The 69372-nt window shown below is 40.9% G+C and overlaps 1 protein-coding gene across 1 annotated transcript; it reads left to right on the top strand.

Moving 5' to 3' along the window:
• Positions 1-10237: 10237 nt before the first annotated feature.
• Positions 10238-39255, top strand: valopa (vertebrate ancient long opsin a). The gene is made up of 5 exons (XM_024008990.1): positions 10238-10994; positions 14346-14556; positions 20666-20783; positions 20996-21229; positions 38409-39255. The coding sequence occupies exons 1-5, from the start codon at positions 10628-10630 to the stop codon at positions 38643-38645; spliced, it is 1167 nt and encodes a 388-aa protein (XP_023864758.1). The 5' UTR covers positions 10238-10627; the 3' UTR covers positions 38646-39255.
• Positions 39256-69372: the final 30117 nt, after the last annotated feature.

Genomic DNA, 69372 nt, shown 5'->3' with positions numbered 1-69372 from the left:
ACACCTGCCCTCCAGGACACCTACACCACCCGATGTCACAGGAAGCCATAAAGATCATCAAGGACAACAACCACCCAAGCCACTGCCTGTTCACCCCGCATCATCCAGAAGGCGAGGTCAGTACAGTGCATCAAAGCAGCGACCGAGAGACTGAAAAAACAGCTTCTATCTCAAGGCCATCAGACTGTTAAACAGCCACACTAACATTTAGCGGCCACTGCCAACAAACTGACTCAACTCCAGCCACTTTAAAAATGGGAATTGATGGAAATTATTAAAAATGTACACTAGCCACTTTAAACAATGCCAACTTAATATAATGTTACATACCCTACATTACCCCATCTCATATGCTATATACTGTACTCTATTATCATCTACGCATCCTTGCTTCATCTTTATGTAAATACATGTACCACTAGCCCACTTTAAACTATGCCACTTTAAATGTTTACATACCCTACCAAGTACAAACACTCATATGTACATAACCTATCTAGACGTACTCTATACCATCTACTGCATCTGCCATGCCGTTCTGTACCACCACTCATTCATATATCTTTATGTACATATTCTTTATCCCTTTACACTTGTGTGTGTGTAAGGTAGTAGTTGTGGAATTGTTAGGTTAGATTACTTGTTGGTTATTACTGCATTGTCGGAACTAGAAGCACAAGCATTTCGCTACACTCGCATTAACATCTGCTAACCATGTGTATGTGACTAATAAAATTTGATTTGAATATTTCTGACAGAATCCTCTATGAATAACTCAAAGCATGCCATAGGCTATCACCGCTTATAGGTTAAGGTTAGTGAAAGGGTTAGCTAAAATGCTACAGTACCTTTGGATTGCTAGACGGTCATGGTATACACTCACCTATACTCCCTGACCAACCTCCTGACTTTAGTTTATGTCTTAAGTCACCAGAACACTATTCCATTTGTAACATAACATCAAACTAAATGAAGGGACCCAAATGTATACAACATATCCTACGTCTGCTTAATGTGGTCAGGCTAGTTAAGAAAGTCATTATGCCAAACAATGATACAATCATTAAATCTATAGAAAATCTATTAAGACTTCAAAAATGACCTCGCAATGCGTCTGTATGCATGACCACGGGATAAAATGTCTTTTTTTTGGGTCTACTGTTTTATGTTTGCTTGGCAGTCTCCCCTCAGTAAAAAAACAAATAGTTTGGGTTAGGCTATAGGCTACTGGCATAAAAGGTAGACTCAGCGATATGACTTAGATGTAAAATATAAACAGCATAGTACAGTGGTCACCAACCGGTCGATCTTCAATGCATTCCTAGTCGATCAACAAACATTTCTGTCGAAAAGCCAACGATAAAGGCTTGCACTGTTTTTTTTTCATGTTGTGTTGTTGGCGGTAGGGGCACTTGATTCTAAAGCCCTGCGCACCAGGTAGGCAAAGTGTTCCCATCTTTAACCATTTCATTTGTCTGAAAAGACAACTCCACCTACCGGGCAGACTGGGAGATCTGTGGCTAAATCAAGTGTGTGTACTATGCTGGCCAATCAGATAGCTCAAATCACTGTGCCTACAGCTCCCACAACCCTGACCACAGCAAGGTTTGATACTAGCCTATGTGAGATTTCATAACTTTTCAAAACATTACCAGACAGACTGTCAAAGAATACAGTAAAGAGATGCTGTTTTTATGAGAAAATGTCAACATTTTTACTCAGCAAGGTCAACACTTTTTTAATTTAACACCATTACAAAACATAMAATGGCTTGTCCCTACTTCCACTCATGCTGCAATGAATTAGCAGTAGCAGATCGTCATCTCTATTTTAATACCAAGGAATATTTCACTTTCTCTGGTCATAGGAACAAAATTAATTTGGGCTTGAGGCAGATGCTGTGCGACTCGAGTTTCGCCATCAGGTGGAAGAAGGTGTCCACTCTCTCTGGCCAGGCTCACAGGAGGAAAGTGGACCCTCTACCACTCTTTCCCTCCATCCGCTGAGACTAATGCCTTGTTCAAAACAACTGGAAACTCAGAAATTTCAGACTACTGACTTCAGTGAGTTCAAGACAACTGGGAACTTCAGAAATAAATCCGAGATCCGACATGGAAAAATCTTTTGAACGGTCATCCAACTCGGGATTTTCCGACCTGAAGATCACTGTTATGATTTAACATTTTTTTTCAGAGTTCCCAGTTGTCTTAAAAGCACCATGACCATCAGATGCAGGTTTCATCAGTCCAGTAAAATAAAAAAGCAATTATTAGCAAATTATTTAAATGCATGCTCAGCCGTGCTGCCTGGCAAGTCCTACACCAAATTATCTATTTTGTTATCAAAGCTTTTTAAAGTCATTTAAAAAWAAAAGATTCTGAGTGGTAGATCTCGGCTTGCTTTTTGACTGAGAAAGTGATCTTGACTCGGTCACCAAAAGGTTGGTGACCACTGGCATAATGGGTCAAATTGAGGCTCAACTTCTGCTGCTTTGGTGCCCTGGCTACCATGCTGCAAACAGCGAACCCGTGCACATGTGCAGATACTGTTTGTGACTGTGTGAGAGTCTTGCATCTTGCTCATCTCAATGCACGTATTCAAGAGGATCAAAACTGTAATGTATCATAGGTAAATTGATCTACAAATAATAACGAGTTGTTATTTATGATGCAAGATTCTATGCAGATCAGTCAGTTGGCAGTCGCCTGCACCATCGGCTGCAATGTTGAACAAGACCAATATCTGCGTTGATGCCCGTGGCAACGTCATTTCGCTGAGTCTAACTTTAAGCATTCAACAATTGTCAAAGGTTTGAACTCCTCATGCAATAGGCCTACTAATATAAAACGTTATATAGCGTATCCTAATAATGTTAGCCTAGAGTTTTAAATGTCCGATATGAAATGCTACATAGGCTAACTGCATATTGTTAAATAATCAATACATGTAGCCTTCACTGAGAGGCTTTGATGAATGTTATATCATCATATATTTATATATACACTGAACARCAATATAAACGCAACAATTTCTAAGATTTTACTGAGTTACAGTTCATATATGGAAATCAGTCAATTGAAATACAGTTGAAGTCAGAAGTTTACATACACTTAGGTAATTAAAACTCGTTTTTCAACCACTCCACAAATTTCTTATTAACAAACTATAGTTTTGGCAAGTCGGTTAGGACATCTACTTTGTGCATGACACAAGTATTTCTTCCAACAATTGTTTACAGACAGATTATTTCACTTATAATTCACTGTATCACAATTCCAGTGAGTCAGAAGTTTACATACACTAAGTTGACTGTGCCTTTAAACAGCTTGGAAAATTCCAGAAAATGATGTCATGGCTTTAGAAAGCTTCTGAATAGGCTAATTTTTATTGTCAATTGGTAGGTGTACACTTTGTGGATGTGTTCAAGGGCCTACCTTCAAACTCAGTGCTCTCTTTGCTTGACATTCATGGGAAATCAAAAAGAAATCGCCAAGACCTTCCAGGGAAAAAAAAAAACTGTTAGACGGCCCAAGTCTGGTTCATCATTGGGAGAAATTTCCAAACGCCTGAAGGTACAACATCATCTTACAACAGTAGTACATAAAAACTTTGGGACCACGCAGCTGTCATTACCGACTTTTCTAAGGAGACGCATTCTTGTCTCTAGAGATGAAATGTACTATTTGGTGCGAAAATTTGTTATCAATCCCAGAACAACAGCAAAGGACCTTGTGAAGTTGTGGAGGAAACCGGTACAAAAGTATCTATATCCACGTAAAAATAGTCCTATATCGACGTAAATTGAAAAGGCGCTCAGAAAGGAAAAGAAGCCAGTGTTCCAAAACCACCTAAAAAAGCCAGACTGAGGTTTGCAAACTGCAACATGGGGACAAGAGTCGTACTTTTTGGAGAAATGTCCTCTGGTCTGATGGAAACAAAATAGAACTGTTTGGGCATAATGACCGTCTTGTGTTTGGAGGAAAAAGGGGGATGCTTGCAAGCAGAAGAACACCATCCCAAACATGAAGCACAGGGGTGGCAGCATCATTGGTGGGGGTGCTTTGCTGCAGGAGGGACTGGTGCACTTCACAAAATAGATGGCATCATGAGGCAGGAAATTATGTGGATATATTGAAGCAACATCTCAAAGACATCAGTCAGGAAGTTAAAGCTTGGGGCGCAAATGGGTCTTCAAAATGGACAATGACCCCAAGCAACTTCCAAAGATGTGGCAAATGGCTTAAGGACAACAAAGTCAAAGTATTGAGTGGCCATCACAAGCCCTGACCTCAATTCCTTATGAACATTTGTGGGCAGGAACTGAAAAAGAGCGTGCGAGCAAGGAGGCCTACAAACCTGACTCAGTTACACCAGCTCTGCAGGGGGAATGGGCCAAATTCACCCAATTTATGTGGGAAGCTGGTGGGTAAGCGCCGAACCAAAACATTTGACCCTAGTTAAACAATTTAAAGGCAATGCTACCAAATACTAATTGAGTGTATGTAAACGTCTGACCCACTGGGAATGTGATGAAAGAAATAAAAGCTGAAATAAATCATTCTCTCTACTATTATTCTGACATTTCACATTCTTAAAATAAAGTGGTGATCCTAACTGACCTAAGACAGGGAATTTTTACTAGGATTAAATGTCAGGAATTGTGAAAAACTGAGATTAAATGTATTGGGCTAAGGTGTATGTAAACTTCTGACTTCAACTGTAAATTAATTTTGCTCTAATCTATGGATTTCACATGGGTGGGCCTGGGAGAGCAAAGGCCCACCCATTTTGCAGCCAGGCCCAGCCAATCAGAATGAGTTTTCCCCACAAAAGGGCTTTATTACAGACAGAAATACTCCCCCCTCTGACGATCCTACGGGTGAAGAAGCCGGATGGAGAGGCCCTGGGCTAGCGTGGTTACACGTAGTCTGCGGTTGTGAGGCCGGTTGGATGTACAGCCAAATTCTCTAAAACGGCATTGGAGGCAGCGTATAGTAGAGAAAATTACATTCAATTATCTGGCAACAGCTCTGGTGGACATTCCGTCAGTCAGCATGCCAATTGCACGCTCCCTCAAAACTTGAGACATCTGTGGGATTGTTGCTTTGTAAGGCAAATGCACATTTTAAAGTGGCCTTTTTTTGTCCCGAGCACCTGTGTAATAATCATGCTGTTTAATCAGCTTGTTGATATGCCACACCTGTTAGGAGAAATTATCAGTAAAAGGGATATAAACAAATTTGTGCACAACATTTTAGAGAAAAAAGCTTTTTGTGAGTATGGAACATTTCTGCTAACGAAACATGGGACCAACACTTTACATATTGGGTTTATATTTTAGTTCAGTGATATATAAAATATTGCCCTATTCAAAATATGAAAGTGAAAGGCAGTGTATTTGTCGTGCTTCACGAATGATGCATATACTGTAGACTATGCCTGATCGAACCGACAGCATCATTGTGTACCATTTGCGTCACTACACAACTATACGGAACACATGTATTAACCAACTACCATACAATTCGATGCATACGTTGGATTTATACAATGTACTGTACAATATGTACCACACAGAACGCACTGCAACTGCCTCTGCAATGCAATGCTGCAAGGCAAATGCAGAGTTCCACTGGAAATGAATGTAGCCCTACTTCAGGTGTATCAAAACGCAATGCCGCTGTTGGTCTGATAGGATGTCCCAAGGGGAACATTTTCTTAGACACTTTCATGCTGTATACAAAGTAAACACTGTACAGTACACACTCAACATAATACACACATTGCACGTAACCCTTATCATCATATATTTCTCATATAGCCAGATCAGTGGAGGTTGGTGCCGTTTAAGATGAGGGAGGACAATGATTTTTTTGATGAGCATGGCCTTATTTCTTTTACAGCATATTGGATGACTGTCATTCATATTCCATTCACCGAGCTCAAAGTAACATCGATAGGTTTAGGCTACTACATGATACTCAAATTTTCCCTATACCCACAATGAGGTTGCTACAACCTAGCCTATGAATGAAAGTTTACAACGTAGGTGCACAGGTAGAGATATTTTTTTGTAATCAAGGTGACACACAGTGACACATTCAATACTGCCTTGCACACTCTTGCCTGCATCTAACTGATCTAGGGTGTAATCATTTGTCCAACAGTTGCAAAATAGAGTTTTTATTGGACAAATTCAGGTATGTTTATCCCCGTTTCGTTTGCTTCCGTTTAAGAAACGTTTTTTAACATAATCAGCAGAATGAATACACCCCTGATTACAAGAAAACACAGTTCACTTTCATAGCAGCCACATACAAACAGCATGATCACTTTTCTCGTTGTAATTCCTTCTCGCATCTACGCGCTCTCCTCCTCTCTCACCTTTACCCCTTCACTTGTGGACTTCAGTGCACAACACATCAGCTGTTTGTGACCAGGCCAAACCTTCATATCGTATCACTAACCGGCAGAGACAGCCTACATCGTTGTCACAATATTAGCTAGCTAACATCATAGTCAGCATAGCTAATAGAACTAACACATTAGTAAACTAACACATTAGCAGTAGTGTACAGTCAGTAATCAGTTTAGCAGTTACACTGGCGGGCCCCGGTGGCAATAAATTAATAAATCCAAACGCTTACCTTGACTTGGAAGAGTTCCGGTGTTGGATAGCCATAGCCAGCTAGCTAACATAGCATCCCTCTCTGTTTGAACCGGGTGTTTGAGTAGGCTAAACTAGCCAACTGCATTCGCTAGCTACCGTCTCTTATGACCGATATAACTTCTGGACATCAGGACTGCGATTACTCACCACATACCGGCAGAATCCTTTTTTTCCTTTAACGAGTCTGACAAGCCCGACGGAAACGATATACTGCTTTCTCGGGAACAGTCCCTGTGATTTGCGTGAAGAGGAGGCGGAGAAAAAGGGGCAGGAGGACGGGCTGCCTTCTGAGAATTCTTAGGCGATCTAATAAACCCCCACAACCTTCCATTATGCTAGAAAATGTGCAATCTTTGGAGAATAAAATAGATGACCTACGCAGAAGACTAAACTAACAACGGGACATTCAAAACTGTAATATCTTATGCTTCACGGAGTCATGGCTGAACGATGACACTATCAACATACAGCTGGCTGGTTATACTCTGCACCGGCAGGATAGAACAGCGGCGTCTGGTAAGACAAGGGGCGGTGGAGTACGTATTTCTGTAAATAACAGCGGGTGCACGATATCTAAGGAAGTCTCAAGCTATTGCTCGCCTGAGGTAGAGTATCTCATGATAAGCTATAGACCACACTATCTACCTAGAGAGTTTTCATCTGTATTTTTCGTGGCTGTTTACATACCACCCCTGTCAGAGGCTGGCACTAAGACAGCATTGAATGAGCTGTATTCCGTCCATAAGCAAACAAGAAAACGCTCACCCAGAGGTGGCGCTCCTAGTAGCCGGGGACTGTAAGGAAGGGAAACTTAAATCCGTTATAACCAAATTTATATCAGCATGTTAAATGTGCAACCAGAGGAGAAAAAAAAAACACTGGACCACCTTTACTCCACACACAAAGACGCATACAAAGCTCTCCCTTGCCATCGACCTCCATTTGGCAAATCTGATCATAATTCTATCCTCCTGATCCCTGCTTACAAGCAAAAATTTAAGCAGGAAGCACCAGTCACTAGATCAATAAAAAGTGGTCAGATGAAGCAGATGCTAAACTACAGGACTGTTTTGCTAGCACAGACTGGAATATGTTCCGGGATTCTGCCGATGTCATTGAGGAGTACACCACATCAGTTATTGACTTCATCAATAAGTGCATCGATGACGTCATCCCCACAGTGACCATACGTACATACCACAACCAAAATCCATGGATTACAGGCAACATCCTCACTGAGTTAAAGGCCAGAGCTGCGCTTTCAAGGAGCGGGACTCTAACCCGTAAGCTTATAAGAAATCCCGCTATGCCCTCAGACGAACCATCAAACAGGCAAAGCGTCAATACAGGACTAAGATTGAATCGTACTACACCGGCTCTGACACTCGTCGGATGTGGCAGAGCTTGCAGACCATTACAGACTACAAAGGGAAGCACAGCCGAGAGCTGCCCAGTGAAACAAGCCTACCAGACGAACTAAACTACTTCTATGCTCGCTTCGAGGCAAATAACACTGAAACATGSATGAGAGCACCAGCTGTTCCAGAAGACTGTGTGATCACGCTCTCTGCAGCCGATGTGAGTAAGACCTTAAAACAAGTCAACATTCACAAGGCGGCAGGGCCAGACGGATTACCAGGATGTGTACTGCGAGCATGCGCTGACCAACTGGCAAGTGTCTAAACTGACACTTTCAACCTCTCCATGTCCGAGTCTGTAATACCAACATGTTTTAAGCAGACCACCATAGTGCCTGTGCCCAAGACCACTAAGGTAACCTGCCAAAATGACTACTGACCCATAGCACTCACGTCTGTAGCCATGAAGTGCTTTGAAAGGCTGGTCATGGCTCACATCAACACCATTATCCAGAAACCCTAGACCCACTCCAATTTGCATACCGCCCCAACAGATCCAGAGTTGATGCAATCTCTATTGCACTCCACACTGCCCTTTCCACCTGGACAAAATGAACACCTATGTGAGAATGCTATTCATTGACTACAGCTCAGCGTTCAGCACCATAGTGCCCTCAAAGCTCATCAATAATCTAAGGACCCTGGGACTAAACACCTCCCTCTGCAACTGGATCCTGGACTTCCTGACGGGCCGCCCCATCCGCCACACTGATCCTCAACACAGGGGCCCCTCAGAGGTGCGTGCTCAGTCCCCTCCTGTACTCCCTCTTCACTCATGACTGCACAGCCAGGCACAACTCCAACACCATCATTAAGTTTGCMGATGACACAACAGTGGTAGGCCTGATCACCGACAACGACGAGACAGCCTATAGGGAGGAGGTCAGAGACCTGGCCGTGTGGTGCCAGGACAACAACCTCTCCCTCAACGTGATCAAGACAAAGGAGATGATTGTGGACTTCAGGAAAAAGAGGACTGAGCATGCACCCATTCTCATCGACGGGGCTGCAGTGGAGCAGGTTGAGAGCTTCAAGTTCCTTGGTGTCCACATCACCAACAAATTAACATGCTCCAAGCACACCTAGACAGTTGTGAAGAGAGCACGACAAAACCTATTCCCCCTCAGGAGACTGAAAAGATTTGGCATGGGTCCTCAGATCCTCAAACGGTTTTACAGCTGCACAATCGAGAGCATCCTGACTGGTTGCATCACTGCCTGGTATGGCAATTGCTCGGCCTCCAACCGCAAGGCACTACAGATGGCAGTACGAATGGACCAGTACATCACTGGGGCCAAGCTTCCTGCCATTAAGGACCTCTATACCATGCGGTGTCAGAGGAAGGCCCTAAAAATTGTCAAAGACTCCAGCCGTCTAGTCATAGACTGTTCTCTGTGCTACTGCACGGCAAGCGGTACTTGAGCGCCTAGTCTAGGTCCAAGAGGCTTCTAAACAGCTTCTACCCCCAAGCCATAAGACTCTTGAATACATAATCAAATGGTTACCCAGACTATTTGCATTGCCCCCCACTCTTTTACACCTCTGATACTCTCAAAAATGTGTTTTGAAGTAAGTGAAAGTGATTTTTTTWAATGAAATATAGCTAGCTCTCACTCTCTCGCTTCTCCTTCATTTTTTAATAAATGTATGTTACAAACTGTTCAAATATTGTTTTTCTCTTTGAGCCACCTACTCACCACATTTTATGCACTGCAGTGCTAGCTAGCTGTAGCTTATGATTTCAGTACAATTTTTTTTTWWWTTTATTTGCTTAGCATTTAGCCACTCTAGCATGGTGGTGGATAGTGGTGTTTCAAAAACAAAGTAGGCATATTTTCATWGGTTTTTTTTCGCCTTCTCTCCATTAAACAGAGTTGAGGAAATCAAAACCTATGCAGTCTGAATGGAGAATGTTGTAGGTACGAACCGGTCCACGAGGGATATGAGTGTATTGCCGGCTGCATACAATGCATTTGGATGGTAAGATGACACGACTCAATTTCGCCATCTACCGGCCTTTGGGGCTACATTTCCTCCAGGTCAGGAGTGACGCTCGAATTGTTGCGAGCGAGTCGACTACAGGCAACATAAATCACCTACTAATTCACTTGCTGGTAAGCCTTCTCAAGGCTCAGATTCCGTCCGCACATATTCATTAAGAAAGTGTTTGTTTATTTGCAGCAGTGCTTTTGCGGTTTTTTGTGTACCGTTGCTGTTTTTCTAGATACAGACTCACTCTTTAAACAGCCTTGAATTCTGAATAACTGTGGATTCGTCGCTTTGGTTCAAAATATGTGCTTTCATGTAAAATGCGGATATCAAGATTCTAAGTACAGCCTACTCAAAGAAATGTATCCAGTAATTCTTTCAAACGAATGCTCTTTACGCGCGACTGGGCATGCTGCAGCTTCGAGGAGGAGAGTCCAAATTAAGTTGTGAAAATGAGTAATGGACCACAAGATCTCTGACCCTTTACATAACCCACGAGTGCAATAGGATTTTTACTCTATAGTCAAGTGCAAGTATTTTGACATGGACAATGGATAATATAAGAATTGCAGTAAATGGTGTTTCTTATAACGAGGCAGCCGAGATCTTCAAACCTCACGCTGATCCGTTCACTGGTCCAATAACACATCTTGCACCTTGGAATTTCGCAGTTTTGGCTACCCTGATGTTTGTTGTAACATCTCTGTCTCTCTTTGAAAATTTTACTGTTATGTTGGCCACTTACAAGTTCAAACAGCTGAGACAGCCCTTAAATTATATCATAGTTAATTTATCTGTCGCTGATTTCCTTGTGTCACTCACCGGTGGAACAATAAGTTTTCTAACAAATGCCAAAGGGTATTTTTTTCTTGGAAATTGGGCTTGCGTATTGGAGGGTTTTGCTGTCACCTATTTCGGTAAGTTCAGCATGGATCATGGTAATGTTTTTGAATAAGTAACCTGGGATGCTGGTGTAACCGCATAGTTGCTGCAGGTGTCAGTGTTGGAGCTGTTTAGATTCCGAAATGTAGCAAAATAATAGCGTTTGAAAGTCAGACTGATTGATTGTTTGATTAATTTGGTTTCTTAGACAGTTTTTTTAAAGACAGATAATACATAGCAGAAAGGAATTCATCCATCTTTTGTAGTGCATTTGGCAGTTCTTTCAAAGCATTTTGTGGTGCTGAAAAATGGACATAAAACTGATGGCAAAATTACACAGGCAAATAGATATGATCGTCATTTTTTAAATTAAAATAACTGATCTAATTTAGGAAACAAACATGTTTTGCACACGAGGGTGTCGACATTTTTACAAATTAATTAAAAATGAAAAGCTGAAACGCCCTTTATGGCCTAAATAAGTTCAGGAATAAAAATGTGCTTAACAAGTCACAAGTTGCAGGGACTCACTCTGTGTGGAATAATGACGACCTCATTTCTGTACCCCACACATACAGTTATCTGTAAGGTCCCTCGGTCGAGCACTGAATTTCAAACACAGATTCAACCGCAAAAAACAGGGAGGTTTTCCAACGCCTCGCAAAGACCTATTGGTAGACGGTTAAATTAAAAAGCAGACATTGATTATCCCTTTGAGCATGGTGAGGTTATTAATTACATTTTGGATGGTGTATCAATACACCTTGTCGCTACAAAGATACAGGCTACCTTCCTAACTGAGTTGCGGTAGATTTCACCAGGAGGTCAATGGTGACTTTAAAACAGTTACAGAATTTAATGACTGTGATAGGAGAAAACTGAGGACGGATCAACAACATAGTAACTACTCCAAAATACTAACCTAATTGACAGAGTGAAAAGAAGGAAGCCTGTACAGAATAAATATATTCCAAAACATGCATCCTGTTAGCAACAAGGCAATAAAGTAATACCCCAAAAAATGTGGCAAAGCAATTGAACTTGTTCTGAAAACAAAATGTTTGGGGCAAATGCAATACAACACATTACTGAGTACCACTCCATATTTTCAAGCATAGTGGTGGCTGCATCATGTTATGAGTATCTTGTCATTGTTTAAGCACTGGGGAGTTCTTTAGGATAAAATATAAACTGAATGGAGCTAAGCACAGCCAAAATCCTAGAGAAAAACCTGGTTCAGTCTGCTTTCCTCCAGACATTGGGAGATTAATTCACCTTTCAGCAGGAAAATATCCTAAAACAAAAATCTACACTAGAGTTGCCTACCAAACAGACAGTGAATGTTCCTGAGTGGCCGAGTTACAGTTTTGACTTAAACCTACTTAAAAATCTATGGCAAGACCTGGAAATGGTTGTCTAGCAATGATCAACAACCAATTTGACAGAGCTTGAAGGATTTTGGAAAGAATAATGGGCACATGTAGCACAATCCCGCTTTGACAGAGTATTTTTGTTTTTGTTTCACAATTTAATCCATTTTAATCCCACTAACACTACAAAATGTGGAAGAAGTCAAGTAGTGTGAATACTTTCTGAAGGCACTGTACATACTCTTAGAAAAAAAGGTCTACCTAGAACAAAGTGTTCTTCCGCTGTCCCTGTAGTAAAACCAAACCCTTTTTGGTTCCAGGTAGAACCTTTTCACCAAAGGGTGAATATATGTTGGTTACAAAATCCAAGGACCATTACAATAGAACTCAGGTGCTGATTTCCAGGCCGGTAGTAGAGCCGCTACAACAATGTCCATCCAGAACAACGAGACAGTATTTCTAGTTAAGGGGTTTTTAATGGACAGAAAGGATCCACACAGACACACACACGCCACTCTTGAAACTGACAGATTCTGGTTCTGTAAGGGAGATAATATAAATGTAGGCATATTTTCGTTCTGCAGGGCTAGTTTCTATCTGCCTACTAAACAGGCTAGTGGACCAGTACATCAACAACAGCAATACAGGAATGTCTACATAATGTAATGAAACAGGCAGGGAGCAGGTCTCGAACCCTTGACCTTCTAGCCCGAAGTCCAGCGCGCTATCGACTGTGCCGCAAAAGCATGCTCGAGCGGCAGAGTCGATATCCGCGCTTATAAACCCAGGGTCGTTACAATAATATAAACACCAGAGCATGAGCGATTTACATATACAAAGGAAATAGTCTTATCACCTCAAATGACAAATGCTAACAAACGGCTAAAGCTACTATGCATGCTAACATACACTACTAATGCATTCTTTGTGTAAATGCTAGCAGCAGCGCGAGCTAACCAACAAGCTCAACATACATGGAAAAATACAACAACAGACAATATTTAGCAAAAAAAAACAACGGGACATAGATCTTAAAACACTTATGTTTTAGATGCACGCACAGTAAAATGTCACACACCAAGGATATTGTACACAAGAGGAAAAGGGTAGCAGGGGGGAAAAAGTGGAGCTCGTCAGAATGGAAAGCAATGTTATCTGATTTCTGCCCTGCCAGGGTAGGGGTCCTACACGAATGAACCTGAAGTCTCGTGAATAGATGCTGCTGATTGGCTAATATAAGAACGTCTGGCGTGACCTTGGCCAATAAGAACACTAAATGTGGTTTATGGTCTGAAGAATAGGAGACTAAAACACAGTTTCCACTGGGATTTAAAATTAGGGCCAAATTTGAGCTAGTCCACCAAGGCCAGTCCAGCATAGGTTGACTTCAAAGTGCCATTGGAAATGGGGCTTCAGCTGCCTGACTAAACTAACCAGAAGGGAGTGCCAGAAAGCTGGCAGTTTTTACAATCGTTCTAGGTAGCCATTTTAGGTAGAGTGAAATGTAGAATGGTAGTGTTTAGCACATTTTATGAAACGAGTTGTTCCGATCATTGATGCTGATTGGACGAGCAGCATTCCAACCCGTGCTGTATTCACCAACAGGCACACCTATGCCTGCTAACAGGTCCATCTGAATTATTTCTCACCCTCCATAAGAATATAATCATATTCAGGTTGCTGTCCGAATCATCTATTGTATTTATCTGAATTTACACACTATTTCCCCTTGCTTATAGCCTTGCATTTAGTTTGGTAAAGCGGGGTTAATATAAGCGTTAGCTGAAGTTGTCTAGCTAGCCAGCTAGCGACAACAACTTTTGTCAGCCTGCATAGCAACCATTTTTGTTAACGAACTATATATTCTGGTGGAAGAATGAAATTGTATGAATTTACATATCAAGATAATGTTTTAAATGAAAATATGTAATGAATTGTTATTTTAATGAATATAGTCACAGCCAAATGGGTAGATGTTTCTTCTGGGCCCTACAGACTGTCTCTGCCTCCTCTTAGGGATTGTGGCTCTGTGGTCCCTGGCAGTCCTGTCCTTCGAGCGTTTCTTTGTGATCTGCCGGCCTCTGGGGAATGTTCGTCTTAGGGGGAAGCATGCGGCAATGGGCCTGCTGTTTGTCTGGACCTTCTCCTTCATCTGGACTATCCCTCCTGTGTTCGGCTGGTGCAGCTACACCGTCAGCAAGATCGGCACCACCTGCGAGCCAAACTGGTGAGTGAGCAGAGAGCACACGTAAACATAGATGTACAGCAACCTCGACCTCCTGTTTGTATCATAAACGCACGCAGGCACAAACGGGTCATTTTTGAATTGCAGTGGCATTTGGGCATGGCATTTTGTATTTATTTAAATGCATTTGGGTAAGTCTGCCCATTCTTAATCAACTAATATGGCAGCTTAATGACTTTAAATAATTGTTACTATTATGATAACATTGTAACTTACCAACAGTAGCGGTAGGAACACCAATGACACATTTTAGGTCATTTTGGATTTTCTTAAATGGAGGTCATCAACCCATAAAAAGTAATTGACAAACGTATTATCATAATCATTTTGCTCACACTGTAATTTCCCTTCATTTAAATCAAGTAACACCAATACCATTTATTTTTTATTTTTATACACACAAAATTATCAATGGAATCCTCAAATTCATGACATACTAAAAGGGTGTGATTATCAAATTATTTCCTTTTAATATAGACCCCTCCCCGATAAGAGTTTGCCACTGGAGAAAATGCTCACCAAGATCTGTGTATTTCTTTGTAAGAAGTGATTTTCAAGGCGGAAACATCAATGATGTCAAATGAAGGGATACACATTGTTGTTTTGTATGGTGTTTATTCTATACAAGAGCAAGGTAATGTTGATCAGAAAGTCTCTACTTCAGGATCACTCGGTAGCATGCATACAGCKCCATTCAGTGCATATGAAGTAATGCCAAACTTGGCTCAATAGTACTATATAGTATCACACTCAGCTACACATAACAGCAGCGCCATCTACTGGCTTGGTGACATCTCGTAACAATTAATAGTACTATATAGTATCACACAGCTACACAACAGCAGCGCCATCTACGGCTTTTGGTGACATCTCGTAACATTAATAGTACTATATAGTATCACACAGCTACACAACAGCAGCGCCATCTACTGGCTTGGTGACATCGTAACAATTAATAGTACTATATAGTATCACACAGCTACACAACAGCAGCGCCATCTACTGGCTTGGTGACATCTCGTAACAATTAATAGTACTATATAGTATCAACACAGCTACACAACAGCAGCGCCATCTACTGGCTTGGTGACATCTCGTAACAATTAATAGTACTATATAGTATCACACAGCTACACAACAGCAGCGCCATCTCACTGGCTTGGTGACATCTCGTAACAATTAATAGTACTATATGTATCACACAGCTACACAACAGCAGCGCCATCTACTGGCTTGGTGACATCTCGTAACAATTATAGTACTATATAGTATCACACAGCTAACAAACAGCAGCGCCATCTACTGGCTTGGTGACATCTCGTAACAATTAAATAGTACTATATAGTATCCACACAGCTCACACAACAGCAGCGCCATCTACTGGTTGTGACATCTCGTAACAATTAATAGTACTATATAGTATCACACAGCTACACAACAGCAGCGCCATCTACTGGCTTGGTGACATCTCGTAACAATTACATTTGTTCGATTTCTATTTTATTTGAATATCCTTCTTTGTTTTTATTGCAATATCCAGTGGTTCCAAAACTTTTTACTGTCCCGTACTCCTTCAAACATGCAAMCTCCAGCTGCGTACCCCCTCTAGCACCAGGGTCAGCGCGCTCTCAAATGTKGTTTTTTGCCATCATTGAAAGCCTGCCACACACACACTATACGATACATTTATTAAACATAAAAATTAGTGTGAGTTTGTCACAACCCGGCTCCTGGGAAGTGACAAATAGCTCTTATAGGACCAGTGCACTAATAATAATAATAATCAATAATTTTTCTCTTTATTTAACCATCTTACATATAAAACCTTTATTTGTTCATCGAAAATTGTGAATAACTCACCACAGGTTAATGAGAAGGGTGTGCTTGAAAGGATGCACATAACTCTGCAATGTTGGATTGTATTGGAGAGAGTTTGAGTCTTAAATCATTTTCCACACACAGTCTGTGCCTGTATTTAGTTTTCATGCTAGTGAGGGCTGAGAATCCACTCTCACATAGGTACGTGGTTGCAAAGGGCATCAGTGTCTTAACAGTGCGATTTGCCAAAGCAGGATTCTCTGAGTGCAGCCCAATCCAGAAATCTGGCAGTGGCTTCTGATTAAATTACATTTTCACAGAACCACGTTGCAATTTCGATGAGGCTCTCTTGTTCAGATATTGGTAAGTGGACTGGACGCAGGGCATGAAAGGGATAACGAATCCAGTTGTTTGTGTCATCCGTTTTGGGAAAGTACCTGCGTAATTGCACACCCAACTCATTCAGGTGCTTCGCTATATCACGTTTAACATTGTCTGTAAGCTTGAGTTYATTTGCACACAAAAAATCATACAATGATGGAAAGATCTGTGTGTTGCCCCTGTTAATGTAGAAAGAAAAGAGCTCCAACTTCTTAATACATTGAATATAGTTGCGGAGAGTCCCTGTAATCCTAGATGCAGATCATTCAGGTGAGAAAAAACATCACTCAGGCCAGTCGTGTGAGAAACTCGTCATCATGCAAGCGGTCAGACAAGTGAAAATTATGGTCAGTAAAGAACTTTAAGCTCATCTCTCAATTAAAAAAAAAAGTCAATACTTTGCCTCTTGATACTGTATGTTGTAAAAGCGATACATGGTCGCTGCCCATATCATTGCATAGTGCAGAAAATACACGAGAGTTCAGGGGCCTTGCTTTAACAAAGTTAACCATTTTCACCGWAGTGTCCGAAACGTCTTTCAAGCTGTCAGGCATTCCCTTGGCAGCAAGAGCCTCYCGGTGGATGCTGCAGTGTACTCCAGTGGCGTCGGGAGCAACTGCTTGCATGCGCGTTACCACTCCACTATGTCTCCCTGTCATGGCTTTTGCGCCACCAGTACAGATACCAACATGAGCTGCAGCTACGTTTGGCTGCATAGTGGAATTCCCGCGAGAGAGWAACGGTTAATGTGAATGGATGTTCATTATTTGACTAGGCTACCTGTATTTGACATTGTGTTGTTATTTCGCTGAACACTAGATGGTTTCATTTTATTTTTGGCAGTGAAATGAGGCCAGCCAGGCGAGAAAGAAACCTCACCCGAATGTATAGCCCCGTTGGAAAATATAAATGGACTGTTTGAAAATGTGAAGAGAATTTTAAAAACAATAATAATAATAATATACTGTATATATTTTTAAATGTGAATCACATTTTTATTTGGCGTACCCCCGACGGCATTGCGCGTGTACCCCAGTTTGGGAATACCTGCTCTATACAATATATTACATACTTATTACGTATATTAGTACTTTAAAAAATGCCTTCAGGTAAAGTTTTGCAGTATGAAGGAGTTACAATATTGTGTAAAATAAAACATGAATGACAAACGTTGTCATTTTAAAGTGTTAAAAAAATATATGTTTTTTTTTAACCCCCTTTTTCGTGGTATCCAATTGTTAGTAGTTACTGTCTTGTCTCATCGCTACAACTCCCGCATGGACTCGGGAGAGGCGTAGGTTGAGAGCCATGCGTTCTCCAAAACACAAACCCGGAAGCCAGCCGCACCAATGTATCGGAGGAAACACCATACACCTAGCGACCTGGTTAGCGTGCACTGCGCCCGGCCCGCCACAGGAGTCACTAGTGCGCGAWGAGACAAGGATATCCCTGCCGGCCAAACCCTCCCTAACCCGAACGACGCTGGGCCAATTGTGCGCCGTCCCATGGGCCTCCTGGGCTCAAACCTAGTCTCTGGTGGCACAGCTAACACTGTGATGCAGTGCCTTAGACAACTGCGCCACCCGGGAGGCCCATTTTAAAGTGTTTTTCATGGTTTCAAAGCCAAGGGATGCAAATGCCACCACAATTCAAGAATGACTGTAATCCTCGCAAGGTGAGCTATTGAAAGGTATTGAAAACAGGGGTGTCAATACTTTTGATCCCTACCTTTTTGAGAATTAAATCTATTTTTCATTGCAATTGTATTAGTATAAAATAACATACTTTTCAAATGTTTTGGAGCATACAATAAAGCTCAATATTTAAAATTATTTAATTTATTCATTTTCTCTCATATTCTTCAAGGTTTTGGACTCCACTGTATAGCATTTTGCAAATKAAAAGATTGTCTCTCTGAAATGAAACCATCAAGTGATATATTTTAAACAAACATGTCTGTCATCGACAACCCAATGCCCCGATTAGACAGTGAAAAAACAGACCAATCTCTTTTCATAATTTCTTTAAATAATAAAAGCTAATTTACCAACATTTCTGAAAGTGGATATATAGCATTTTGGAATTAAACTCTTCATATAACTACTAGCTAGAGGTTAAGACTAAGCCTTGTGTATGTAACTTAGTTGATGGCACCGTGCGAAATTATCTCACCTTTACAATGGAAAAACACTTTCAAGTCAAGGAGCCAGGCTAATTTGGCCCTACGGGGTACCCTCCTTCTAGAGATCATGGTAATGATGTTAAGCATTGCTAATCAAAGGGAGGCAGGTAGGGGGGCTGATGAGCACTGCCTCTGGTCCATTGAGAGAGCCATCGCCAAGGAAGTGAAATACAGTCAACAATGAAATTATAAGCCACATTCAAGGATATACATACTATATATCTGTGTCCTAACKTGTCCCTCTGCGAATACACAGCTTGTGTTCTGTCAGAAAACATTTGGGTCATGTTGACTTCCCAGCAGGGACTGAGGAAACACAGATGTAGGGGTCCACATGCATCCACATAATGCATTTTCAATGCCTCATTTATTTATTCAACCCAAGTAGCATTAGAATGCACACTATTCACATGATTCAGAATATTCAAAAGAGGTAAACTTTTCAATTCTAGGCATTGTGAATGTTATGAATTTTATGAAAAATGATGCTGATTAGAGTGTATAGTATGTTATGTTGACCCGTGATTGCTGTCAGTGTTCCACCTTACAACGCAGTATTGCATTGACTTCCATTCCTTAAAACCCATGGGCTGTGACAGGCCGATAAGGCATGCGTTAGGCTGGGAATCTAAATCAGTAGGGCGCCTGGGGGACTGTGGGTGGGGACATTTTAGTTAGGTGCACCTCCCTAAACTCAACTTCTGATTTAGAGTCTGTCTCTGGTTCTGTGTGAATGAATCCCCAGCTTGCAGCCTTTGATAGCGGTAACAGGTATTTATAATGGAAATGACACAATTAGTCTTCCATCAACCGGCCCCTGGGACCCCAATTTTGTCCAATAGATTTGCTTCAGCTGTAGAATTCCCACTTTAATTTCATCTCAAATGAGGTACAAAACAGAATAAGCCTATCTGAACGGTCCAATACGACCCTCCGCCTCTGTCAACATTATGTCACACACCTTTATGGTGTCCTTAAAGGCCGAATCTAAGGTTGAAACAATAATAACGGGACACCCCGCCTATGTTTTGGTAAAAGGCTGAGGCATTGGCCTGGATAAATGTAGCCACTCTCAGATTAATACACAGAGCTATGGATGCAAGGACTGACCATCCATGATATCAAAATGATTGTTTCAACCATGTTTTGAGGCTATACAGTGTTTGTTTACAATTACAATGTTTACAAACATTGGAGCAAAACAAGCCTGTATTTTGGGTTCTCATGGCGTGTGACAGTTAATAATGGGTATACACTTTATAAGTTAATAATGGGTATACACTGTGTACAAAACATCAAGGACTCTTTCCATGACATAGACTGACCAGGTGCATCCAGGTGAAAGCTATGATCCCTTATTGATGTCAGGAAGGTGTCCTTAATGTTTTGTACACTCAGTTCAAAAATGGATGCAACAACTACAGATTGCCCCTTTTTAAAGTAGCAGTTTTAACTTGGGAAAAAAAGGTTTTTTCACCTGGGGTGTTTTTACAAACCATTTTTAAATTTCTTGTCTRGCTCCAAAAATGCTAGTCAGGAGATGCTGGACATTGCTATATAACCAGCATATATATTTTAAAAACAGTTTGAAAATCAGCTTGAGCTTTATAAGAGTGAACTATCACTTTAAATACAGACTCAGCCATAAGACCAGGCCATGTAGCAAATGCTGGAAATGTCATTCAACTGTTTATGTTCTACTTTCCTCAGGTACTCCAACAACATTTCAAATCACACCTACATCATCACCTTCTTTGTGACCTGCTTCATAATGCCCCTGGGGGTGATCATCTACTGCTATGGGAAGCTCCTACAGAAGCTGAGAAAGGTCCGTTCCCATTTATAAAATACTGGAACTATTGGGAGTGGATGCAACTGAACCAAAGTAGTAATTGGCCAATCCTTGGCTTGTAATGTCTAGTCTTTACGTCCTGGTGTATTCAAGCCTTTCAGTTAAGTTCTTAGAAGTCTTTAAATAAACTCACACAGCAGACTTTCTTGCTCAATAACCGAAGGTGTTTGTTTTCACGTAACCCTCAGGTGTCCCATGGCAGGCTGGGTAACGCCAAGAAACCGGAGCGTCAGGTGACACGCATGGTGGTGGTGATGATCGTGGCTTTCATGGTGGGCTGGACGCCCTACGCAGCCTTCTCCATCATTGTCACAGCCTGTCCCACCATCTACCTGGACCCCAGACTGGCTGCTGCACCCGCTTTCTTCTCCAAGACGGCTGCAGTCTACAACCCAGTCATCTACGTCTTCATGAACAAACAGGTATCTCACTCTACTCTATATCAGCATTGCTACTGATGATATTCTTTGGCTAATTAATTTCACTGGAAGCTAACAGATTATGGATAGGCTATATTGCTGTTATTATTGTTGTCCAATGGTTTAGACAGCCATTCCCAGGTGTCCTGGGAATAAGGCCAGGATACAATCAGATCAGCAGTAACACGTGTTAGCCGACAAACACATCGTTTGTCATTGCTTTTGTTTTGCCAGTGTCGGAGGTGTAACTGTGTTAGAGTTGTCAAATCCACAAGCGGTTCCTGGCGTTACCTATCGTGGACATGCCGTTGGATGCACTTAATTGCAGCCACGTTACAATGGAGCCACGTTACAAGTTCGAATCCTGGAATGTGTGATGTAATCTACACCTTGATTAGGCTGATATAAATCCCTATTATTTTGTTCATTGAAATTACATTTGAGTTTCATTATTTCGATATAGCCTACACTTTCTTGTCTGGAACTTCTAACACGGGTCAGATTTAAGGACGGGTGTGGTTTCATTACAACGATCACAAGAACAGCCGCTTACCGATTGGACAGCTCTAACGCAATTACACGGCTGACGCCGCCCAAACAAAAGCGATGATAAGCTATGCGTTTGGTCGGCGAAGACGAAATACAATTTGGCAGTGTTCAGCAGGAAAAAATGCCCACCAGTTCTCTGACAAGTTGTGGGAAGTCTCACTCAACTGACACATAGCTGAGAGGCATCACGAAATCACATTTTATTTGTCACATCCGCCGACTACAACAGGTGTAGACTTTAACGTCAAATGCTTGCTTATGAGCCCTTCCCAATGATGCAGAGTTTTAAAAAAGGGGTACTGGATATTTGAGGTAGAAATGTACATAAAGGCAAGGTAAAGTGATTAGGCATTAGGATAGATAATAATAAGAGTAAAATAAAGAACAGAGTAGCAGCAGCATATGATGAGTGAAAGTGTGTCTGTGTAGCATCGGTATGCATGTAGGTGTTGTGTGTGTATGTAGTAGTTTTGAGGCTACATGTGAATGTGTGTGGGTTTGTGTGAGAGTGTAAGTGTAGTGTGTGTGTGAGTGAATGTGTATATATATATTGTAAATATAGTCTTGTAAGGGTGCATATAGTCAGTGCAAGATAGTGTCAATGCAGATAGCTAATTAAATGGTTACCCAGACTATTTATCAGTCTTATGGCTTGGGGGGAGAAGTTGTTCCAGAGCCTGTTGGTCCGAGAGCCGATGCTTTGGTACCATTTGCTGAACGGTAGCAGAGTGAGTAGTCTATGGCTTCGGTGGCTGAAGTCTTTGGTAATTTTTCAGGCCTTCTTCATCTGACACCGCCTGCTATAGAGGTCCTCGCTGGCTGGGAGCTCAGCCTCAGTGATGTACTTGGCTGTCCACACCAACCTCTGTAGCGTTTTGTCGTCAAGGGCGGTGCAATTACCATACCAAGCGGTGATGCAGCCAGTCAAGATGCGCTAGATGGTGCCGCGGTATAACTTTGAGGATCTGAGATCCCATGCCAAATCTTTTCAGCCTCCTGAGTGGGGGATGAGGCACTGTCATTCCCTCTTCACGACTGTGCGGGTGTTAAGTCCTTAGGGATGTGGACTCCAAGGAACTTTTAGCTCTCGACCCACTCCACTACAGCCCCGTCGATTTGGATGGGGGCGTGCTCTCCTCCCTTTTTCCTGTAGTCCACGATCAGTTCCTTGGTCCTTGGCACCACACTGCCAGGTCTCTGACCTCCTCCCTGTAGGCTGTCTCATCACTGTCTGTGATCAGGCCTACTACCGTTGTGTCTTCAGCACACTTGATGATGGTTTTGGAGTTGTGTGTGGCCACGCAGTCGTGGGTGAACAGGGAGTACAGGAGGGGACTAAGCACACATCTCTGAGGGGCCCCGTGTTGAGGGTCAGCGTGGCGGAGGTGTTGTTGCCTACCCTCACCACCTGGGGCCAGCCCATCAGGAAGACCAGGATCCAGTTGCAGAGGGATGTGTTCAGTCCCAGGAATCTGAGCTTGTTGATGAGCTTGGAGGGGACTATGCCTGTCCTTATATATTGTATGGTGTATGAATAAATGGCTGCTTTAAAATTTCATTAGCTCCTCGATACGCAGGCAAGTACCACTTCGTTTTGTAATTATAAAAAGGTATCCTGCACATTGATTGTGGGAAATGCGCTCTACAAATTAATGAATTATTATCACAGCGGTTCTTGATTTCTCTGGCTCATCTGCTCATTGAAAGGGAGATATAAATGTAGTTTTACACCGGGGATTATTGTCAAGGCAAGTCAAGTCAGTAAAACAGACGTGAGTGAAGAAAACTGTGATTATGTGTGTAGCTTAGAAGTGTTCAATCAAATACTTTACTCATCAATTCTAATTGACTCCAGACAAAATCTCAGGGCTTTAATCAATCAAAACCACATACAGTTTGAGTGATATGTTTAAAACAACGTTAACATGCTGTTTATTTTGGTTTCACACTGTAAGCGTTGGTTTGTCAACCATGAACATTAGTATTTTCTTTTAGCAAAATAATCATGATTGAGTTATTCTGCAGATGTGAACATGGCCCTCGGTGAAAGATAGGACTGTCAAAAACCTCTTGATAGCTGTTAACTCACTGAATGAGAGTGAGAATGTGAAACGTAAGATTTCTGCCAAACTAGAGGAAGTAATCAAGGTMAATTTACCCAGCTACAGACAGTCACGGAAGATCAGAGCCTACTTTTGAAGTTAGAAAATTATCTAGAAAAATATACCAGAGATGAATAATCACCTTAAAGGTCATTGAGCCAGCCTTGAAGAAACACTGAAAGCAGAGGTAAACATGCAACAGATAAAAGTATTATTACAGTTGGTCACTAAACTGTGTGATGAGGATAATAACAAATTCACTTTCGGTGCATGCTAACGTAATTTTTTTGCAGGCAGCCAAAGTTGCCAAGAGTAGCTAAGAATGGGAAACCAGATGCTTTTAGTGAAAATATAATTTCAAATAACACTCACAGATAAAATTTAAAAAACACTCACAGAAAGGAATGAGCAATTCAAAAAAATACCAATTCCAAGGTCTATGCACTTTCTTACTTGGCTTTTGCAAACAAGGCTATCAGTCGAACTAACCCTGGTATGCATTTCTGTAGGCATATTGATTAAATTAGGTTTCTCCTTGAAAGTGTGTATGAAGGCAGTTACAAAGCCACCATTAATACATTTACATTGGTCATATTCAGCGGGTGTCGCGCGTTCGTAAATTCATCCATTATTATGCGCTCTGGCACACTCAGACAAGAGTACTCTGATATCGGAGTAGATAGATAGCCAGAATGAATTTACAAATGCAAGAGATATGCTAAGTGGATAACAGTCGTTCAAGTTCAGCATAGCTAACTAGCTAGCAAAGCGATTCGATTTTTCTTTACACCTGCATCTAGCTGTAGCCACCGAAAAAACGATATGAGGGGAAAAAGTCAGTCACTCACCCATTCTTCTAATCACATGACATCTTCCCAGCAACTAGCTAGCTAACATTAGGCTCCGGGCTTTTAGGTTGCTAAATAAAGAGCTACATAAAAAGATACGCTAGCCTATTAGCCACGTTATGACTGACTTGTGATCATTGCCCTTGCTAGTTTGATTGTATTGACATTCGCAGCCTTCGTCCGATTTTGTCCAAAATATTGAGTCATTGAAACTGAAACAGTGCATCCCGAATGAGTGGAGACAGCAAACAATGTACCAGGCCGGCTGTGATTGACAACCTCATAGCAATATTTTTTGGACTACCAAGAAATGTATTGGTGAATTATATTGATCTGCATCCATCTATTCTGCCAACAATGCCTTACTGTACGTCATGGAATTTTGAGTCCAGTATAACCTATTTTTAAAACCTCTTTTAATGAAGTTGGTTTTGTAGCATAATTGTAGCCCTAGTTATTTTTTTGTTTTGACAAAGTTATTTCTCAACATTATTATTTATGGCATGTGATTACTATTTCATTTTCTCCTTCAAATGAAACATTGAACATTTAATAGTCAAATCATAGCGTAAAAGCAGGTGAGCTGGTTCCAATTTTTTGGTGTTTTGTGGTGTAAAACTGAGTGGGAAAAGCATAACACGTCAACCCTGTTATCCATAGATAGACAGGCTAGAAATGTTAACAATAAAATAAAATAATTAATCTTGCATTAAATTTCCCCCCATGGCTGATTTAAAGACACACTCCTGTACTTTGGTGATTAGTATTTTTTTAACTCTCTCTTTAGGCTGGATGTGTCAATGTGTAGTTCAAACATACATCATCTATGAGCAGAATTACCTTAATTAGCCACAAAATCGCTAGTTTGAAAGCCATTTTCCCTATTTACCCCCCAGGTAGCAATTCGAGTTTCAGCCAATGAGCTTCAGCCCCTCGACATTTGAGTGACAGCTAGGAAGACACACTAGGGGGGTAATTCCAACCCGAGTTAAGTGCACCTAAATGGAATTCAATTTATTTGCTATTTTCTAAATTGTTATGCTCTTTTCTCTCTGATCTTGAACTTAAGCATGAGAATAGCATGCAATTCACCTGCTATTCGTTTGGGATGGAGATCCAAGAAAACAAGGTGTGGTGGAGGTGTGTCTATAGATACACTGTATTCTGACCTTGACTTAATTCTCTCATAATTACACCACCTTTACGTGTGAGGAAACCATGAATAATGTTGATCGAACTTGCCAGTTTCAAGTGGAAAAATAATCGACTTTCTTTTTTCTGATAGAAATAACAGCATTCGCCATGCACTGTAATGTATAAATTGATAAGATCTATTGATAAGAGGGAGGTATATGAGTAGGGCTGTGGCAGTGACAAAAGTTTGTCAGCCGGTGATTGTCAAACAAATAACTGTCAGTCTCACGATAATTAACCGTTAATTAGCATAAACACATTTAGCATCTCCTGGCTTCTACGCATAGCCTACAAGCCACTGATGCAGACCTTTGGAACATCTACAGTTTAAAATGTCTAATAAATCCATGTAATATAGCTTACACCTTCACAATAAATCAATTATTTATTTTAGATAAGTCTAAAGAAGCATGACATGAAGATAATGTAGTCTATTTCAGAATAACAGAATAGCATACTCTGAGTTGTCCTTACRTTAGATCCTGATCTGGCTATGCCAAATGGCTGTGGGCTACACTAGTTTATTTAACAGACAAGATTTGCTTAGAAKTCCGGGGCATTATTTTATAGTATAAAGAATACAATTGAACAAAGCTGAATAAAATGGAAATATTTTCCCCAAAATATTTAAGGGAGTGCGCACATGCGGCTATTCTGTGTTGAGCGGTTAACAAAGAAAACGGTACTTCTATATGCTTAATTTAGAGTTATTAATGTAACTTTAGTTGTTCTACAAACTTTGGGCTATATTTCTTTATATTTATACATTGTAAGGCTGCATGATGCGACGCTAATGATGATTTGAAAAAGGTTGCTTGAAAGGCATGAGCTCTGCTTTGTTTTTTTGCGCAGGATGTACACTCTTCATTACTCTCTCATTCACAATTTGACAAGCACTTGGTAATGCCTCGAATTTCACGGCGGCATCCCCTTTGTGGCCGTAATGCACCCTAAAAAAATCCATGCCTTTTGCGGCCAGTGGCCATTGTGCTCTTTGCCCGGAGTGCTGTGTGCTCCTAAGCACCTCTCACTCACATGGCTCTCCATCACGTGATCGGGTCTTTCTAACAGGCTACAAGTGAAGACAGACACATCGAGGTGCATATTGAAGATATTGGAAGAACTGTCCACATTTACTTTTCGTCAGCCAACAAGATGAGTAAATGAGCAAAAGCACTAGCCTATGTCAATCACCTATCCTCCATAGTACAAAAGTTTAACTATTATATTCTGTGGGAGAAATTATCTTTTAAATACAGTCTGGGACAGTTATGGGATGCGATAGATCTCAAATGAATACAACCACTAGCAAAAAAATTGTATGCAATGTGGCTAACGCAACAGATCTGAACATTTATCTTAATATGTTGATAAACTATTAGGCTATTTCTTCACATTATAAGCGCAACAATGTGCACATGGCAGTAGGCTATAAGTTTGAGTGTTGCATTAGCGGGAAAACACCATTATCAAAAGTGACGCAAATGCGATTATTATCGCCTTTTATTATAAAGGTGCATTTTTGTGGTGAAAATTATCTTCCCCAAACTTGAAACACATGCTGCTTATGTATGCCAGTTAGGCTCTAAACCCCTTGTAAAGCAGATATATTGTGCTTAATTTTAAGAAGTTATTTGGACACTTTAGTTGTGATACAAATCTTATCAAAACAGATATGGGCTAGGCTACATTTTAAACTTTTTTTATTTAACCTTATTTAACCTGGCAAGTCGGTTAAGAACAAATTCTTGTTTACAATGATGGCCTAACCCGGCCAAACCCGGACGACATGAGGTGTGCGACACAAAAAAATGGCAGTTTCTTATGGGGGCATTATTCACAAGTGATAATATCATTCACAAGTGATAGGCTAATATTGTCATCCATCAGAATATTATTGATTTAATCTTGTCTTTGCATATACTAAATAATATAGCTGTGAAATTTGTTTAGAACGGACCATTATCATGCACCTGTCTCGAAACGGGCAGCGGGAAAAAATACATCTATGCACTTAAATAGTGAATGGAGGACGCTTTTCCCGCAGTTCATTTTCATGCCAACCAGGTAGGCTATACTCTTGTTGTAAAGATAAACAATGTGCTTAATATTAGGAAAGTTGAGAAATAAATATAGTAGGCCTAGCTGATGGGATCCTCCTCTTTTTAGTAGAGATGTCGTGGAAATTCAGTACTGAGAGAGACTTGGTCATTTCTTCAAACAATCATCTTTATTTAATATTGATTCATTATTGCAATAATGAAACCGTCAGCCAAACAGTCTTGACTGTCAGACCCAGTGCTTAACTTTTACAGAAATGCAGAGTTGTGTATATATAGTAGACCTAAACATGCTATCATGGCTGGCTCCACCCTTCCCATGCGGACTAAGGGCCATCATAATGCACTCTGGGTTCATCTCCTAGTTATCTGCCTCTGGTGTTATTTTTAACCCCACCTTGTCTTCGTTTCCCAGATGCCAGGATAATTAGGAATACTGAGGCCTTTGTTCTGCTCCTCCAGGCTATCTCTATCCTCGCTAAACATACACCATATCTTGTCTATGGAATGCAGGCTCAATCAGCCCAGAGGCATATGTCTCACATGCACCACTAATCATAGAATGGAATGTGGCTGTTGGTTTTTATCACAAAGATATCCATCAATTGTCAGCTCAAGCTATCTCTAGTAAAACCCATGTCCTCGATGCCCAGACTAGCTGCAGGAAGCTAGAGTAGAGTCCGTAAAAACACAGCATTAACAGAACATAAATGTCTTAACTATTAATTTTAATATATAAGGTTAATACGTAATTTGTCCCTCACGGAGGCCACCACTTTGTTTTTAAGGCGCAATTGCATATTCAAAGGCATTTGCATTAATGTCAGAGATGATTAGAGGGACAATAGAGTGCTGAGTACCAGGCAGTTAGCAAGTTTGGTAGGCTACTAATGACCAGCAGCAGCATCAAAGCTTGGAGAAGCCTAATTACCGTGACTAAACGGTCACGTGGAATTTGACTGCCTTCATGACTCGTGACCGCCGGTGTGGTGGTAATATGGTCACCGCAACAATCCTATATATGAGTAATCCGTTTGGAGAAGGGGATTGTAAATCCACATAGCAATTTATTTGAGATGGTTTTTCCTTATGATCGCTGGAGACGAATGTGAAACCAGTCATATGGAAGCAAACTGTAAGTCATATCAACATGGCATGTATTGTGGACCCTTTTCACACAGTGAAGTAGGCTATAAATAACTGTGCCGTTATTCCACATTGTTATTGTATGCCCTGCCCTCATAATTTGCGTGGATGAAATTTAAAGACCCAAGCTATAGGTTTCTGTGCAACTGTACCTGCCCAGTTCATGTATGCACTTTAGATTGTTTTAAATATATGCCGGGCTTTTCTTCGTTTTATTTATCATTTGGATCATTTTTTTATTTTATTTTTTTTAACAGTTTTTTTAATTGAAATTTCACAATTTTCACCCATATTAAAGAGATACAACAACAGAGACAGGGCAAAAAAAACAACAACAAAAACAGCACTCGCCTACGTATACCTGCGCATACATACATATATACACATATACATATACATACACATACACACACATACGCACACCATTTTCCTCTCCCCGCTTCTCTCACCCTATCCCCATCATTGCGTCTCTCAATACATACATTTTAAACAAACTTACAAACAGAAATTAWAYAAAAAAGCTYRGTTTAAACTAAGAAGTTAGGTTMCWCACATGGAACATACAGTGTAATTCTGAATACATAGATCACCACCATTCTAAGAGAATCCTTGCAGCATAATAGCTGATACCTCAGGTTCTAGGTAATTTAGATAGGGTTCCCACACTTTGTAGAACTGATCTGTTTTAGAATGCAATGTACATGTCAGATATTCCAGAGGCACCCATTCAAAAAGTATCTTATGCCAATCTTTAATAGAAGGAATCTTATCACTAATCCACTGTAAAATGATCTTTTTCCTTGCTGCAAAGGTAAGGATGTTGTAAAGCCTCCTCTTACTCACAGAAGTAACATGCCTACTAGGGAGACCCAACAGTAAAGAAACTGGGTCCAATTCTATATCAACCCCTAGGATCTTTTCAATTTCTTGCAGAACACCAGACCAGTATCTTTGTATTTTGGTACATGACCATAAACAATGTGTTAGGGTGCCTGTATCAGTTTTGCATTTAAGAGGAAGAGGGGCTAAAGGCATGTCTGCGATTTGGGGATATATGCAATCTGTGTATTATTCTTAATTGGATTGCTCTAGTACGATTACATATAGATATTGTTTTTGCATATCTCCAAATGTCCTCCCACATCTCTTCGTCAATAGTCACAGACAATTCTTTCTCCCACACTTGTTTCACCCTCTGTGTGTCGACAGCAGGAAAGGCCCTTAAAGCATCATAAAACAGWCTTACAGACATTTTCCTTTGTGGGAAAAAAAGCATTCTCTCAATGACAGACATATCAGGGTTACCAATTACGGTGGTGCTCTTCACAATATAATGTCTTACTTGTAGGAAGCGGAAAAAGTCCTGCTTTGGGAGTCGRTATTTCTCCACCATCTGCTCAAATGACAATAGAATCTTATCAGCAAATAAGTCATTTAGTCTGCGTATGCCCTTATTAAGCCAAAAGTTAAAGCCAGCATCCAGCAATCCTGGACCAAAATCTGGGTTGTTAAGAATTGGGGTAAGAGCAGAGGTTAGTTTGGACCTTCCCAGGAAGCGCTGAACTGACCTCCAAACCTTGAGTGTGTTAAGTGTAATAAGATTATTGCAGTGATCTTCTACAGACTTGAAACTTCTGAAAAATAAAAGATCCTGTAAGGGGTATTTTGAAAGAGAAGTCTCAATGTCTAACCAAATAGAGGAGTCATCGTTTGTGATCCAGTCAGAGACATAACATAGGTGGGCACCCCACTGATAGAACCTGATATTGGGCAGATCCAAGCCCCCCATAGAACTTGGCAGCTGCAATATTGCCATCTTAAGCCTTGGCTTGCGTTTACTCCATGTGAAGGAACTTAGCCATCCATTTACATCCTTTATTACCTTATTGGAGAGTAATACTGGGATCATTTGGATTGGGTAAAGTAGTCTAGGTAAAATGTTCATTTTCAAGAGGGATATTCTACCCAACCAAGAAATCGGGAGAGAGTTCTAGCGCTCCAAATCCTGTCTTATTGTATCAAACAAGGGAACAAAATTGGCTTTGTACATTTGCTGGAATTTTGGAGTTACAAAAATACCCAGATACGTAAAGCCTGAGGGAGAGCATTTAAAAGGTAAGGGGGGAGAGGTATTAGGTACAGAGTGAAGGCTACCAAGTGGCATAGCCTCTGATTTAGTTAAGTTAATCTTGTAGCCTGAGAATTCGCTGAATAATTCAATAATATTAATAAGAGATGTAGTTGAGGTCTCGGGATTAGAGATGAATATCAGAACATCATCAGCATACAAGCTTATTTTATGGTGAACATCACCAATGAGCAGCCCCTGTATAGCAGGCGTTACCCTGATGGCCTCGGCCAGTGGTTCCATAACGAGTGCAAATAGGAGGGGGGACAGAGGGCAGCCCTGTCTGGTACCTCTGTATATAGAGAAGCTATTTGACCTTAGCCCATTAGTAAGGACAGCAGCTTGAGGATCATCATATAAAACTTTCACCCATTTTATAAAGTTGTCCCCTAGACCAAATYTATTTAGAGCAAAAAGTAGGTAAGACCACTCCACACGATCAAATGCTTTCTCAGCATCTAGGGAGAGCACAAGAYCATCCCAAGCACTTTGTTGGTAGGCTTGAATTACAGTAAGAAGCCTGACATTGTTGCACGACTTACGGCCCTTAATGAAGCCAGTTTGGTCTCCTTTCACAATTAGTGGCAGTGAGTCCTCTAATCTTGTGGCTAGAATTTTAGAAAGTAATTTTCTATCCACATTCAGAAGGGAAATCGGTCTGTACGAGGAACAAGACTCTGGACATTTTCCCTTTTTGAGAATAAGTGATATGTTGGCTTCCCTCAGCGTTTGAGGGAGCTGGTCATTTGAAAATGAGTGGTTAAACATATCACGCAATGGCTCAAGGATCAGGCCATGGAACTCTTTATAGAACTCACTACAAAACCCGTCTGGTCCTGGGGCCTTATCGTTTTGCAGATTCTTAATGGCGAGCATTATCTCTTCCTCGGTAATAGGGGCATTAAGGAGAGACCTCTGTTCTTCGGAGATAGTAGGGAGCTCAATCTTAGAAAAKAAATTCTCCATTAATTTGGGTGCGTCATTTGGCAGTTCTGAGGCATAAAGATTTGCATAAAATKTCTTAAATKAGTCATTTATCAATTTRTTTTCATATAAATGATTGCCATCCGAATCAGTAATAGTAGCAATTGACTGTGAGTCAGCTCTCTTTTTAGCTARGTACGCCAAGTACTTTCCTGGCTTATYGCCATGTTCRTATAGCTTTTGCCTGACAAATCCCATTTTCTTTTCAGCGTCCTGTGTTAGGAGAGAGTCCARCGTTGATCTAAGAACTGATATTTCCTTTARTAGGGCAGGAGTGGGAGTTTTAATRTAGTCCTTCTCTTTAGTTCCYAATTCRCCCTCTAACCTTTTTTGCTTTTCACGCTTTTTCCGCCTCTTAGTGGCTGTGTATGACATAATCAGACCCCTGGCGTACGCTTTACAGGTTTCCCAAAGGAGCGAGGGATTATCTGTTGATTGAGAGTTAATAGAGAAAAATGCTTTAAACTCTGTAATAAAATATGATGTGAACDTATGGTCTTTAAGGATGGTTGTATTCAACCTCCAATGTCTTGACAGATTGAATGCCCCGTTGAGTTTTATGTCCAGGATCACCTCCGCATGATCAGATATGACTATGCTTCCTATCCTAGCRGATAAAACAGACTGCAAAGACGTCCTGGGCATAAAAAAGTAATCTATTCTAGTCTGACATCCATGAGGTGCAGAGAAAAAAGTGAACTCTCTGTTGGAGGGGTGAAAAGTTCTCCAAACATCAGCATACCCCAGATCATCACAAATAGCTTTAAGTGACTTAGCTCGAGGAGAGAGTGAAGCTATACCGCTGGGAAACTCATCAATAAGGGGGTTCAACAAACAATTAAAATCTCCTCCAACCACTGCAGTGTCTGAGTTTAATTCTGAAAAGTCTAGAAATACCTTAGTGAGGAAATCAGGGGGGTGGGCAGGGGGGAAGTAAATATTCATTATGGAGATGTTCTGCCCTTGTAAWGTACCGTTAATTATAACGAAGCGACCAAATTTATCTTTCACACAATTCAAGACCTTAAGTGATAAGTTCTTTTTCACAAGAATTGCTACACCTCTACTTCTGGATGTAAATKATGAGAAAAACACTTGCCCAAACCACCCTTGTTGTAATTTCAGATGCTCCTTATCATCCAAATAAGTTTCTTGCAACAGGGCAATATCAATATTTTCTTTTTTCAAAAAAGACAGTACCTTCTTCCTTTTAATGGGATTATGGCTCCCTCTAATGTTCCATGTACATACACGTAGTCTGTTACCTGCCATTGCACTTCGACCAACCAATATCCAGACTGAATCCTACTGTAAAGATGGGGTGGTACCTTTTTCCATGTGTTGAACTCTCCTCTATCTCACCGAGCATAAACAAATGATATGAACCCTCAACTCTAACTATACTAAACCCAAAAATTAAACATGTAAAGATCCAAAAGGGGGTTTTCCCACTAGCTAACATGCAGGGGATTTCAACTTTCCAATGTAGACTCTTAAGTCTGCATTGCCACTCAATAGCCTCGTCCTTTATACATATGAAAATGAAAATCAATATATGAAGATTGAGGCTCTTCCACCTAAAACTGTTTCATGATCAGATTCAAATAAGATAATAAAGTTATCCAATGCTGCGGCGGCGCAGCTTAAAGTTATTTACCCGAGAGAGTCAATGAACGCAGCAGCACTCTTCAGGTGTGGAGAGTTTCTTAGGCGATCCGTTGACCATAATCTTCAATGTGGCCGGGTACAACAGTGCGTAGTCCATCTTCATTCTCCTGAGTCGAGCCTTCGCCTCATCAAACCCTTTGCGTCTTCGTACAACCGCTGTGGAGTAATCATTGAAGAATGAGACCTTTGGACCTTTACGTTGACTACCGTCAGAACCGATGTTTCTAGCCGCATCCATRACGCGCTGCTTGTCGGTGAAGTTGTGGAACTTTATAACCACTGGCCGTGGGCGCTGGTTGGGACCGGGTATCGGTGCTTGAGAGCGATGGGCTCTGTCCAGCTTCACACGACCAGCCTTAGTGTCCATTTGTARGTAGTCAGGGATCCATTYCTCAAAAAAATGTACTGAACGTGTCCCTTCAGAATTTTCCGGGAGTCCCACAACACGAATATTGCATCTGCGTCCTCGATTATCCAAGTCGTCAATGTGCTCCGCCATTTCGTGCACCTGTTTCTCAAGTGCTTTCATCTTAGTGTCCATAGATGTAGTTGAGGCTTCCACTGTAGCGATTCTTCCTTCCGCCTCATCGACACGTTTGACCACCCTCTGTAATTCAGCTGAATGGCCTGCTATTGCTTCCAAGACCGTTCTTATCTTAACATCGATCACTTTAGTAATGTTGTCCGTCATCTTTTGAATCACCAGGTCCATTGTACCTGGATCCGCAACGGTGTTAGCTTCGCTAGCGTAAGATAGCTCCTCCTGCACATCTACAGGGATGGTGGTTTTGGTCGTGTTCTTAGTAGCTCAGCTGGGCATGATGTCGGAGATTTTTGAGAAATAACCGTCAAGACTCATTGCAGGATAACTTATTTAGCCAATTCTACCACTTTTTCAAGCTAGGAGATTAATGAAAAAATATAAATTTACGAATGCCACGGGAGCTCGCTGAAACACAGTGTTCTCTCTACGGCGCCATTTTGTCCCCCCCCATTTGGATCATTTTAAATGTTAGCCACATTCGGGAGCTACCATTGGTGATACCCACATACATTTGTACAGTAACTGTCACTTTAGTGTTTGTTTCCTTCAATTTGTAGCCTGTTTTACATCATTCCATTCCGTTTACCAGGTTAAACCTGCACGGTTCACGACAACTGGACCATTGTCATACAGTTCCATGATTAGTGAGGATTAGGCTACATTTCTAGGACTATTGTTCTAATCCTGTTATACACTTTTTTTTCACCTGCCAATATTTAATGGATTGAACTTGAATATGACAACTTGCAGGATGAATCGAACCCCTCCATTTTTGATTCATCAATATATTTAGTGTGTAAAGGCTCTCCATACCGGTGTTTTTTATGATTCAAGGTCAGAGTATTTTTAAGTCTACCAGTTGGTTATGAAACGGAGATGAATATGCATATATGTAGATGGCTTTCTTTCATTGATATCTATATTYGGAACCCGTTCTCTATGTATTCTAGTGAGTCGGTCGAGAAAATTCTAATTAAAGGTATCCCCTATTTAAAGGGATGGCTTAAGATAAATGTACGGAAAACCCTATTGAATGAACTCCATGACAAAATCTGTTGGCCAGTAAGTGGGAGGGTGTTCAGAGGTTGAATTAAATGTATTCAGCGCGTGCAAGGGAACCACGCCTGCAAAGCCCGTTACCCATCTGCATAAGGTACGTCTGAAAACCAACTACTGAGAAGTGCGTAGGAAATGCTTACACTGCGTAAGTCTGAATCTGGCCAGTACAGTTTAGTCGGGAACCACTTTTGGCTCATGGTCACTACTTTCAGAGCTACTTGCAAAAACTTTATAGTAATTATGCAGCTGGAGAAGATGGCTGACGTTTTTTGTTTGTTTTTTTGCGTTGTTGGTAACTTATTTTTAAAAACTTTTTTTGAAGATGTTGTTGCTACCATCTCTTATGACCGAAAAGAATTTCAGAACAGCGATTACACACCACGAACTGGCAGAATATTTTTTTTTCTTTAACGAGTACGACGAGCCCAACGTGAAGGACATATTGCTTTCCTGGGAAGAGGCCCAGATCCCCGTCATTTGTGTGAAGAGAAGACGGAGAAAAAGAGAGCGGAGGTCAGGCTGCCTTCTGAGAATTCGTTGGCGATTGAGTAAACCCCCACAGCCTTCCGTTCTATTAACTAACGTGCAATCATTGGAAAATAAAATCGACGACCTACGAGGAAGATGAAACTACCAACAGGACATTAAAAACTGTAATATCTTATGCTCWAGTAGTCGTGGCTGAACGACGACATTATCAACATACAGCTGGCTGGTTACACGCTGTATCGGCAGGATAGAACAGCGGCGTCTGGTAAGATAAGGAGTGGCGGACTATGTATATTTGTAAACAACAGCTCGTGCACGATATCTAAAGAAGTCTCAAGGTTTTGCTCACCTGAGGTAAAATATCTCATGATAAGGTATAGACCACACTATCTACCTAGAGAGTTTTCATCTGTATTTTTCGTAGCTGTCTACATACCACCACAGACCGATGCTGGCACTAAGACCGCACTCAATGAGCTGTATTCCACCCTAAGTAAACAGGAAAATGCTCATCCAGAGGCGGCGCTCCTAGTGGCCGGGGATTTTAATGCAGGGCAACTTAAATCCATTTGACCAAATTTCTATCAGCATGTTAAATGTGCAACCAGAGGGAAAAAATCTCTAGACCACCTTTACTCCACAAACAGAGGGATTCTTCCGATGGCATTGAGGAGYACACCACATCAGTCATTGGCTTCATCAATAAGTGCATCGATGACGTCGTCCCTACAGTTACCGCACGTATAGAAGCCATGGATTACAGGCAACATCCGCACTGAGCTAAAGGCTAGTGCTGCCGCTTTCAAGGAGCAGGACTCTAACCCGGAAACTTACTAGAAATCCCGCTATGCCCTCCGACGAACCATAAAACAAGCAAAGCGTCAATACAGGCTAAGATCGAATCGTACTACACTGGCTCCGATGCTCGTCAGATGTGGCAGGGCTTGCAAACCATTACAGACTACAAAGGGAAGCACAGCCAAGAGCTGCCCAGTGACACAAGCCTACAAGACGAGCTAAACGACTTCTATGCTCGCTTCGATGCAAATAACACTGAAACCTGCATGAGAGCACCAGCTTCTCCAGACGACTGTGATCACGCTCTCCGCAGGCGATTTGAGTAAGGCCTTTACACAGGTCAACATTCACAAGGCCGCAGGGCCAGACGGATTACCAGGATGTGTACTGCGAGCATGCGCTGACCAACTGGCAAGTGTCTTCACTGACATGTTCAACCTCTCCCTGTCCGAGTCTGTAATACCAACATGTTTCAAGCAGACCACCATAGTCCCTGTGCCCAAGACCACTAAGGTAACCTGCCTAAATGACTACCGACCCGTAGCACTCACATCTGTAGCCATGAGGTGCTTTGAAAGGCTGGTCATGGCTCACATCAACACCATTATCCCAGAAACCCTAGACACACTCCAATTTACATACCGCCCTAACAGATCCACAGATGATGCAATCTCTATTACACTCCACACTGCCCTTACCTATGTAAGAATGCTATTCATTGACTACAGCTCAGCGTTCAACACCATAGTGCYCTCAAAGCTCATCAATAAGCTAAGGACCCTGGGACTAAACACCTCCCTCTGCAACTGGATCCTGGACTTCCTGACGGGCCGCCCCTAGGTGGTGAGGGTATGTAACAACATCCGCCACTCTGATCCTCAACACAGGGGCCCCTCAGGGGTGCGTGCTCAGTCCTCTCCTGTACTCCCTGTTTACTCATGACTTTTTTATGTGACGTTAAATATATTGAATATATACAGTACCAGTCAAGTACCAGTCAAACGTTTGGACACCTACATACTCATTCAAGGATTCTACGTTGTAGAATAATAGTGAAGACATCAAAACTATGAAATAACACATATGGAATCATGTATTAACATTTTTCTTCTCCGAAAAAGTGTTAAACAAATCAAAATATATTTTAGATTTGAGATTCTTCAAAGTAGCCACCCTTTGCCTTGATGACAGCTTTGCACCAGTCCGGATGCTCTCGATGGTGCAGCTGTAGAACCTTTTGGGATCTGAGGACCCATGCCAAATCTTTTCAGTCTCCTGAGTGGAGCTATGGAGCTAGTGTTGCAGTACGTGCTGGGCATCTCTTGATAAGTATGATAAATATCTCCTACCTGCACAGCCAGGTAACAATGTCTGCCATGTATCTGCTTCTTTTTAAGAGGAGCTAAAGTAACCTGACAGTTCAGATATCCACTTATTGCCTGGCAGTGTGATATCACCTGGGTCCTGTTCAAAAGGCACCAAACAGAACACTACACATTAAGAAACAAAGAATGTGCTTTTTGAACTTTTCCAAAAATAAAGTTTATTTCATTGCCAATGCCTTCACTGCCTGTCTTGTATTTTCTTCTAATTGACCTTTGACCTTTTTCCAGTTCAGGAAGTGCCTGATTCAGCTCTTTACCGGCAAGCCTGCGCCAGAGAACATGAATGCAACGTCGGAGCGACTGGGAATGACGGGGGAGAGCTGCACGGGGGGCGAGATGTCAGCCATAGCAGCACGCATCCCGGTCTGCGGCAACACCCAGCCTAAGAATGAGGAGGCATCCCCCCGCAAGTGCAGATCCTTCGTCCAGCTGCCAATCCCAGAGAACAAAGTCTGCCCCATGTAGGCCAACAGAAGACTATCCCACCCCTGAACTCTCCTCCGGTCCTCACTGCCTTTTCATCCTCCCCTTCCATTGCTATGCAGATGCATCTTCTCTTACCCACCAACGTCTTGTGGTATGTGTTAGTTTAAAGATGCCAGGTGTAACCACAAGGGTTCCCTGGTTGACTTTTTATGTATTAGTAGACATGGAGGGAAACCGTAGCACAAAAGAGGGACATAATGCTTTCATGTATGGCAAGCGGCCAGATCACCCTGACTGCCTCTATCTGCTGATTTTCATCTGAGGCTAAGCAGGGTCAGGCCTGGTTGATCTCTGGGGTAGGAGACCAGATGCTGTTGGAAATTGTGTTAGAGTGCCAGTAGGAGGCATTCTTCCCTCCTCAATACCTTAGTCCACCCTTTCTGTGGACACTGCTCCTCAAAGGATTCCTTTATCCCTCATACCACCAATATATTTTACAGACATGGATTACCAACTGGGGTAATTTTGACCCCAAGAAGAAACTATTGGAAAAAGCAACAATCATAGCAAAATATCAAATTAATTATTATCAAAACATCATTAGATATGTATATAATGTTATCTAAATAAAATAAATACTTATTTTCGCAAAATTACAGGGTATTTGCATATTCTAGGAAACAAGAATATACATTTCACTTAAATAATGTGCAGCCTTTTTCCCAGGTACAATCCACAGAAGTACTATTAAGCCAATTTACCATCATTTGATTGTTATCATTTCGTTTTTAGAATGTTGATGTAAATATACATTTTGTCTTATGTGGTAAAAATGACTGGCAATTTTAAAGGGGCAGTACACCAACATTTGAAATATACTTAATTTTAAAAAGTGATTCATCTATTGAACCTGTGAGACAATGACCAACAATATGGCTTCCTTTTCTTTATTTACTTACCCCAAAGCCAGCATGAGCATCGTTGCTAGTGAAACAATGGCAGTAGTAGGGCCTATGGCTGTAGGCTTCAGAAAGCATGCCCAGATCTTCAGTTACTTCAAACCAAATGTAATAGCAACCCAAATACCATAACAAGTTGCACATCTAGAATATTCGACGATTTTATAGGAATTCATGTATTTATATAACACTTCCAGTAGAATTACTATTTTTCGAAGAATACACAGCAATACAACACTATATGTACATTTAGAGGGTAGCTGGTTTCTTTATTACAGTTCTACCAAGTATTCATACTGACATACTTTTAATGAGCTGTTTTGAATGCAACTAAGCATATATGTAAGGTAATGTTGATTTTGTACATGGTCATACATAGTTATAACCAGTTATAACCATAGGCTAGTACATAAGGTGCTCCATCTCTGCAGGTGATCTGTCTATCTGGTCAAAACCACTGATACAGGTCCCCCTCCACCAAACTTAAAACTAGGTCTCCAGAGAAACCCGTATTCAAATAAATACTTTATTTTTTATTTTTAGATTTGCCCTAGAATAACTACTTTTCTGAGAATACAGACAAATACAGCTCTCTGTGTAGATCCAGAGTGTATCTGAGTTCTGTTTTGTCGTTATGTCAAGTATTTATATCAATGGCAGATGTTGTATACCATTGGCAGATTTTTTTATGCACAAAAATAAGGTAATTTTGGTTTTGTACACAGTCATACAATTCGTAGTATAGAAAAGTACAATCTTAGGTCAGCACATGGGTAGCTGAATTTCTGCAGAAGATCTGTCTATCTGGTCAAAATCACAAAGAAAGGTCCCCCTGCACCCTCTGGTGGTATGGATAACTTGTTATTATGTCTTCAGAGAAACCTAGATTCAAATAAAAGTCCTATCTATCAAATTACACTACAGTTGTGGCCAAAAGTTTTGAGAATGACACAAATATTAATTTTCACAAAGTCTGCTGCCTCAGTTTGTATGATGGCAATTTGAAATGTCATGAAGAGTGATCAGATGTATTGCAATTAATTGCAAAGTCCCTCTTTGCCATGCAAATRAACTGACTCCCCAAAAAACATTTCCACTGCATTTCAGCCCTGCCACAAAAGGACCAGCTGACATCATGTCAGTGATTCTCTCGTTAACACAGGTGTGAATGTTGACGAGGACAAGGCTGGAGATCACTTGTCATCCTGATTGAGTTTGAATAACAGACTGGAAGCTTCCAAAGGAGGGTGGTGCTTGGAATCATTGTTCTTCCTCTGTCAATCATGGTTACCTGCAAGGAAACACGTGCCGTCATCATTGTTTTGCACAAAAAGGGCTTCACAGGCAAGGATATTGCTGCTAGTAAGATTGCACCTAAATCAACCATTTATCAGATCATCAAGAATTTCAAGCGCCAGGTCCGTTTCCTAAAGTTGATTCAGCTGCGGGATCGGGGCACCACCAGTAAAGAGCTTGCTCAGGAATGGCAGCAGGCAGGTGTGAGTGCATCTGCACATACAGTGAGGCGAAGTATTTTGGAGGATGGCCTGGTGTCAAGAAGGGCGGCAAAGAAGCCACTTCTCTCCAGGGAAAACATCAGGGACAGACTGATACTCTGCAAAAGGTACAGGGATTGTACTGCTGAGGACTGGGGTAAAGTCATTTTCTCTGATGAATCCCCTTTCAGATTGTTTGGGGCATGCGGAAAAAAGCTTGTCCAGAGAAGATAAGGTGAGCGCTACCATCAGTCCTGTGTCATGCCCACAGTAAAGCATTCTGAGACCATGTGTGGGGTTGCTTCTCAGCCAAGGGAGTGGGCTCACTCACAATTTTGCCAATTTGCCTATGAATAAAGAATGGTACCAACACATCCTCCGAGAGCAACTTCTCCCAAACATCCAGGAACAGTTTGGTGACGAATAATGCCTTTTCCAGCATAATGGAGCACCTTGCCATAAGTCAAAAGTGATAACTAAGTGGCTCGGGGGAAAAAACATAGATATTTTGGGTCCATGGCCAGGAAACTCACCAGACCTTAATCCCATTGAGAACTTGTGGTCAATCCTCAAGAGGCGGGTGGACAAACAAAAACCCACAAATTTTGACAAACTCCAGGCATTGATTATGCAAGAATGGGCTGCCATCAGTCAGGATGTGGCCCAGAAGTTATTTGACAGCATGCCAGGGTGGATTGCAGAGGTCTTGAAAAAGAAGGTTCAACACTGCAAATATTGACTCTTTGCATCAACTTCATGTAATTGTCAATAAAAGCCTTTGACACTTATGAAATGCTTGTAATTATACTTCAGCATTCCATAGTAACATCTGTCAAAAATATCTAAAGACACTGAAGCAACAAACTTTGTGGAAATTAATATCTGTGTCATTCTCAAATCTTTTGGCCACGCCTGTATAGGCGAATTAGGTGATTTTTGGATCATTAGGTGATTTTGGCTTCATTCCATTCCATTCCGTTTCTTTCCTCTGTCATGTCCGCATTAGTGGATCATATTAGGCTAACATTGTGCAATAATTGGGGACATGTATTTATATCATTATGGGACTCAGGTTGAACCTGGAGCCTGGCGCACGGTTCATGGCGACTGGACAGTTGTCATACAGTTCCATGATTAGTGAGGATTAGGGTAGATTTATAGCTGTTGTTCAAACCTTATTGTACACTTTTTTCCACCTTCCAATATTTCATGGATTGAACTTGAATACGACAACTTGCAGGATGAATCAAACCACCCCATTTTTGATTCATCAATATATTTAGTGCGTAAAGGCTCTCCAAACCATTTCTTTTTAATGAATCATACATATTTTCCTACCCAAGAAATGTGCCAAAATAATATASAAGATCAGAGTATTTTTAAATCTACCAGTTGGTGCTGAAACGGAGATGAATATGCATATATGTAGATGGATTTCTTTCATTGATATCTATATTCAGAACCTGTTCTTTATGTATTCTAGTGAGTCTGTCGAGAAAATTCTAATTAAAGATACCCCCTATTTAAATGGATGGCTTAAGATAAATGTACTGAAACCCTATTGAATCAACACTCCATGAGTAAATCTGTTAGCCAGCAAGTGTGACGGTGTTCAGAGGTTGAATTAAATGTATTCAGCGAGCGCAAGGGAACCACGCCTGCAAAGTCTATTACGCACCTGCATAAGGTAAGTCTGAAAACCAACTACTGAGAAGTGTGTAGGAAAGGCGTGCGTAGGAAAGGCGTACATTTGACAAATTTATGAAACATTTGAAGAACTGAATAAACCACATTTGGACTATGATCAAAAATATGGCTCTGGGGTCGAAATGACCCCAGTCGGTAGGATGAGAGTTAAAGCAAGGTCCTTATTCTGTAATCCCTAGATTCCATGGCCTCTCATACAATTATGGCCACCTAATCCTCCCTTGTAGATTCCATGGCCTCTCATACAATTATGGCCACCTAATCCTCCCTTGTAGATTCCATGGCCTCTCATACAATTATGGCCACCTAATCCTCCCTTGATTGCCCCTTCCCACTACAATACAAGATTATTTCAGCACTTCAAAAGTGCAATACTTTAAAGGTTCAATGCAGCAGTTTTGATCTCAATATCAAATAATTTCTGAAGAAAAAAAACAAATAGCTTCTTTGTAAAGAGCAATTTCTCAAGCAAGAATTTTTCTAGGACTGTTTGGGAGTGGTCTGAGTGGGGATTGGAAAACAAAAAAATACCTGTTATTGGAATCCCTCTTTCTTATTGGTTTATCGACTAATTTACCGCCTGGAGATTTCACCAGGCAGGCCAGAACTCCATCGCGCCAAAACAGGCTGAAATTTCAGGCCGTCTTTTCAAACAGCTCTAGTACTAAAAGTAAATTATCATAATTTTCAAAATTTCACAGTATTATTCCAACCTCAGTCTGGAAATAAGTATTAAACACAGAAAAATCACACTTTTGACTGCACTGGGCCTTTAAATCCCCTCCATTACTTATCATTATTATGACAAGGACATTAAACGTTTGTTGACAGTGATTAAATATGAGCAATTCAATAAGCTAGAAATGACGGTTGTAAATAGACAATTTACTTGTCTGATTCCACCCCCCTTTACTTGAGTTGTGAGTTGTTTGTGTTCTGGTAGGCCTATTGTCATTAACTACCTAACAGTTTTAACTACCTAACAGCCCCGTACACACTCAGCTTGTACAACTGATGTACTCTCGGGTTGTGCCAAATGCATTGAACATCAGTTGTACAACTTGAGTGTGTACGGGGGCCTGTGACTCCACCACCTGCATCATCAAGGTTGTCGGAGGGGGGCGTCTGTTGAGTCTTGCTCTAATCCAGACGAGCCAGACTCATCTTTAGCTCTTTTCCCATTTGAAGCCCCTGCGATGGCAACTGCTGAGAGATTATTGTTTTTCTATGCTGTTTCAGTACCTTTGTTTTGTTCTCTTATTGAGCAGACTCGATGGGAAAGCTTTCATTCCAAACAAAGACAGTCAATGAGACTTGGTACAGCTGGCCCCATGCTGGCTCTGCTGGGAAATAGAGGGACTGTATATATATCATGATTCCACAAAGAATAATTTCTTCACTCTGTTACTGTACATTGTCAAGAAATACTATATATGGGCAATGTGACTGGGTCCAGTGAATCCAAGTAGCTCGGCTCATCATTAGCGTAGATAACTGTTGTAGCAATGTACACACAACCATTGTACAATGAGGATCACATCACAAAGCATGGGTCTACAGTCAGCAATAGYGTATTTCAGAAGTATTTGAACTTGTTAATTTCTCTTTAACTATATCCTGTACACATGACAGCGTCTCTTGTTTACCATTCTGTGCTGCACCATCCTTGAATGTAACAATTAAGTGATAATGCCTGACAAGCCGGTGTTTGGAGGATATATTGGCGACAAACCGTGCCAATATATCCTCAACACCGGCTTCGAGGGCATTAACGTCGCTGTTGACGTTGAGACTGGTGTTTTTTGGGTACTATTTAATGAAGCTGCCAGCTGAGGACTTGAGGCGTCTGTTTCTCAAACTAGACACTCTAATGTACTTGTCCTCTTGCTCAGTTGTGCACCTGGGCCTCCCTCCTCTTTAYATTTTGGTTAGAGCCAGTTTGTGCTGTTCTGTGAAGGGAGTAGTACACAGCGTTATACGAGATCTTCAGTTTCTTGGCAATTTCTCGCATGGAATAGCCTTCATTTCTCAGAACAAGAATAGACTGACGAGTTTCAGAAGAAAGGTCTTTGTTTCTGGCCATTTTGAGCCTGTAATCGAACACACAAATGCTGACGCTCCAGATACTCAACTAGTCTAAAGAAGGACAGTTTTATTGCTTCTTTAATCAGAACAACAGTTTTCAGCTGGGCTAACATAATTGCAAAAGGGTTTTCTAATGATCAATTAGCCTTTTAAAAGGATAAACTTGGATTAGCTAACACCATATGCCATTGGAACACAGGAGTGATGGTTGCTGACAATGGGCCTCTGTTTACCTATGTAGATATTCCATAAAAATCTGCCGTTTCCAGCTACAATAGTCATTTACAACATTAACAATGTCTACACTGTATTTCTGATCAATTTGATGTTATTTTAATGGACAATTATTTTTGCTTTTCTTTCAAAAACAAAGACATTTCTAAGTGACCCCAAACTATTGAACGGTAGTGTATGTTGACCATAAGATGCTTAAAGGCACAATCTATAAGATTTCCTGCTGTTCATACTCATTGATGATTGAGATATATAACTCATGCACTGTCAAATCTAATGTACTACTACATTGTTCATGTTTTTGTTGTCATTGCGTCTTTGTACACAAACAGTGTATAGCTTCAAAATATGTTTAGAACGACCACATCAATCTCATGGTCTACTGTATTTGCATCTATAGCTCCATCTCAGTGGAGGCTGCTGAGGAGAACGGCTCATAGTAATGGCCGGAACGGAGCAAATGGAATGGCATCACAAACACCTGGAAACCATGTGTTTTGATACTGTATATTTGATACCATTCCACCTTTTCCGCCCCAGTCATTACCACGAGCCCATTCTCCCCAATTAGAATTATTTCACTCTTGCCCTGACTATCATGCTCCTGCCACAGTGTTTGTTGTATTGTACTTACCATGGCACGTTGAGAGTTGTTCTGCTGTTTTTAAAGTAACTCTTTTGTCTTCAGTTATTTACAAGAGTTAAAGGTCATGAACGCTAGTTATTAGGAAAAAAATGATGTATTGGATTAAATATATTTTTAAAAGCAATGATTGGTTGTGTTGCTGTCTAGGTTTATGAATCATTGTACACAATCCCATTGAAACAACTCAACAAGCATCATCCTTTGTAAGATGACATATAACATAGTACACACACACAGACAATAACAAGGAAAACATTTACAATTGTGCTTATGGTGTACAACATTTCTACCAAAGTCTAGAGTCTTCCTTCTAAATTCGGTCTCTATTCTTTCTTATTGCATACACTTTAAAAAAAATAAAATGTCCTTTGTTGTGTGAGTACATTTCTCCATGCATGTTGTCTCTGTGAGCCGATCCCATCTCCATTAACCCGGGTTACATTTAACTAGCTATTATGGACAGTATGGGATCACGCATGGTCCCATTACCTCCTTCATTATGACGATATTACAGAGTGTGTCTCCTATGCCATATTGCATTTATGCTTTAACTTGACACTTTTGACAAATCGCTTTGGATTAAAGTGGCCTGAATAGCCATCAGGGACACCTGGGTCACACTAGACCTTGATGAATTAGATTCACTGAAAGGGTAGAGAGAGAGAGAGAGAGAGAGGCAGCGAGAGAGACAACGAGAGAGACAACCCTCCCCTCTCCTCCCCTCCACTCCTGCACCGTATCTCCCTCTCTCCCTCTCAGCTCTCACTTCTCTCAAGTTACTGTGGACCAGAGGGGAGGGGAGCCAGACTGCCATGGTCAACATGCCACTTTCAATCTCTGCACCAGTTCAATGGGACATGGTCTCGCTCAGCTTTCCACTGCTGTTCACCAGAGACACAGCAACAAGTGTGGGATCAAGTGGAGTGTAAACTCCCCACGAAATACTGCAAACAGTATAACTACAACTAGTCCCCAGGCCACAACAACTATTATTGATTTAGATTGAGACTGAATGCTAGCTATTTGACCAAGAAGGAGAGTGATGGAGTGCTGCATCAGATGACCTGGCCTCCACAATCACCCGACCCAATTGAGATGGTTTGGGATGAGTTGGACCTCAGAGTGAAGGAAAAGCAGCAAACAAGTGCTCAGCATATGTGGGAACTCCTTCAAGACTATTGGGAAAGCATTCCAAGTGAATCTGGTTGAGAGAATGCCAGAGTGTGCAAAGCTGTCATCAAGGCAAAGGGTGGCTACTTTGAAGAATCTCAAATATAAAATATAATATTGTTACTACATGATTCCATATCTATTATTTCATAGTTTTGATGTCTCCACTATTATTCTACAATGTAGAAAATAAAAACCCTTGAATGAGTAGGTGTGTTAAAACTTTTGACTGGTACTGTATGTATTATTCTTTTGTCAGCCCTGTCCATATGGTCAATGATGCAGCAAAACAAAACAGCCACCCTGTTCGACTCTCATTTAATAATTAACTGAGGGATCTTTATTGACCTTCCATAAATCATCAGAGGGGTCCGTACTCTTATTTAGTCCAAACACTGACAGGTACTCTCCATCACCCGTTCTGTTTATTCTGTCTAGTTGCAGTAAGGCTGAGGGTGAGGGACAAACAACACTGATTCAGATGGACCGGGTGAATCTCAGTGTGGATGTGGACATCAGTCATCTTTAGAAAATAAGGCTGATCACACAAACACCATGTTCAGACTACACAGAGAATAGAGAATACAGGTCACCTTCTCCCAATCATGACCTGACCTCATCCTTTTGAGAATGTTACAGTTGCAATATCTATATAGGGTGAGTGGAGAATAGACTCTCTAACAAGCTGTTAGCTCAGAACTTTTTGGTCAGGAGAGTGTCCGAGTTTTCACTGTCTTTCGTGCTCACCTTAGATGAACCACTGACCCATAGTACTCGAGTATATTCTCACAAGCTACAAGCATGTCTGTCCTCTGAGCTACACGCCTGTCTGTCCTCTGAGCTACAAGTCTGTCTGTCCTCTGAGCTACAAGCCTGTCTGTCCTCTGAGCTACAAGTCTGTCTGTCCTCTGAGCAGCCATGATATTTCACTCTGCAGCTGGCTGTAGACTACTGTACATGGAGACGGCAGAGCGTCAGGGTGGAGAGCTGTTGGTAGGTAGTGTTGTTGGTTGACACCATCTTTACAACGTGACGTGCTATTTTCTGTGGCTCTGTTTGTTGGTCTCTTCTCTTTACCTGGTCACATCAGTCTTCTGAACATAAACGTCTGTTTCAGCAGAATCAGATATGGCCAGATGAAATACAATCAAGTTTAATTGTTGGAAAATAGATCAGACTACAGTTAGTTCAGACTAAGACTATGGTCAATTTATCCCTTGCCCTTTGTGTAAACCCAATCCCATAGGCAGACAATAATTCCATGTCACCTGTCTGTATCTGGCTGTGTTACAATCTCGGTGTTAAGGTAAAAAGTGTTGTGAGGGTCATATCTGAGTGTTGATTCAAGTGGAGATAACACCAGTGGGTTTGAAGGCAATTAAGGTCACAGTTATGAAAACTTAGGACACTAAAGAGGCCTTTCTACTGACTCTGATAAATAAATGAAGTGTTATTTGAATCACAGCGGAATCAACACTGCGTGGTGTTGTTGTTGTTGTTACTTGACTGTGTTGAGTTCATTTAACTCTGAGTGAAAACAATGTGGGAGGAGCGTCATTACCATTCTTCCCAAAATGCTTTGTTGCAGGTTGATTTTTAGAATGGTTTGTTTTAATATCTACATTTTTTTTGCGTGCACATTGATTGATTCATTTAATTTATACTATACAAAACATAAATAATGTCATTTTTCTAAACAAATCCAATCTGTAAGGGATTTGATCTATTGCCCCGGTTACTGAGATAGTTGTTCCAGTTTAGCTGGTTTAGATAGTCTTATTTGTCAAGTCTTCCACCAGTCATTCTGAATGCAGGTTGTGGCGGAATAAAATATTTAAATTGTTGGATATCCTCCCTCTGGCTGGATTCCAATAGGAATTACTAATCACTTTACAAACCTGTTTATTGTTAGTGATGGAAAAGCAAGGCTTTCTAAAGATTTCAGCGCTTTCACCAAATTGTGCTGAAAMATTTCTAATTACTCAGAGCTTCAGAGAAGCCGGTGTTTGGAGGATATATTGGCATTGGATTTGCAAACCGTGTCAATATATCCTCCAAACACCGGCTTCGAGGGCATTATCACTTTTATACAATGGGTTACCAACATATTCAAATAACGATTAAAAAATTTCATTACAAACATTATTTTGATGAATTTATTTAAACTATTCCCTCAGGTTGCTCTGATGTCCAAAATATTTCAAATAAAAATGTTGTGATATGTCAAAGGGTAACTTGCGTGTATTTGAAACGACTTTTTAATTCTGTCATGGAAATAAATATATTTCCTGTTACCAAGTCATTTACGGTTTCTATTCCTTTAGTTTTCCATGTGGGCCAATTTATCGGGGAATTCTGAAAAGTTATCCAAGGATTGTTCCATAAGGTTGTGTTTTTAGGAAGTGATATTGGTTCTTGAAAAATACGGTACATTTTCTTCCATGTTGTTATAGTGTTCCTAACGATGAAGTTCTTCATGTTCTTAGCTTTATCCTTTAAAAACAGACACGTCCAAAAATATTCTGTGGATGAGCATGCGCATCTTAAATATGTACATATTGTTCCTCTTTAGTGCATTTAACTATATGTCGGAAGTACTGTAAAAGTTCAAACCAACCTTCAACCATCCTTCAACAAAGGAAGATGTAAAACGTTCCTTTGTATTCTATGAATTGTATTTGCCCAAATAAAGTCTATTATGACAGAGTATACTTTTTTAACGAATGAACTTTAGCAGCCATGCCAGTCTAAATAGGTTTATTCTACCTGTAAGATTTATGGGATTGATTATACCATTTAATTAGATCTGTTTTCATGTTGTTGAGTATTGGAATAAAGTTATATTTATATATTTTTTGTTTGTTGTCATTTATTAAGCATTAAGTATTAAGTATTTAATATTTTGTTGCGGTCCACTTAAAGGATTTCTGTAGATCGTGTGATATTTTTCTATTTCGTATTTTCCACTTTCATTTTGATTATTCTGAAAATATTTTTAGCAAAGGGGCATTGAGTTTTCAATATTGGTCAGGTATATCAGGAGATCATCTGCAAATAAGTTTATTTTATATTAATGTTTCCCAATACTGATACCCGTTACATTTGTGCAAACGGGTCAATCGGCAGTGCAAACAGGAGGAGGGAGASGAGACATCCCTGTCTTGTGCCCCTTTCTAAAGCAATTTCATCAGATAATGTATTATTTGTGTATATTATTGCTGTAGGACATTAATACTATTTTTTAAATAAAATGTATTACTTCATGTCACGCCCTGACCTTAGTTATCTATGTTTTCTTTATTATTTTRGKTAGGTCAGGGTGTGACGAGGGTGGGTATGCTTGTTTTTGTAAAGTCTAGGCATATGTATGTCTATGGTGGCCTGAATTGGTWCCCAATCAGAGGCAGCTGTTTATCGTTGTCTCTGATTGGGGATCATATTTAGGTTGCCATTTTCCCTTTTGGTTTTGTGTGTTCTTGTCTATGTGTAGTTGCCTGTTCAGCTCTCTTTGTATAGCGGTTCGGTTTGTTGTTTTGTTAGTTTTGTTCAGTGTTCATTCTTATAATAAAGAGAATGTACGCATACCACGCTGCGCCTTGGTCTCCTCCCTACGACGGCCATGACACTTCAACTGGAAAGTTGAAGGCTTCCAAAGTTTTGAATAGAACAGGTAATTTAAGATGGTTGAAAGCCTTTTTGGCATCGACAGCAATTATTGATTAATATATATCTTGTTTTTTTGCATATTGTATTAAACTAAAACATGTTCTTGTATTTGTTTGTGTCTATTTTTAATAAACCCTGTTTGATTGATATCAAATCTGATCTGATCAAATCTGAAGACTTTTACCATTCTATTGCTTTTAAGCGTTGTTATTATATTATATTACATTGTACCTACAGTGTACATACATTTGAAGAAAGACTGCCACTATGGTTGGTTTGTATTAACTTATAAATTACATTAAATTATAGTGGCTGGTGGAGGTCTACTTGGAGTGTGTGGGTCCTCCAAGAGACTGAAATGGGATGAGTGGAGGCAACATGCACTTAAACATGCATAACATGCACTTATGAGTGGGGCAAATCACAACATGCACTTAAAATTAACCTTACAAATAGCAGTGTTGGGCGATCTGGAAAGCCATGGCCAATCAATAAATAATATAATAATACTCATAGGAAAGGTTTTCATCTTTAGCGCACAATCTGTGGATAATATACGATTAGAAAGATTCAAAAATGTTGTAAAACATCACAGCACAATTATGGCACATGGCACATGGAAACCAAACAAGGGCGGTCCAAGGTGATAGGTGGGATGGGTTGAGTGTGGCTGAGGGTTGGGATTAAAGCGTTTGTTTGGCAATGTATTGTTGTTATATATAAAAGTACCATGTATGTAAAATGTATATGTCAAATGTGTATGTAAAATATATGTATATGTATAAAAAAAAAAGCTGTAAAAAAATGAAGATTTTTGTCCTCTGAAGAGGGGTGGTGGTGGAGGGGTTAAAAATAAAAAAATAAAAACAAACACTTGGCTAGAACACAAACCCAGRGGCTCTTTCAAATGCAACCAGTGCAATCATTGCAGAAATATTGCACAGAAAAAGTATTTTGTTGACACAGCTTCTAACACAGAGTATCAAGTCAAGCATTTCATTAACTGTAAAACCAATCATATCATCTACAGAGTGGAATGTCCACAGTGCAAGGTATTTTACATTGGACAGACAAAGAGACGCCTTTAGGACAGCTTAGCGAACACAAGTATGCAATATGGGCAGGCAATGAAGACTACCCCATGACAAGGAACTACAAGTCCTTACATCATGCCATCCCTGAATCCCTAAAAGCTATGGGTCTTGACCATGTTCCAGCCTCAATTWGAAAATGGGACCGCCTTAAACAGMTAAACCAAAGGGAAAGTTTTGGAATTTACAAACTACAGGCCACTAAGTACCCTGGTTTAAATGAAGATATGGATTTCTCACCATTCCTGTGGGGTCTTAGTGGTTCCTTTGCTGTCATCTAGTGGACATATTGCCCTCTGCTATTTTTTTTACTACTGTGGTTCATGTTTGCTGCCATAGTACACTAGACTACTCTCGCTATTTTGGCCACTCCTAGTCAAGGCTAAAACGACTTTGTATTTTCTAATACTTCTAATACTTCTAACTTTGATATGCATTTTGATAACATACACTATATTTACAAAAGTATGTGGACACCCCTTCACAATAGTGGATTCGGTTATTTCAGCAACATCAGTTGCTGACAGGTGTATCGAGAACACAGCCATGCAATCTCCATAGACAAACATTGGCAGTAAAAAGGCCACACAAGCTCACAGAACGGGACCAGCGAGTGCTGAAGYGCGTAGCACTTAAAAATCGTCTGTCCTAGGTTGCAACACTCACTACCGAGTTTCAAACTGCCTCTGGAAATAACATCAGCACAATAACTGTCGGGAGCATCATGAAAGGGGTTTCCATGGCAAAATAGTCGCACACAAGCCTATGTTTACCATGCGCAATGCCAAGCGTCGGCTTGAGTGGTGTAAAGCTCGCCGCCATTGGACTCTGTGATTATTATTATCCTCAACGACTCTTCTTTCAAAATATTTAGAGCGAGAGAGAGCAAGAGCGAGGGAGGGAGAGGGAGAGAGAGAGAGAGAGCGAGTGAGAGAGAGCGAGAGAGAAGAGAGAGAGAGAGAGAGAGAGAGAGAAAACTAGGCCAGCTGTGACTAAAGACTGTTACTTAATGGCGGTCTGCACACAGCCACTTCAATCAAATGTGGCCTATGTACTTCAAACTCTAATTAGAAACACAACATTTACGCTGTATCTGCTCCCTGCCACACACACACACACAGGTTGCTCAGAAGAAAATTGCTCAGGAGAGTGTTGTCCAAGTGCTCAATTAAAGTACTGTTCCATTGACAATGATAATGAGACCTGTTAAACTCAATCCAAAGTTCCCTGCAATTAACTCTTTACACTCATGGAAATTGGCTAGGGCTACATTTAATTGTTTCTAACATATGAAATATGAAAAGCATATGCATAACCATGGTAGCAATTGAAAGGGAACAGTTTTGATATTATGATAATTTATTAGACCAAAGGTGAGGACACAACAGTTCAACAGGCACAAGACTGAAGAGTTTGAGTGAGAGGACTAACTGGTGTCTCCAAGTGGCCACACCTCTCTAAAGTGTGCACAGTTCCATTATAAATCGCAATCTGGGTCGGTTGGGCATCATTTGAAAGCCTGTTCTATTGCCAACATGACTAGCTAAGTTATAAAATGTGATATTACGGTGTTAGGCTTTCACAATACCATTCAAGGAAACAGATCATAATAGTGGTGCGTATAGAAAGGAGTCATACGTGCATTCAGGTGCGTGTGCCGGGGTAAATTTTGTTCACAATAGACAAACACAGGCTCATTCTGTTCAGAACAACCAGGGGTATGCCACCATGTCATCTTGTAACTGTACCTCAACCATAGTGATCATAAATGTTGACACTATATGACATGAGTTTTATGATAGGGAAATGTAAAGTGCAGATTTGGACCTGCGGGTATTTGGCTTGCTTGTATGACATCAAAGGAGTATTTATTACAATCCTCAATGTCTTATTACAATCCTCAAAAGTTGCCCAATTAGCGGGARGGACGTGGGCAACTTCTTGTCGCTCGAGGTGCTCAAGTTCAGAACGGCTGTCAGTCAAAACCCATACAGCGCTGTGAAGCGCAGAGCCAGAGCTATGATGTCATGTCATTGCACCTACACTCTCAAAAATGTTCTTGAGGGTTTCTTTGTCAGGGGTGAGGGTGATATGTGTAACAATTTTTTAGGTTGGGTTCTTTACTGCTCAGGAGTTTTTTTTACTCCTGTAATGGTTGTGAAGAACAATCGTGTTCTTTCCCTCTCCATAATGTTTTCCTTTATGCCACGAAATGCTACACTGTTAAAAAGTTCCTGTATTTTTACGGTACACTTCAGGCTACTGGTTGCAGTCAACTAAAAGTTACCAAATGTTGTGTATTTGTGCCAACCAACAGTGGAAGTGTTGTACAAGGGGTTCTGAGGAAAACAATGTTGGTCGGAAAGCTGTTTTCTCCGCTCATACATGAGTAATAAAGGCCGAGTGCAAATGTATTATTTTTTATTGTGCTTTACCAGGGGATGCTGCAGCACCCTCAGCACCCCTCCCTCCCGCAGCTATGAAGACTCTCACAAATATGATGGTGTTCTCCGTTTTTCTCTTTGACCCCCACAAGCCCGGCTGAAGTCGATATCGTCGATAGATTTTGGAACATTTCTGTGTGGACTTGCTTCCATTCAGCCACAAGAACATTAGTGAGGTCGAGCACTGATGTTGAGCAATTAGGCCTGGCTCGCAGTAGGCGTTCCAATTCATCCCAAAGGTGTTTGATGGGGTTGAGGTCAGGGCTCTGTGCAGGCCAGTCAAGTTCTTCCACACCAATCTCAACAGAGTATTTCTGTACGGACCTTGCTTTGTGCACGAGGGTATTGTCATGCTGAAACAGGAAAGGGCCTTCCCGAAACTGTTGCCACAAAGTTGGAAGCACAGAATCATCTAGAATGTTCTTGTATGATGTAGTGTTAACATTGATCTTCACTGGAACTAAGGGACCTAGCCCGAACCATGAAAAACAGCCCCAGACCATTATTCCTCCCCCACCAAACTTCACAGTTGGCACTATGCATTGGGGCAGGTAGCATTCTCCTTGCATCCGCCAAATCCAGATTTGTCCGTCGGACTGCCAGATGGTAAAGCACGATTCATCACTCCATAGAACACATTTCCACTGCTACAATGTCCAATAGCGGCGTGCTTTACACCACTCCAGCCGATGCTTGGCATTGCACATGGTGATTTTAGGCTTGTGTGCGGCTGCTCGGCCATGGAAACCCATTACACGAAGCTCCCGACGAACAGTTATTGTGCTGACGTTGTTTCCAGAGGCAGTTTGAAACTCGGTAGTGAATGTTGCAACCGAGGACTGATTTTTTAGCACTACACACTTCTGCACTCGGCGTTCCCGTTCTGTGAGCTTGTGTGGCCTATCACTTCGCAGCTGAGCTGTTGTTGCTCTTAGACATTTCCACTTCACAAAAACAGCGCTTACAGTTGACCACGGCAGCACTAGCAGGGCAGAAATTTCACGAACTGACTTATTGGAAATGTATTTATTTATTGAAAGTCACTGAGCTTTTTTATTGATTTATTTAACCTTTATTTAACCAAGAAGGGCTCATTGAGATTTGACATCTCTTTTTCAAGAGCGTCCTGGCCAAGATAGGCAGCACCAAGTCATTACACAATTACAGACAGACAACATGAAAAACTACAGGTAACCTGGTAAAAAACCATAGAATTCACAAGAGTATAACAAAATCATAAAAGAGCTAATTAAAAACATTGACATGTCAGGGAATTAGCCTCAAAATCCTTCATCAATCATTTAAAAACACCAATCGGGACAAGTTCTTCCAGTTTAAAAGTATTTTGTAAGGCATTCCAAGCCGATGGTGCAGAGTACATAAAAGCCCTTTTACCAAATTCAGTTCAGACATTTGCAACAGTTAGCAGTATAAAGTCCTGCAAACAAAGAGAGTACCCACCACATTTCTGAACAATAAAAATGCCCAAATAAAATGGTAGTAAACCCAAAATGTCTATGTAAATAAAAGTATACCAGTGACTGAGCCTACGATTGACTAGAGAAGGCCAGCCAACCCTTGTATATAAAGTGCAGTGGTGCATAAGGGTTTTGTAGTTTAAAATAAATCTCAATGCTCCATGGTAAAGGGTGTCAATTGATCTCAAACACTGAGCGGAAGCATTCATATATAAAATATCCCCATAGTCTAGTATAGGCATAAATGTAGCTGATACTAGCCTCCTTCTGGCTTCAAAAGAAAAGCAGGCCTTATTCTTAAAATAAAATCCCAAATTCAGCTTCAATTTTTTTGTAAGTTGTTGAATATGCAATTTAAAAGAGAGGATATCATCAATAAACATTTCAAGATATTTATATGAGGTTACAGTCTCAATCTCATTGCCCTGACAGGTAGTAATAGATTAAAGGGTCAGAAGTCTATTTCCTGCTTTAGAAAACACCATTAGTTTAGTTTTGTCAGTATTGAGGATAAACTTCAATTGACACAAGGTATGTTGAACAGTATAAAAAGCAGCTTGCAAGTTCTGGAAAGCTTTTGTGAAAGACGAGGCACAACAATAAATAACAGTATCATCAGCATAAAAGTGAAGTTGCGCATTTTGTACATTTTTGTCAAAATTATTTATATACATAGTGAATAAGAGCGGACCAAGTACGGAGCCCTGGGGCACACCATTACAGACAGACAATTTAACAGACATGAGCCTATCGAATTGAGTGCACTGAGTTCTATCAGACAGATAGTTAGCAAACCATGCAACTGCATCCTCTGAAAGACCTACGCTCAACAATCTCTGCCTCAGTATAGCATGATCAACTGTATCAAAAGCCTTAGAGAGATCAATAAAAAGTGAGACACATAAAAACATTTTTAGCTGTTCACTAACAACAGTTTGAAGTATTTTTTCCAGCTTTGAGATTGGCCTATAATTATTTAAAAGAGTCTCCCCCTTTTAAAAGTGGTAGGACAAATGCTGATTTCCAGATCATTGGAATTTCATTACATTACAGGGTTAGATTGAACAGATATATAAGTGGTTCAGCTATGAAATCAGCTGCCAGTTTTAAAAAGCAGGAATCAAGAAGAACTGGACCTGCAGGCTTTCTCTGATCTAGGATTTCAGGGCTTTGTTTGGCAAAAAGCTTTGACCAGCTCTCACTGGTTCATCCACACAGGGTTGTACAGAGACAGAGGATACTGAATCAAACAGCCTACCAGATTATACAAAATGCTCATTGAAACAATTCAGCATTTCAGTTGTTATATACAGCAAGAGAATCCTTCAATACACATGACGGTAATTCATTAGCATTACTGTTACCAGACATACTGTAGACTTAATAACCTTCCAAAACTTTCTAGGGTCATTCAGGTTATCAGTGACAACAGACATAACATATCCAGACTTGGCCTTCCTGAGAAGAAAAGAAAACTTGTTTCGTAGCTGCCTAAAAATAAGCCAATCAGCATCTGTGGGGATCGACGCTGGAGACATGAAGCAGGCACAGGGAGAACATTTAATAAATAACGGACATGAAACAGGACAGGAACAGCGTCTGGACAGGGGACAAAATAACGACATCAATGCTGACACGGGGATGAAACAGAGGGAACAAACAGTTAAAAGGGAGGCAATCAAATAATGATGGAGTTCAGGTGGGTCCAATGAGGCGCAGGTGTGCATAACGAAGGTGACAGGTGGGCGTAATGATAGGCAGACTGGTGTCCTTGAGCACCAGAGAGGGAGAGCGGGAGCAGGCGTGACAGCATCAGAACAGCCCAGGCTAGATTGCGTTTGTGAATAATACAAGACAGCTCAGAAGAAAACCATGGATTATCCTGCACTTTAACTCTGAACCTGCGGAATGGGGCATGTTTGTTTACTATTTGGAAAAAAACACCATAAAGAATTTCCAGGCAGTTTCCACATCAGGAATAAGCTCAATCTTGCTCCAGTCAAAATAAAACAAATCATGAAAGAAAGCCTGATCATTAAAACTCTTAAAGTTTATTTTACGAATAAAGTGTAGGTGTGTCTTAGGAACCATAGCATTTCTAACAGCAACAGCACAATGTTCACTTAAATCATTACAAAAAACACCAACCGCAGAATATTTATGTGGAACATTTGTCAATATCAAATCAATCAGGGTAGATTTCTCTGGACATTTGAGATTTGGGTGGGTGGGTGAGTTAATCAACTGGGTAAGATTCATAGAATTACAATACATTTTAAAATCATCAGACACCAGCTTTAACCAACACCACTTGAGATCACCAATCAAGATAATCTCACTGTAAAGAAGTTTAGACATAAGGTGCATCAGAGAAGAAAATGCACCACCGAGAGCAGAGGGGGGTCTATAACAGCCCATCACAGTTATAGAGGGACCCTTTGAAACCTCAAGATTCAAAGCAAGAAATTCCAACTGTTTACAAATAGTTTCAGACTTTGCCACACTTACAAGGAATTTAGTCTTTACACACACCACCTTTCAAAAGTTTGTGGTCACTTAGGAATGTCCTTGTTTTTGAAAGAAAAGCACATTTTTTAAAATAACATCAAATTGATCAGAAATACAGTGTAGACATTGTTAATGTTGCAAATGACTATCGTAGCTGGAAACAACAGATTTTTTATGGAATATCTACATAGGCGTACAGAGGCCCATTATCAGCAACCATCACTCCTGTGTTCCAATGGCACGTTGTGTTAGCTAATCCAAGTTTATAATTTTAAAAGGCTAATTGATCATTAGAAAATCCTTTTGCAATTATGTTAGCACAGCTGAAAACTCTTGTTCTGGATAAAGAAGCAATAAAAAGGGCCTTCTTTAGACTAGTTGAGTATCTGGAGCATCAGCATTTGTGGGTTCGATTACAGGCTCAAAATGGCTAGAAACAAAGACTTTCTTCTGAAACTCGTCAGTCTATTCTTGTTCTGAGAAATGAAGGCTATTCCATGTGAGAACTTGCCAAGAAACTGAAGATCTCGTACAACGCAATGTACTACTCCCTTCACAGAACAGGTGGATATATGTATCTAATCTTTGTCTGGTAAAGATATGTTTATCAAAAGAGATTTTACAATTTAAATTGCTCCTAACCATAATCTAATCTCCATTGCTATAGATTTTTTTTAAGGAGGTATATTTCATCTTAAAAATTATGAATTTGGAGACCATGGTGATTCATGTGCAGAAATGAATGAACATTTTCATTCAGTAGTTTTTCTGTCCAGGACTTGATGATTGGATGTGCATACAGTATATGTTTCCCTTTTCTACTGATTCATGTTGAGAACCCATCCTCACGCTTCCTGCGGTGTGATGTCACAGGAACAGGCATCTATATCTTGGCCCCGCCCTTTCCTCTGTATCTATAACAGACACCAAAGAAGAAGACATCTCATAGACAACCTGGTTTTGAAGTAACTAAGGTTCAATCATGGCCTGTTACTGTCAGGTTTCCAGGTGTTCAGCAGCACATCTTAAGCTAGCTTTTGTTCATTCGTTCGACTTCAGTGATAAAACCAGGTGAGTAATATTTAGGTTGAAAAAGTTGCAGATTAGCTTTGGAGTGAAAAGGATCAACAAACAAGAAGGGAAGTATGGGAAACCCTGACCCGGGATGCAAATTACATCATTTTGTTGAGTCAGAGATGGCCGCGACCCAAGTGAACATGTGAATGATTTGTCAGCCTGGGTACGCTTTACAGGTCCAATCTATTTGCACAGTGTATAAATATTCCACAACATCAGTCTTTTTTTGCCGGATGAAAGAGGACATTACACATTCTATTTCCCCTGCACTTTGAAGCACATCATTAATTGATAAGATGGCATCATTTTGTCAGGCCTTCAGGTTTAATATTTCATTTGGCAAAAGAGAGATTGAAAATGGTGGATGCTGATAAAATGATGTGGTTGGTTCATTCTTCTGAGCTGGTCATTGATACATTTTGTAGATTAAGGTATGCTACACTGAACAAAAAAAGAAATGCAACATGCAAAAACGTCAAGTATTTTACTCAGTTACAGTTCATATAAGGAAATCAGTCAATTGAAATACATTCATAAGGCCCTAATCTATGTATTTCAAATGACTGGTAATACAGATATGCATCTGTTGGTCACCAATACCTTAAAAAAAGGTAGGGGTGTGGATCAGAAAACCAGTCTGTATCTGGTGTGACCACCATTTGTCTCATGCAGCGCGACACATCTCCTTCACATAGAGTTGATCAGGCTGTTGATTGTGKCCTGTGGAATGTTGTCCCACTCCTCTTCAATGGCTGTGGGAATTTGCTGGACATTGGCTGGAACTGGAACACGCTGTCATACACATCGATCCAGAGCATCCCAAACATGCTTAACATGCATACTCACATGTCTGGTGAGTATGCAGGCCCTGGAAGAACTGGGACATTTTCAGCTTCCAGGAATTGTGTACAGATTCTTGCGACATGGCGATGTGCATTATTATGCTGAAACATGAGGTGATGGCAGCAGATGAATGGCACGACAATGGGCCTCAGGATCTCGTCATGGTATCTTTCTGCATTCAAATTGTCGTTGATAAAATGCAATTGTGTTTGTTGTCCGTAGCTTATGCCTGCCCATACAATAACCCCACCGCCACCATGGGGCACTCTGTTCACAACGTTGACATCAGCAAATCGCTCACCCACACAACGTCGTACTGCGTGGTACAGTTGAAACCATGATTCATCCGTGAAGAGCACACTTCTTCAGCATTCTAGTGGCCATCGAACGTGAGCATTTGCCCACTGAAGTTGGTTATGATGCCAAACTGCGGTCAGGTCAAGACCCTGGTGAGTACGAGGAGCACACAGATGAGCTTCCCTCAAACAATTTCTGACGGCTTGTGCAGAAATTCTTTGATTATGCAAAACCACAGTTTCATCAGCTGTCTGGGTGACTGGTCTCAGACGATCCCGCAGGTGAAGAAGCCGGATGTTGAGATGGGCTGGCGTGGTTACACATGGTCTGCGGTTGTGAGGCCGGTTGGACGTACTGCCAAATTCTCTAAAACGGCTTATGTTAGAGAAATGAACGCTCAATTCTCTGTTAACAGCTCTGGTGGACATTCCTGCAGTCAGCATGCCAATTGCACTCTCCCTCTAAACTTGAGACATCTGTGGCACTGTGTTGTGTGTCAAAGCTGCACATTTTAGAGTGGCYTTTAATTGTCCCCAGCACAAGGTGCAAACACGTAATAATAATCATGCTGTTTAATCAGCTTCTTGACATGCCACACCTGTCAGGTGGATGGATTATCTTGGCAAAGGAGAAATGCTCACTAACAGGGATGTAAAGAAATTTGTGCAAAAAATGTGAGAGAAAGAAGCTTCTTCTGTGTTTGGAAAATTTCTGGGATCTTTTATTTCAGCTCATGAAATATGGGACCAACACTTTACATGTTGCCTTTATATTTATGTTCAGTGTAAATAACGTTCTTCAGTTATTAGTCTTTAGGGATTATGCTTGAATAGAATAATTGAACTGTAATAACAGGTACATTGCATAGGTAAAAAAAACACTATGCTCCTTTGGGTTCTCAAGTTCCTCTCTCAACTACAGTGGATTTTTAGGGCGCCATGATGCCTAGCAGTTAGAGCATTGGGCCAGTTAAGAAAAACATACGGTGTCCTGGAAAAAGCTTTTATCTTGGGCAATGCAGACCCAGAGTAGACAAGGGAGGTGATAGGTGAGAATAAGGATGACTCATGGTTGTTGAAAAACAGTACTTGAATTTATGAAGGGACTCAGAATACATGGCTTGTCTTGAAAAACAGTTGTCCATAGCAGCGAAGGGTTTGGTGCTATAGGTTCCAGCAGAAAGATAAGAATTATAAAAAGATGTATGAACTATTTCTAAAGCTGTGCTTTCAGCAAGCGTAACATATTTAGCCATGTACACTTTTAAAGGAGCTACATCTAGAATTTTTGCATTGTAATTTAGAAAATGTCGATAATATATCTGTAGTAAAAGTGGAATGATAGTGTTTCACAATCATTTTTCACAAAAATATTATTTCGGGCCTGTAAAAAATTGCATTCTGATAATGCAGCCTTCCTATTTGACAGCAAAAGGCGGTCTGTCTTCTGTTGTCAAATTAGAAGCTGCACTCTCCCTCTCTTCCTTCGGCGTCACTCAGAGGCGTAGTTGAGAGCTGCAAGTTCCTTGGTGTCCACATCACCAACAAACTATCATGGTCCAAACACAGAAAGACAGTCGTGAAGAGGGCACGACAATGCCTATTCCCCCTCAGGAGACTGAAAAGATTTGGCATGGGTCCTCAGATCCTCAAAAAGTTCTACAGCTGCACCAGAGAGCATCCTGACTGGTTGCATCACCGGCTGGTATGGCAACTGCTTGACCTCCGACCGCAAGGCACTACAGAGGGTAATGCGTATGGCCCAGTACATCACCCGGGCCAAGCTTCCTGCCATCCAGGACCTCTATACCAGACGGTGTCAGAGGAAGGCCCTAAAAATTGCCAAAGACTCTAGCCACCCTAGTCATAGACTGTTCTCTCTGCTACCGCACGGCAGGCGGTACCGGAGCGCCAAGTCTAGGTCCAAGATGCTTCTAAACAGCTTCTTCCCCCAAGCCATAAGACTCCTGAACAGCTAATCAAATGGCTTCCTGGACTATTTGCGCTGCCCTCCCTMATTTTTATGCTGCTGCTACTCTCTGTTTATTATGGATGCATAGCAGTGGAGGCTCCTACGAGGAGGAAGGGGAGGACCATCCTCCTCAGTGAAATTTCATAAAAATTAAAATAGTGATTTCTTTTTAGATAAACTACAGTATACTAAATATATTCACATGTCACAGAATAATTTATTAAAGTAGATTGTTTTGCAATGAAGGTCAAGTCTGAGCCTTGGTCGAAAGGTGGGTAAAGTGACCTGAAGAACATCGATCGTTCAGCAAAATGAAAAAACAAAAGCAGGGCATGCAAGAATTTGCTTTTAGAGGACACGATGAGAGGGACAGTTCCGTTACCAAGGGCAACTACAAGGAGCTTGCARAGGTAATTACACATTACGATGCTTTACTTGCTGAACATATCAAACTTTCAACTGCATTTTTTGTGCGCGCTCAGGTAGGCTTTCCACTTTCCTCCGATATTTATTTAACAAAGATGATAACACATAATCACTCCAGACAGACACAAGCAAAAACTCATGACATAAATGTTGCAGCAGCCTATGCTACACCTTGTCACGTTCTGACCTTAGTTCCTTTTTTATGTCTTTATTTTAGGTTGGTCAGGGCGTGAGTTGGGGTGAGCATTCTATGTTGTTTTTCTATGTTTTGTTCTGTACGTTATATTTATATGTGTTTGGCCTAGTATGGTTCTCAATCAGAGGCAGGTGTCGATCGTTGTCTCTGATTGAGAATCATACTTAGGTAGCCTGTTTTCCCACTATGAGTTGGGGGTAGTTGTTTTCCGTTTCAGTGTTTGCACCATTCGGGACTGTGTCGGTTTTCATTTGATTCTCTTGTTCTTTTTGTATTTTGTATTCATTCCCATTAAAAGTTATTATGGATACGTACCACRCTGCAYATTGGTCCCATGTTTCCTACTCCTCCTCAGACGAAGAGGACGAAAGCCGTTACACACCTAAACATTAGAAATCTGACATGCTGTATCGGATGAAAACGAAACGATTTTTCAGCCACCGCTCTGGGACCTATGGTGCCTATGGTGCCACCAGTCTGCTTGCAGTTGTCAGTTATCGTCAGGTATTCAGGAACGTTTCTTGGTATACTTTAATGTGTCAAGTGGGCGAGATGCGCAGTCTGTGTTTAACTTCATGAGTTTTGAGATGTCTGAGTTTAAGTTCATAGAGAAACTCGTTGTCCAAACCTACAATCGCGCAGCTGTAATGGAATGTATCTGCTATTTGTATTTACAGTTAAGTCCTCTCCTTTTCCCTGATTAAGAGGTTATGACCACTCCACTACCATTGTCAACTTTCTCCTGACATGAACTGAAGCCACGTCTCATGTGCCTGCTCATCCACTGGCACATTGAATGTTTCCTCTCCAAGCACTGTGACCTATCAATTTTCTCTCATTACTGTATGTAGAGTCAATCACATACACAATCACATTATTGCACATCAATGATTTTACTCCTTGCTTGGACTAATTAATTCTTAGCTCTTTTGTCTAACTGTGTAGTGTGTTGCCTTATAGTTTTTTGTCTTCCCAGTCAAATCCTGTCCTGCACTGAAGTCAAGCCTTTGAACACTTCAACTCATGCCTTATACCCTCATTCAATCACTGCTGTGATCCCTTTCCAACACGGTGTAAGTAGCCCTCTTATTCCCATTCCCCATAATATTGTACTATAAATGTCTTTGTTAAATGCTTTAGGTTAAAATAATTAGTCTTTGAAACACACTTTGTCGCCTCCGTGCGTTCCGCGCCCATACCGTGGGTCTCCCATCCTCCTCAATTTTTCAAGTCACCAGTCTCCACTGATGCATAGTCACTTTACCTCTACCTACATGTACATATTGCCTCAATTACCTCGACTAACCGGTGCCCCCGCACATTGACTAGCCGGTACCCCCTGTATATAGACTCGCTACTGTTATTTTATTGTTACTCCTTAATTATTAGTGATTTTTCTATTTTTCTTATATATTTATTGAATTTTTTATAATTTATACTTCAGTTTATTTTAAATATATTTTCCAAAAACATTGAGATGCTGCCTCCCCAACCTGAACCATCACCCTGAACCCTCACCGATTTCATCGGGGGATGGACTCTGCAAGGTGTTGAAAGAGTTTCGCAGGAATGCTGGCCCATGTTGACTCCAATAGAACCAGGTGGGGGATAAGGTGTTTAAACATTGTTGTAGTTTGCATAGTTTCCAAGAGTATTTCACATGTAACCCCTTTATTAAAATACATAGAGCTGCATCAAATAGTGCATGAGGTAACGATTTACTCTGACTATATATCTATAATACATTTATTACACATCTATAAGCATTTCATGAACGTATTATAACAAGTCCCAACCACATTATTAAAGGTTAATGAAATACAGTTGAAGTCGGAAGTTTACATACACTTAGGTTGGAGTCATAAAAACGCGTTTTTCAACAACTCCACAAATTTCTTGTTAACAAACTATAGTTTTGGCAAGTCGGTTAGGACATCTACTTTGTGCATGACACAAGTAATTCTTCCAACAATTGTTTAGAGACAGATTATTTCATTTATAATTCACTGTATCACAATTCCAGTGGGTCAGAAGTTTACATACACTAAGTTGACTGTGCCTTTAAACAGCTTGGAAAATTCCAGAAAATTATGTCATGGCTTTAGAAGCTTCTGATAGGCTAATTGACATCATTTGAGTCAATTGGAGGTGTACCTGTGGATGTATTTCAAGGCCTACCTTCAAAACTCAGTCTGCTAACTGCTAGCTTGCCAGCCCCGGTCTGCTAACTGCTAGCTTGTTTAGCCCCGGCCTACTAACTGTTAGCTTGTTAGCATCGGCCTGCTAACTGTCTGAATCGCCGTGCCCAACCACTCACTGGACCCATATGTTCACTTGGCTACGCATGCCTCTCTCTAATATCAATATGCCTCGTCCATTACTGTCCTGGTTAGTGATTACTGTCTTATTTCACTGTAGAGCCTCTAGCCCTGCTCAATTTGCCTTAACCAACCATGTTGTTCCACTTCCTACATATGCGATGACATCTCCTGGTTTAAACGTCTCTAGAGACTATATCTCTCTCATCATTACTCAATGCCTAGGTTTACCTCCAATGTACTCACATCCTACCTTACCTTTGTCTGTACACTATGCCTTGAATCTATGCTATCGAGCCCAGAAACCTGCTCCTTTTACTCTCTGTTCCGAACGTGCTAGACGGCCAGTTCGTGTAGCATTTAGCCGTACCCTTATCCTACTTCTCCTCTGTCCCTCTGGTGATGTAGAGGTTAATCCAGGTCCTGCAGTGCCTAGCCCCACTCCCACTCCCCAGGTGCTCTCATTTGTTGACTTATGTAACCGTAAAAGCCTTGGTTTCATGCATTTTAACATTAGAAGCCTACTCCCTAAGTTTCTTTTACTCACTGCTTTAGCTCACTCTGCCAACCCGGATGTCTTAGCCGTGTCTGAATCCTGGCTTAGGAAAACCACCAAAAACCCTGAAATCTCCATCGCAAACTATAACATTTTCCGCCAAGATAGAACTGCCAAAGGGGCCGGTGTTGCAATCTACTGCAAAGATAGCCTGCAGAGTTCTGTATTACTATCCAAGTCTGTACCCAAACAATTTGAGCTTCTACTTCTAAAAATTCACCTTTCCAGAAACAAGTCTTTCACTGTTGCCGCGTGTATATATATTTAATCAACTTTGAATTCAGGCTGTAACACAACAGCATTTGGAATAAGCTAAAGGGTATGAATGCTTTCTGAAGGCACTGTAGAATGGCAGCTTTTCAGTTTGTCTGTTTAACTGAACTGTGACATCAGTGATGCTTCTCACAGAGACAGATTCACCTGTGTAAGGCTTTGTTTAACACGATTTCTGCTGGCTGAAGTGGAAGGTGTCTTTTTGTAGACTGTATCTGAGCCTGTGTCGATCTCTGTATGAACTGGCTGCCCCTCCGGCAAGGGAAACACCTAGTAGGGCTGTTAATGAGTTACCCTCACCTACACAATTTGATCTGTAAAATGTACCTTGAGGATTCAACCCTGTGGGGAACTTCATGCACCTTTGACCTCAGTGAGAAGAAGAACGTAAGTCACGGGCCTATACCGACCAGTGGAGGAAATGGCTATAGGTACAGGCTATAATTTTCAAAACGTGGTTTGACCTCAGGGCATTTTCAGTAACACTGGTATGGCAGAAGAACACTTTTGAGAACAGCCATAATGATGGCACTATGCTGTCATTGTAATGATGCATCTAATAAGATCCATAAATATGAGCTCTTGCATAGCATGACATGAATGCGCTATAGATATGCAATAGATTTAAGTAAATTACCACAGTGGTGTTACAGTAAAATGGCTATACTTTACACGGAGAATGGCACACGCTGGTCTGATAGAAGTAGAGCGTGATCTCTGACAGGCAGCTATTAGGCTGCATTTACACAGGCAGCAGAATTCTGATATTCTGCCCAATTAAAGGCAAAAGAGCTGATCTGATTGGTCAAAAGACTAAAAACCCTTGTCAAACTGCAGCAACTTTGTACTTGTTCATATGAATTATATTTTGAAGAAGGACTAGGGGGGTTCCTATGCACAGGCACAGAGAAAGCAATAAAATGGACAATAAAATTCACAGCGCTGAGCTTGCTTTATGCAGGTTTGCATCGTGTAGTCTATGTCAGCTATTGTGTTTATTGATTAATTCCAGTTAATACTTTTGGCCTAATCAGCCCAAGTTTGAATATAAACCCAATGTATACCATTCACACATTGTCTCACAAACAAATGGGTTATAAATACACAACATTACTGCTTTTGTTAGTAGTCTACAGTTGATCAGACTGAAACATTTTCTAATTTCCATGCAATACAGTTTTTGCTTGTGTCTGTCGGGAGTGATGTGTTATCACACTTACTGAATAAATACAGGATGAAAGTGGAAAGCGCCTTGAGCTTTGTGGTTGTTCCTGGCTAACCTAACATAGCAGGCATAAAATAAACGCTACATACTGGTCTTGACGAGAAGGGGGAAAAAACTTGTCAGGGGAGGTTCTCTTCTACACTGTTCAACCAATCCAGTATGTGTGGAAGAGGAGTTAAGATGGAATGTCGCCTTGTTAACATCCAAAAGCGTAAGTCGTGTCAAAGGCTCTCTTTCCATTTCTCCTGGAAACCGGAACACCTGGTTGTTAGGGACTCGGCAGAGGCTGCTATTTCCGTGAATCTGATTGGTCAAGACACGCAACGAGCCTGCAGCAGCACTCCGATGTGAAGGACGAAGAAAGTGTGAGCGGTTTAAATAACAGCACTTTGCCCCTCTTTTTAATGCTTTGCGTCAATACACTGCCTGCCCTTCTGGACATCTATAGTGCCCGGTGTCACAGGAAGGCCAAGAAGATCATCAAGAACCTCAGCCACCCGAGCCATGGCCTGTTCACCCCTACTACCATCTACCCTGCACCTTAGAAACTGTAGAAACTAGAATGTGTCATCTGTCCAGTCCTCAATCACTCAGTCACTCACTCACTCACTCACTCACTCACTCACTCAGTCACTCAGTCACTCACGCAAACACACACACACACACACACACACACACACACACACACACACACACACACACACACACACACACACACACACACACACCACACACACACACACACAACACACACACACACGTATGGCATTACATAATTACACCTGTCTGTATGGGACATCATGTTTAATATTCAAGGGTAGTTTCACTCTCAAAATATTAATCTGATCCTTTGGCCTCGAGTACACATATTGTAAATCATTAATTTGTGCATGTTGTCACTGCATCAGATAAGGGGCCACTTGCTTGACTATTCAACAACTAGTAAGCCTCCACACTTCCTGCTGAACGAAATGGGCATACAAAGCAGACAGCTCCCTGGTTGTACAATGTGCTGGGTAACACATCCATTCTCATAATAATTCTGAAATATTCTGACCACATGATGATTCAACATAACCTTGATTTCCAATTTAAATCCTGTTTTTGGGGTATGTAACTGTCATGTATCTCTCCATCTCTGAACGTAATGTCACTGGCATTACATAAAAATGTAACAATAGCATGACTGTTCTGGAAGTGGACAACAATGTGAAGATGCAGCATAAATCTAAATGCAGATGGAGAGAGTGTTTAGGTCTGCTCCTGCTTTCTCGCTCCGTCTCGCTCAGTTTCTCGCTCCGTCTCGCTCAGTTTCTCGCTCCGTCTCGCTCAGTTTCTCCCTCCGTCTCGCTCAGTTTCTCCTCCGCCTCTTAAAGCTAACAAGGCCAGCCGGCGATGAGCCCGATTTTGTAAATAATAAATAATCACTTCCCAACTACACGGTTTACTTTGCTCGGACTAGGCTGAAAGTAACGTGTCTAACATTATTGATAACTTTTAGACATACTTATAACCATACCTAGTCTCAGGGATGGCTAACTCTGGAAATCCATTCGGTCTCCTCAGAGTTAGGTAAATCTGTGTTTAGTTTCTTTGCACCACCGTGTTTGGATTTACAGATTTCCTTAAAACTGAATGTTCTGGTGCCTCTCGGGCAGTTCACAATGTTGATTAGGGACCTCTTTGCTGATGAATTTGATTGTTTTACTTGAGTGTGTTTGTAATTTTGTATATTTGTATTATGTTGTATTTTGTAAATTGTGTATATGCAGGGGTTCCTTGCAAAAGAGACCTTGATCTCAATGGGACTCCCTGTTAATAAAATAAAGGTAAAATAAAGAAATAAATAAGGAGATAAGTCGGTTTTTCCTCTCTCTTGGGATTTTCTCTCGGTTTGAAGGTGGACACACCACATTTCTTCAGCATGAGTGCTCTCTCTGTGGCACTTCTAAATGGCCAACCCCTGTCCTAGAATCCAGAAAACCTTGAGGTGTCTGAACATGTTTGGAATAACATTTTCTTGGAAATGTTAAAGTGCACACGCACACACATGAAAACATGAACACACACAGATGAGTGAACATCCATGTGTTCAGGCAC

Source organism: Salvelinus sp. IW2-2015, linkage group LG18, assembly GCF_002910315.2.
Source record: "Salvelinus sp. IW2-2015 linkage group LG18, ASM291031v2, whole genome shotgun sequence".
Taxonomy (NCBI): domain Eukaryota; kingdom Metazoa; phylum Chordata; class Actinopteri; order Salmoniformes; family Salmonidae; genus Salvelinus; species Salvelinus sp. IW2-2015.
This window is presented reverse-complemented; position numbering and strand designations above follow the sequence as displayed.

Bases quoted from the DNA above. Each gene is read 5' to 3' on its own strand.
- valopa (XM_024008990.1), top strand. From the start codon at position 10,628: ATGGATAATATAAGAATTGCAGTAAATGGTGTTTCTTATAACGAGGCA. The intron at 10,995-14,345 runs GTAAGTTCAGCA...GCCTCCTCTTAG, and splicing joins TTTTGCTGTCACCTATTTCG to GGATTGTGGCTCTGTGGTCC. The intron at 20,784-20,995 runs GTCCGTTCCCAT...CGTAACCCTCAG, and splicing joins TCCTACAGAAGCTGAGAAAG to GTGTCCCATGGCAGGCTGGG.